The sequence below is a fragment of the Glycine max genome, chromosome 17 (assembly GCF_000004515.6).
Source record: "Glycine max cultivar Williams 82 chromosome 17, Glycine_max_v4.0, whole genome shotgun sequence".
Classification (NCBI taxonomy): domain Eukaryota; kingdom Viridiplantae; phylum Streptophyta; class Magnoliopsida; order Fabales; family Fabaceae; genus Glycine; species Glycine max.
This window is the reverse complement of record NC_038253.2, coordinates 30,987,066-31,059,154: the sequence shown is the minus strand read 5'-3', so window position 1 is coordinate 31,059,154 and position 72,089 is coordinate 30,987,066. Positions and strand designations below refer to the sequence as shown.

The 72,089-nt window shown below is 34.9% G+C and overlaps 3 protein-coding genes across 3 annotated transcripts; all 3 read right to left on the bottom strand.

Moving 5' to 3' along the window:
• Window positions 1-30,911: 30,911 nt before the first annotated feature.
• Window positions 30,912-31,475, bottom strand: LOC100795615 (protein FAR1-RELATED SEQUENCE 5-like). Its single transcript, XM_006601541.1, has one exon. The coding sequence runs from the start codon at window positions 31,473-31,475 to the stop codon at window positions 30,912-30,914; it is 564 nt and encodes a 187-aa protein (XP_006601604.1).
• Window positions 31,476-40,315: 8,840 nt separating this feature from the next.
• Window positions 40,316-43,240, bottom strand: LOC100791219 (probable WRKY transcription factor 11). The gene is made up of 3 exons (XM_003550084.5): window positions 42,466-43,240; window positions 40,818-40,943; window positions 40,316-40,729 (listed from the first exon to the last, which is right to left on the bottom strand). Exons 1-3 carry the CDS (start codon window positions 43,110-43,112, stop codon window positions 40,552-40,554), a joined length of 951 nt encoding a protein of 316 aa, XP_003550132.1. The 5' UTR covers window positions 43,113-43,240; the 3' UTR covers window positions 40,316-40,551.
• A 1,381-nt stretch (window positions 43,241-44,621) lies between these two features.
• On the bottom strand, window positions 44,622-49,284 carry LOC100794028 (probable WRKY transcription factor 11). Its single transcript, XM_041011414.1, has 4 exons — window positions 49,275-49,284; window positions 48,392-48,552; window positions 44,762-45,522; window positions 44,622-44,634 (listed from the first exon to the last, which is right to left on the bottom strand). Exons 1-4 carry the CDS (start codon window positions 49,282-49,284, stop codon window positions 44,622-44,624), a joined length of 945 nt encoding a protein of 314 aa, XP_040867348.1.
• Between the last annotated feature and the right edge of the window lie 22,805 nt (window positions 49,285-72,089).

Sequence of the window (72,089 nt, the reverse complement as noted above, 5' to 3'; positions counted from 1 at the left end):
ATTCGCTAAGCCGGCATGTCGCGCTTAGCGAGTTGTGTTGCTTGAGTCACAGTCTAAGAGGCATTTTGTCTTCTGTTGGTGGCTAAGCAAGTTAGTCTCGCTAAGCCACCCAGCCTCTGTAGGTTGAATAAACCTGGGCTAAGCGAGTCAGTCTCGCTAAGCCCAAAGCATTTTTAGTTTTCTGAGTTTTTGTTCATGCGATAAGCGAGTTAGTCTCGCTAAGCGCAATTTCTTCTCTGTTTTGTTTTATTTTGGAATTGGGCTTTGGCGAGCCTGCTCACTAAGCCAATTAAGTTCTGGTAGTCATTTTGGGCTAAGTGCCTGCTGGCGCTAAGCCTGTTTAGTGTGTTGCACTAAGCGAGTCTGTCTCGTTTAGCGCAATTAGCTTTCTATGAGAGAATAAGGCTTAACGAGCCATGTTTGCTTAGCTAGTGTGTTGTTTTAGCTAAGCGAGTGTGTCTCGCTTAGCTAAAGTGTGTGTTTTTGTGTTGTCGTGCTAAGCGCACCTCGCGCACTAATCGAGTGTTGTTATTTTCATAAGGCGCACTGAGCGAGTCAGTCTCGCTAAGCACCTAGTATGTTTTTCAGTTTTATTTTTTTATTTCAGTTGGAATAAAAACCTCTCTAACTTGAATCCTGTGACTATTTTTGATGCAGATGGCCTCCAGGAAGAGAAAGTCCACAACATCCTAGCCCCAGGAGCCCTATGACACCACCGGGTTTACATTTGAGGGTGCTAAGAACGATATTCACATAACATTCACTCCCGAAACATCCTTCCGGAGAGGAATGCTAATCTTTTTGTGACTAAGTATGACGAATTCCGTCGGGAGTTGATCAGGCGGAATTGGCACAAGGCCTTGACCCAGCACATGGTCAGGTACATTGATGTGACCCTGGTCAAGGAGTTCTACTCGAACTTGTATGACCCTGAAGACAAATCACCAAAACAGGTTCGAGTAAGAGGGAAACTGATAAAGTTTAATGCTGCATCGCTGAATGCCTTCCTAGAGATGCCTCCAGTCATTCAGCCAGGGGAGCAGTACCCTTCATATTCTATCTTCTGTAGGACGCGCACTGATCCTCAGGAGCTTGCCTCCAAGCTCTGTATTCTAGGGCACGGGTTTGTCTTAAATGCCGAAGGGGTGCCCTGGAAGCTCCTGAGGAAGGATCTGACTACACTAGCCCAAACTTGGAGTGTGTTATCATACTCCAACCTCGCCCCCACTTCGCATACGTCCGATTTGAATATGGACAGGGCGAGGTTAGTCTATGGGCTAGTTATGAAGATGGACATGGACGTAGGCTACCTCATATCACACCAGATTTCTCAGATGGCCCAGTTCAACTCCTCGAGGCTCGGTTTTCCAGCCCTGATCACCGCCTTATGCGTCGCCCGAGGAGTTATCTCAGATTCTCTGACTTTTGAGTCCCTCAGCCCTGCCATTAATTTGGCATACATAAAGAAGAACTGCTGAAACTTGGAAGATCCCACGATCGTATTTCCAGGGACCTGCAAGGCTCGGGCTCGAGGATCTAAGGGCCCATCTTCTTCTGCTCTCCTTGCTCCTACTCCTTCTCCAGCATTTGCTCCCTCTACTCCACCATCATCAGTTCCAGCACAGTGCCGATGCTCCAAGGTCATAGTGCCGATGCTGTAGAGCCTACACCATGGCTTATGCCTGGTGATGCAGAGTATTCATGACTCGGCTCAGCATCATCCTATCATTAGCATGGAGGATTTCATGGCACTGGTGGCTTGGCCAGGAGTCCAGCCTTCTCCTTTGGGGGGAGGTGAGGCTTCCGCAGCCCAGGAGCCTCATTCACAGTCGGAGGTACTTCCAGAGGCCACTACAGAGGCTACTCCACAGGCTTCACCAGTTACTTCACCTATTTTGGAGGTCTCTGAGGAGGAGGATGGTGCTGCTGATGCGGATTATGCAGCTGATATGACTGCAGCACAGAGCACCTGGGACCCATGGCCTGTTACAGCTTAGGATATTCCTCAGCCAGCCCAGGATGATCCCTCCTCACCTCTAGATAAGCCCACACGACACAAGACGAGCCATGACAGGATTTGGATTTATTTCTTCTGCTTTTGATACATTTTACTTTCAGTTGATGTTTTTAACTTTCAGTTTTAATTTTAGTTTTATGTTTCAGTTTATTTATTTAGTAAATTTGAAAGCTTGTTGAACAGTTTGCAGTTTGATTGATTATGCAGTGGTTTGATTTGATTTGAAAATCTTGTGTTTGTTGAATGAATTGAATTGATTGTACATGGATTGAGTGAATTGTGATGCGTAGATCATATGCTTTGAATACATATGCAGTAATTAGAAGAGAAAGAACATGAATTAAGGGCATGACTGAAAATGTTAGTTGGTTTGACAGATAAATTGTGAAGGTATGCATTGGCCACAACCCAGTGAGTTGTGTGAACTTTAACTGTGAGAGAATGACTAGCATTGAATACCGATTTTTGCACGAACCTCTAATTACTGAATGAATGCATGAGTTGAAGATGATGAAGGCCATGATTGATTGAAATAGCCACATAGCCAAAGAGCTTACCCTGTTCATGAATGATTTATCCCTTACTCCCATGTTGAGCTGAAAATTGATTGATTGACTTGAACCTTGAGCTTGTAAAGTCATATCTCCATCTACCTTGTCTTAGGTTGTAGGAGAGCATTGTGGTTCAAAGCAAATTTGCCCCAAATTTGGGGGCGATTATTGGGTGACAATAAGAGTGGTAAGACAAATAACAGCCACACAAAAAATTGTAAAGAAGTAGTAAATAGAAGCTGCTAAAATAAAAAAAAAAAAAGAAATTTCAAGAATAAAGGTTGTGTGGGCTGTTATTTGAAGCTAAGTGCCTTAAATGTAAAAGGCAAGTAATTGAAGTTGGAATAAAAGAGAAAAAGGTTGATCTAAGGATGAATGCTCTCCTAAAACTTAAGCTTTTGCATTCTAGGAAAACCATGAATTGTTTGCAACCCAACCTCATTACAAGCCAAGAAAAGTCCTTCGGATTCAATTTGTGTGTTTGTGACTGTATGGCATGGGATGAAATTCAAAAGTTGAGACTTATGTTGGTTGTTGATTGATAAATAGCCTAAACACTTGTGCTTGAGTGAAACAGTGACCGTGAGGCTTTGGCTAGATGATCCTTCCTTGATATTTGTCTTGCTTGCTAGCTTATTTCACTTGTGTTGCTAAATAATCATGTTCCTATCTTCGAAAATCTTCATATCTTGTGAAAAGTTGTTGGTTGAAGCATTGTATGTCACTTGTGTCATGTGATTGAATGCTTGGAAACAAACACAAGTTTGAATAACCACTGTGAGCGTGTCACTTAAGGACAAGTGAACCGTTCTTTCTTTGCTTGAGGACAAGCAAAACTGTAAATTTGGGGGAGTTGTTAGTCGTCATTTACGATTAACTTTTGTGTTGAAAAGCATTATGAAATTTATGTCTTTTCCTCAATTTATAGTTCTTTTTGTAGGTTTGTACATATTTTTAGGTTTAGTTTGATTTTTATGCAGAGATATTCCCTTCAATGTGAATTAATGAGTTTTCAACTTCAGTTTCAAGTGAAAAGATGAAGAATAAGAAGGTTGATGTGGCTGGTGTCTCACTAAGCGAGGCACTCAGCGCGCTTAGCGAGTTGGGAGAATCTGGAGGAGAATCTGTCAAGCATCTGCACGTTTGGCGCATCATCAGCTTGCTCAGCGAGTCGTTTGTTTTCTCTCGCGCTAAGCGCGCCCATTGGAAAATCACTTACTCGTGCTTAGTGCGAAAATGGCGTTAAGCAAGCCTTCGAGGTCAGAAAGCCCTTAAAAATTGAAGTTGGCGAAAAATAGAAGGGATGTTTGATGAAGCTTGAGAGCCTATGCAATAGAGCGACGTAATAGAGCAAGGGAGCATAAAAAACCTTAGCTTTCAAGAGGATTCTAGGTTTTTGAGTGATTTTTAGGTTCTTAGAGGTGGAAGAGACATCCCTACCACTGTGTAATATGAATTTTGCTTCCATAACCTCCTATTGTAACTGAAAGGTGATAAATTGCCATGGAAGGCTAAAAGCTTTTGTTGGGAATTTCTGCTGAGTCTTGATGTAAATATTCTTTACTATTTATTTAATGTTGTTTTGATGAGTTCACTGCTTCTATCTACACTTAATTCTTGCATGCTTTTAGTCTGATCATCCATTTGTGTGTAAAGTTAGGATTTTCACCATTGGGAAATGTTTTGAATTCTTAGAACTGGATAGAGCAGGGCTAGATAACTGTATTGTCTGGACATGGAGTGTAGGGACTCTAGTTTTTAATATGTTGTGACCTTAATGTTCTTCGGTTAGACTAAGTTCGACGAGGGATCCAAGAACGAAGTTTAATTAGAATTAGCCCATTCACGCGAGACATTGGTATTTGGGATAATTGTCCTCAACATAGAACACAAAAACAATATTAGATAGAGAAAAACCCTTAATTGCATCAAGCCACTCGGTAGAAAGGCCCAATGTTTTAATCATCTATTTATTCTCACATTTACTTAGTTAATTTTGTAGTTATCTTTAGAATTGCAACTATATTCTATTTTAATTCCATTTCATGTTGTTATACAAATGTCTACTGATCGAATGATGCTTTTCCAAATGAAACAAACTCCCTGTGGATACGATACTCGGTCTTACCATTTTATACTACTTGTATGACTCAGTGCACTTGTTGAAAAATTTCGTAGTTGTTCTGAGGAGTTAACAGTTTTGCTTGGTGATAAATGCAAAATATGAGCTAATTTGATAGTCAATTTTGGCTAATAAATGGGTGTAATTTATTTACTTTATTATTATTTTTAAGGAAATAATGAAGAAATTAACATCTTTCCTATTTTTTATTAGCAGAATTCAAAAGAAGAAGATTTCAAGTGCTTTAAAGGAAAAATTGATGCAAAAACTTGAAAAAAAAGGCCTTGAAGAAAGATTGAAGAATTGGAAATTAAGCTACCTAGTGCCTATATAAGGAGAAGGAAGCAGAAGGAAAAAACATACTGAGTCTCAGAGTTATCCAAAGCATGGGTCTATCCCTTAGGGGAAACCCTCTTTCTTAGTCATTCCCCTTTTTCTTGCTATTAATCATTCATCCCCTTCTTCTATTAGCCTCTGAAGTGTAAAGCCTCTCATGGCTATGAGAGGCTAAACCCCTTCAGTTGGAACCTAGCAGCCAAAGCCCCTTGTAATGTAACAACTCTTCTTATCTATTAATGCAATTTCAATTTCTATTGTTCTTTTATGCTTTTCATTATTATTGTGTGGTTTGGCCATCCATGCATTTGTTTTTAGGGGTTATTCATTGGGAAATGGTAATGTCTAAAGAACTGGGAAATGACATCTCAATATTGCATTGCTAGGGATAGAGTGACTTTGTTGTGCCTCTGCATACATCTTTATACTTAATGTTGTTTATGATTCCATCTTTGCAAAGGAATTTGGGAGAGAGAATACATAAATTAGGCTCTTCATCGTGAGGGATCAGGGTTGAGCATATTAGTAGATGTGGGTGGAAATTGGGAAAGCAGTTAATATAGATTAAAATTGCATCAAGGGTAGGTAGGCATGCTAGGCCCCAACATTATCACATTTTGAACTCATCTTTTGCATATAAGTTATTGTTTAATTTTCTTGTTATCTTTTTCTTTTGTCCTTTTACCCTCAAATTTCACACTTACAATTTATTTCCTCTTCTACTTCTTCTATTGCTTACAAATTGGGTATTTACCAATGCAAGTACAAATAAAGTCCTTGTGGACTCGACACTCGGTCTTTCATTTAATCTTTACTACTTATGATAAAATTGATACACTTGCCAATCTGTGAACAAGTTTTTGGTGTCGTTGTCGGGGACATTGTTCTTCGTACTGGTTGTTTACATATCCCAATTTGAAAGTAATTATTTTATTATTATTTTATTTAAATTCTGTTTTATCTCTTAATTTCTTTTAGTTGCTTTATATAAAAAAACATTTTTAATTTTTCTTTATTCACTCTTTATTTTATCCTTTTTTTCAAAAAAAAATAAATTAAAAAATTAAATAAATAAATAAAATAATAATAAATTCTAAAAAAATATTTAAGTTTTAATTTTTATTCTATGATAACCTGCATAGTAGTTGTTTCTTTTGTGATCAGTTCACATCCCTTTTCTGAAGAACACATCATGGCAGAAGATTATCCAAAGAGGATGACGTTAGACGACTACTCTAGCTCCACCACACTGCAATACTTAGCATAGCCAGACAAGATGTGCAAGCGGCCAACATCTTATATCCATATTCCCTCATTCAGCTGATCTAGGGGAATGTATTTCACGGCCTACCAAGTGAAGATCCGTACGCACATCTGGCCACATACATCAAAATTTGTAACACAGTGAAGATAACATGAGTGCCAGAAGACGCCATCCGCCTCAATTTATTTTCTTTCTCTTTGGTCAGTGAAGCAAAAAGATGGCTTCACTCGTTCAAGGGGAATAGCCTGCAGATATGGGACGAGGTGGTGGAGAAGTTCCTGAAGAAGTACTTCCCAGAGTCCAAGACTGCTGAGGGTAAGGTGGAAATCTCATCCTTCCACCAACACCCTGATGAATCGTTGAGTGAAGCCCTTGAATGCTTTCATGGGTTACTCCGAAAAACTCCTACACATGGGTTCAGCGAGCCAGTTCTGTTCAACATCTTCATTGATGGCTTGCGACCCCATTCTAAACAACTCCTAGATGCCTCCGTTGGTGGGAAGATCAAGTTGAAGACTCTAGAAAAAGCCATGGAGCTGATAGAGAATATGACAACCAATAATCATGCCATTCTCCGTGATCGAGCCTACACGCCCACAAAGAAAAGCCTTCTTGAGCTCACTTCTCAAGATGCTATGTTGGCTAAAAACAAGCTCCTGACCAAGACCTTAGAGACCCTTATAGCAACTCTGAGTAATCTCCCTCAACAGTTGCATGCAGTGCAACCTTCTTCATCTTCAGTCATGCACATTGGGAGATGCAACATCTGTGGTGGCGCTCACAAGTCAGCGCCACTCTACTTGCTCTTATTTTTTTCTCCCTCTTCTTTCTTTTCTTCTTCCTCATCATGCACATCCTCATCAAGTTTCTTTTCCTTCTCAACACTTTCCCTCCTAGTGAAAATTACCTTGCACTCCTCTTTGGGATTCATCTCAGTATTGGCTCCATAGCTGCCAATGGGTCTTTCAATCATTTGTTTGGCTAATTGTCCCACTTGTACCTCCAGATTCCTGATTGTTGCATCATTACTCTTCTGATGTGACTCGGTCCTCTGCATAAACTGTACCAGCAATTCCTCCAGCTTAGTGGGTTTCTCTTGTTGAATGGGCTCTTGGTTGGGAGGCTAATGAGATTAACCTCCTTGGTTGAAATTATTCCCTAGATAAGATCTCCAACCCTGGCCCTGCGAAAAATTACCTCTCTAATAGAATCCTTGTGGTCCTCCTTGATGGAATCCTTGATGATTCTAGTTGCCCTTGTAGTTAACTTTGTTAGTTGCGTCGTCTTGGACCACCGGCTTCATCAAAGGAGGCACCATACCTTTTGGTGCCATCAAAGAAGGATATGAAATGTTACTTCAAGCGGTTCCTTGACATATTCCAGAAGCTGAAGATTACTATCCTTTTTGGAGAGGCCATACAACAGATGTCATTGTACAAAAAGTTCTTAAAGGACCTCCTCATAAAAAGGGGAAAGTACATCAACAACGAAAACATTATGGTGGGAGAAAATTACAGTGCAGTAATCCAGAAGCTACCTCCCAAGTTCAAAGATCTAGGAAGCGTCACCATCCCATGCTCTATATGTTGCTTAAGGCTTGGATAGTTACAATTTGTGTTTGCTTATGCTTAATTGTCTAGGATAACACAATTCAAGAGAGCTTAAGACTTATTTTGATTCACAAATCCAGCCACAACTCAACATCACAACTCAATTTCTTCATAGGCATCACATATGAAACTTAGAAAACAAAAAAATAAAGTTCAACAACAAGACTTACTTCTAGGAATTGATTTAGAACATGCTATGAACTAAATAGCATGCATGAATTAGACTCAAAATTCAAGTAATAGGCTAAGAATTGCAAGAATACATGAACAAATGTATCTAGAATTCAATCAACAAAATCAAAATTTAACACAAACTTAGAACATAATGTGACAATTATTATGACTAAACATGACTCTAAGACAACATGAATGAAGTGATTTACACTTAGATTTTTGTGTTTCCTTTTCTGATCAATATTTAGATTTTTGTGTTTCCTTTTCTGATCAATATTTTGTAAGAAAATTGAGATCTAAAAGGTTCAGCACAAGAAGATTATGACTGAAAAATGATAGAACCTAAAATCAACACAAAAACATGATTCAAGAGTAGATATATAAGATTTAAACCATAAAAATGCAAGAAGAAGTGTAGATATAAGATTTAATCGGATTACTTTTTTTAATCTACTCTAAATGGCACCAAACCACAAGACAATGGAGGAGATACATGGAGAAAACGATGAAGAACAAGAAATTAAAGTGAATTGACCAAACAAAAGATAGAGGAAGCAAAAGAACATCACCTAGATGAAGATGCTCTTGATACCACATGATGTAGCTCCATGTAGAGCTTCTAGGCCTTGGATATTCTTCATCAATGGAGTCCTTTGCTTCTTGAAGATCAATGGCAGTGGAATGGAAAAGGAGGAATGGTGATTGGAGATGCCACTTCAAGGAGAAGATGGGTCAAGAACAAGCTTACCACCATAGGAGGCCATGAATAAGAGCTTAAAGGTAGGAGAAGATGAATACAGGGAGAGGGAGAGAGGGGGGCATGAAATTTATGCCTCAAATGAGATATGAACTTTGAAGTCTAATTTCTCAAATGATCAAAGTTGAAAAAATGCACACACAAGGCCTCTATTTATAGCCTAAGTGTCACACAAAATTGGAGGGAAATTTGAATTTATATTCAAATTTAACTTGAATTTGAATTTGCGGAGCCAAATTTGGAGCCAAAATTTCACTAATTATGATTAGTGAATTTCTGCTAAGGTTTAGCCCACTAATCCAATATCAAGTCCAAGATTCTCCACTAAGTGTGCTTAGGTGTCATGAGGCATGTAAAGCATGAAGGACATGCACAAAGTGTGACTATATGATGTGGCCATGGGGTGTAGCAAGCAAATGCTCACCTCCTCCTTAGCTTGGTCCAAAATTTAATTGGATTAGGCTTCTCCCAATTCAATTAAATTTCTCTCCCAACACACATATCAAATAGTGCACTTAATGCATGTGAAATTACAAAACTACGCCTAATACAAAAACTAGTCTAGGTGCCCTAAAATACAAGGGTTGAAAAATCCTACATTATTAAGGTACCATCCCTACACTATGGAGCCCTAAATACAAGGCTAAAAAATAATGAAACCCTAATCTAATATGTACAAAGATAAGTGGGCTCATAGTTAGCCCATTGGCCCAAAATCTACCCTGAGGCTCATGAGAACTCTAGGGCCTTCTCCTGCATTGCTTGCCCAATCTTCTTGGAGTCTCCTAGCCATGGCTCTGGTGACGGTTCCCCTATTGGGAGGATTGCATCATTACTACAGGTTGCTAATTAAAAAAACAAATACAATATTTAAAATTAAATCATAAAGAAAAACCAATGTTAGTAAAAAAACAACATCGGTTTTTTGAATAATCAATGTTGTTTTCTTCTTACCAATATTGGTTTTTAGGAAAACTGATGTTGTTTACTAACAACATCGGTTTTTCAAAAAAACTGATGTTGGTAAGAAGAAAATAACATCAGTTATTCAAAAAACCGTTGTTAAATTTTGCTACAATAACATTGGTTTTTAAACAACCAATCTTAATGTTGATAAATTAACATCGGTAGTTTCAACATCGATTAATAACCGATGTTGAAAGTCCTTAATAACCGGTGTTAAAAGCATATTTTCTAGTAGTGTATGAAGCATAGTTCATTGCAAACTCTTATGGAGCTTGTGGCTTGAAGAACTATTAGAGGAGCTACATTTGAAGAATGATGGCCAAATGCAACTGATGATTTGTATTTGTTGAACAAGTGACCTCAATAACTTAAGAGGAGGGGGTGAATTAAGTTTAAAAAATTTCCACTAACAAATTTTAATTCCCTCTTTAAAAGAAATTTGCAAACTTAATATGCAGAAAAGAACCAATGAAAAATTTATTTGATGCTTTTTTAAATGTGCAAAATAAAATTAAACTGCAATAAAGTAAAAGAGTTTAGGGAAGAGAGAATTGCAAACTCAATTTTTATACTGGTTCAGCCACTCCCTGTGCCTACATCCAGTCCTCAAGCAATCCACTTGAGATTTCCACTATCTTTGTAAATTCCTTTACAACTTCTGAACCACCTAGGGATACCTTTCCCTTGTATTCAGAAAAAACTTACAAATCAAGAGACCTACTGCCTCTTGATTAACAACAGTTTGCTTTTGAAGTACAGAAGATGTTTTTCTCTCTTTAAAAGAAGAATGATACAACTAGAAGAACTTATAAGAATCCTTAATAGTTTTGCAAGTGTTTGGCCAAAGGTTTTCTTGTGAGAGAATAGGACAATGAAGTTCTGAAAAACTCTGAAGAATTTTGAACATAAGTCACATATTTATAGGCCTTTGGTGACCTTTCAAAAACTTATGAAGAGATGTGACTTTTTAGAGTTATTTTTTAAATCTCCTCACTGGTAATCGATTACAAATCTGTGGTAATCAATTACACAGCTAATTTTTGAGGAATCATATCCTTTCAATTCTAATGTCAAAACATTCTGTTACTGGTAATCGATTACACAAAGGTGGTAATCGATTATAGCCTTTAAATTTCAAACTTTCTGAAAGCTTTTCAAAAACATTTTAGCTTCTAGTAATCAATTACAGCCTCCGGTAATCGATTACCAGAGAGAAATATATATTTTTCAAAAATGTAAAACCACTTAAAAAACTTTATAAGAGATTTTGAAAATTTAAGTCTTTTTAAGGCCTGACCTTTGAAATCATTTAAGAGATTCTTTTAACAAATAATGGACTATTGTGAATTGTTTCTCTTGATCTCTTGATCTTGACTTGAATCAAATTTGAATTGCTTCATTCTTTTGGCATCATCAAAATATTCATACAACATATGCATTCACATTCTTCCCCTTTTTGATAATGACAACTATCTGAAAACAAGATAAACGATATTCGATTTGCAAGACGAGCACTCACCCTTACTCCCCCTTAATTTTGTAATCCATTGCCTATTTTTAGAAAAAAAAATAACCTACCCATTCTTGAGTTTCTCTCCCCCTTTGGCAACATCAAAAAGCCGAAAATGCTGGACAAAATATCAAATCCACAAAATCCAAAGCAATCATCACAACATAACCAAAAGCTAATCATTCATAGCAATATAAAATAGAACCAAGTGCAAAATATCCAAAGCAAAGCACAAAATAACCAAGTGCTAAATATCCAAAGCAAAGCACAAAATAACTAAGTGCGAAATATCCAAAGCCAAATACAGGCAGATATAATAAAATGTCTTGAAAATTAACGACTTATAAGACTAGAAAAAAAAGTTGGATGGAAAAGAAACGTCGAATGAAGCTCATGTCGTCTTCAAGACGCGTGATGCGTGAGTCCATTGCATCAAAGCGATCGCCGACGAAAGCCTGAAGATCCCGTAGCTCAGTGAGAACATCATTTAATAAGGAAGAGGAGGTATCGCGATGCGGTGGTGGGGAGGGTGTGCGTTCATCAGGAATGGGAGGTGGCAGGTCTTGTTTACACACCCATTGGCCATCCATATCCTTCCAGTATCCGAAGGAGGTAATAGCAACAACACCAATAGCAAATGATCTTTTAACCTTAACAAAAGGTTCATCCTCTAAAGGAACATTGAAATGCTGATGAAACAAAGTGACAGGATGAGGATACGAAAGAGGTGCATTGGCCCGTAATGCCTTATGCATACGGTACCTAACAAGATGGGCCCAATCAATTTAGCGATCGGTTTGAAGAGCCCATAGCAAGATTAAATCCTCCTCAGAGGCCTGAGCAAGATTTGTCGACCGTGGAAGCAAAACTCGACAAAGGATATAATGCATGATGCGACACTCAAAGGTGAATGAGCTGGCAAGCAATCTGCCGGTCATATCAGCATGGTCATTACAGACCATTTTACAGGCATCATGACTAGAATAGACATGCTTCCAATCATCAACTAGAGTGCCCTCAAAAGGAACACCTTGACTGCTCAGTTTAGTCAGAGAAAAAAAATAGAGATTGATCAACAACAATAGGTATTTGATGCACCTCAGAAAAAATGACACCATCCTAAATTTTCAGATTATTGTAAAAGACTCGAACTAATTCAGGATAATACGACAATTTTAGAGTCATAAACTCAACTAATTCAGAATTTTGAAACACTTGATAGCAATCTAAGGTTTCCTCATTAAAGAATTCTACATCTAGATACTTAGGATTGAGAATGACACGATTGGAGAATAGGGAATAGTACATTTGATGCTGGTCATTGGAAGAAACTAGAAAAAGAAGGAGGGGGTGGTGTTGGTGGGTCACCGAATGTGCCGTGGTGGTGTTGGCCTGCAGTAGTGGTGGTGGAGGATGAACCCTTTCTCTTCTTTGAGGGTTTTGCCATTTGAGCTTGTTTCTGCAAATTTTGATCGGTGGGGTTTGTAGAGAATTGAAAAAGAAGAAATTTGAGCTTTGTTTGAAGTGATTTGGACTAGAAACAGGAAAGTTATGAAGATTTGAAGTTTTGAGAGGGAGGGGCTCCGTCAAGGAGAGTGAGGAAGAAGAGGGTCTGCACAAGGAAAGAGAAAACAAAGTATTTATAGACAGGGACGAGCTATAATCGATTATAGCTCATGGTAATCGATTACAGGCGTAAACTGCTGATGTAATCCTACCCCGCAAGGGCATTGGATAGAAGACTCCAAGTAGATTGGGCCAGAGATTCAAGGGAAGGCCCTAGGGTTCTCATGAGCCTTAGGGTAGATTTCGAGCCCATAGGCTAAGTATGAGCCCGCTTATCTTTGTAAATATTAGAATAGGTTTTTCCTTCGTTTGGGCCTTGTATTTTGGTCATTCTAGTAGTATAGGGTTTTAGCCTTATATTTTGAGGCATTTTGAGTAGTCTTTGTAGTAGGGACTTTTTTGTATTTTCATGTATTTTGTCATGGGGGTGAGCTTAGCTATTATAGGGGGTGTGCAGCTAAGCTCTAGCTTCTCATCTCAAGGAGGTGAGCTTAGCTATTAGAGAGGTGTGTGTAGCTAAGCTCTAGCTTCTTTAGGAATCTTCTCAAGGAAGCTTCTCAAGGAGATGAGCTTAGTTATTAGAGGGGTGTGTGTAGCTAAGCTCTAGCTTCTCAAGCAAGTTTTCTCAAAGAAGCTTCTCAAGGAAGTTTTCTCAAGAAAACTTCTCAAGGAAGCTACCTAGTCTATAAATAAAAGCATGTGTAACACTTGTTGTACTTTAATTTCTCAAGGAAGCTACCAAGTTTTCAAAGTTCCACTTCTCTCCCTCTTTTATTCCTTCAATTTCGTGCTCCCCCCTTCTCTCTTTCCTTTCCTCCATTAAAGCATCCTCTTCAAGCTTCTTATCCAAGGCACATTCTTGGTGGTGAAGCTCCTTCTTCTATGGCTTATTCCCTAGTGGATGGTGCCTCCCCTCTCCTCTTCTCCTTTGCCTTCCGCTGCATCTCCATGGTGGAAAATCACCATTGAAGGACCTCATTGAAGCTCAAAGATCCAGCCTCCATAGAAGCTCCACAAGCAAGCTTCCATCAACTGCAGCTGCCCAAACTTTTCTAGTAATCAATTACAACATATTATAATCGATTACAGAGGCTTGTTCTATGGTAATCGATTACAGGGAGTAGTAATCGATTACCAGACCCTAAAACATGGATTTTTCATTAAAACTAACTATTTTTCACCCACAAAAACATACACATTTAGTATAAATAATGAAAATATACAATAATAAAAAAACAAGTATCAAAAGCAATCAATAATCATCATAACTCTCAAACACATTCATCAAAGACAATCCAAATTTCAAGATCAAACAACAATTAACAATCATCATAACTCTCAAACACATTCATCAAAGCAATCAAAATTTCAAGAACAAACAACAATCAACAATCATCATAACTATCAAACATAATTATCAAAGACAATCAAAACTCAAGCAAAAACAATCATTAAACCTCAATCAACAATAATTATCAAAAACAAACACAATCATCAAGGAAAATCATAAGTTAACAATCATAAGAAAAAGATAATAAAAAATAGACAAACAAAATAACTATTTATCTAGGTTATTGATATCTAGGAGTCCTAATTCTTTTCTAATTGCAAAGAAGGTTTCTTTCGGGAGAGGTTTTGTAAAGATATCAGCTAACTGATTCTTTGTGTCAACAAATTCTAGTACATAATCCCCTTTTTGAACATGATCTCTCAAGAAATGATGTCTAATATCAATATGCTTGGTTCTCGAGTGCATAATAGGATTTTTAGATAGATTTATTGCACTCGTGTTATCATATCGAATAGGAATTTGATCAAGAATTAATCCATAGTCAAAAAGTTGGTGTTTCATCCAAAGTATTTGTGCACAACAACTGCCAGCAGAAATATATTCCACCTCAGCAGTGGATAAAGCAACACTATTCTATTTTTTTACTATGCCATGAAACTAGAGCAGAGCCAACGAAATGACATGTTCCACTAATGCTCTTTTTATCAGTTTTGCATCCGGAAAAATCAGAATTAGAGTATATTATTAGATTATAAGTGGAATTTTTAGGATACCACAATCCTAGATTGATAGTGCCTAATAGGTATCTCATGATTCTTTTAACTGCACTAAGGTGAGATTCTTTGGGATTTGCTTGAAATCTTGCACACATACACACACTAAAAATTATATCTGGTCTACTTGTGGATAAATAAAGAAGAAATCCGATCATACCTCTATATTTCTTTATGTCTATTGACTGACCGGTTTCATCTTTATCCAGATATCAAGTAATACTCATAGGAGTAGTCATGTGTTTAGCATTTTCCATCCCAAACCTGTGAATTAGGTCTTTGCAATATTTTGATTGATCGATAAATATTCCATTCTTTGTTTGCTAGATTTACAATCCAAGAAAAAAGTTTAACTCACACATCATTGACATTTCAAATTCATTTTGCATATCTTGAGAGAATTCTTTGCAAAGAGAATCATTAGTTGACCCAAAAATGATATCATCAACATATATTTGTACTAAGAGTATATCATTCAATTTTCTTTTAATAAAAAGGGTAGTATCAACCTTGCCTCTTGAAAAACCCCTTTCTAAAAGAAATTTACTCAGATGTTCATACTAAGCCCTAGGGGCTTGTTTTAAACCATATAAAGCCTTTTTCAGTTTAAAGACATGATTCGGCTTTTCTGAGTTTCCAAAGCCAGGAGGTTGATCCACATATACTTCTTCTTGGATAAAACCATTTAAAAAAGGCACTTTTCACATCCATTTGATAGAGTTTAAAGTCCATTATGGATGCAAAAGCTAATAACATTCTAATGGCTTCTAATCTGGCTACTAGAGCATATGTGTCCTCATAATTTATTCCTTCTTCTTCATTATATCCTTTGGCTACTAGCCTAGCCTTATTTCTAATTACTATTCCATGTTCATCTAATTTGTTTCTAAATACCCATTTAGTTCCTATAATTGGATGATTATCAACTTTGTCAACTAATTTCCAAACTTTATTTCTTTCAAACTGATTTAACTCTTCTTGCATAGCTATAATCCAGTGTTCATCAATTATGGCTTCTTTTAAATTTTTGGGTTCAATCAAAGAAACAAAAGCCATATTATGGCTAACATCTTTGAGAGACAGACTAGTTATTACCCCTTTAGATATGTCATTGATGATGTTATCAAGAGGGTGGTATCTAGAAGTTCTCCACTCTCTTGGAAGATCTGTACTTGTTTTTGTTTCATCAATTTGAAAGTCTTCATCATTTCCCTTTCCTTTGCCTTTGTGCGCTTCACCATGAATATGCATACCTTCTAAAGAATCTGAAATATCATCTAGAGTATCCTTTCTTGGCAAAATTGGGTTAGTTTCATCAAAAGCAACATGGATAGATTCTTCAATGATCATAGTTCTTTTGTTATAAATTTTAAATGCTTTACTATGCAAGGAATAGCCAAGGAATATACCTTCATCATATTTTGCATCAAACTTACCTAAGTTGTCTTTGTCGTTGTTTAGCATAAAACATTTACATCCAAACACATGAAGATGAGAAATGTTCGGTTTTCTTCCATTATACAATTCATAAGGAGTTTTCTTCAAGATTGGTCTAATTAAAGCTCTATTCATTATATAGCATGCAGTATTTACAGCTTCAGCCCAGAAATATTTAGGAAGGATTGTATCATTAAGCAAAGTTCTGGCTATCTCTTCTAAAGATCTATTTTTCCCCTTAACTACTCCATTTTGTTGAGGGGTTCTAGGTGCAGAAAAATTGTGTTCAATGCCATTTTCATCACAAAATGATTCAAAATCCTTATTTTCAAATTCTCCTCCATGATCACTCCTAATAGATGCAATTTTGAGATTTTTCTTATTTTGAATGATTTTAGCAAGTTTCTTGAAAGCGTGAAAAGCATCTCTTTTATGAGTGAGAAATAATGTCCATGTAAATCTTGAGTAATCATCAACTATAACAAGATCATAGTAGTTTCCTCCAAAACTCATAGTTTTAAAGGGGCCAAAAAGATCCATATGCAAAAGTTGTAAGGGTTGAGTTGTAGACACAATATTCTTTGATTTGAAGGAAACCCTTACTTGTTTTCCTTTTTTACAAGCATCACATAATCTATCTTTTTCAAATTTAAGTTTTAGTAAACCAATAACTAAATCCTTAGAAATTAGTTTATTTAAATGTTCCATGTTTATATGGGCAATTCTTCTATACCATAACCAAGGATCACCATCTTTACTAAGAAAACATTGATCATGATTTGATGTTTTATCTAAATTTATCATGTAAACATTATTTGATCTATAGACTATATGTTTTATATTTCTATCATGTTTGTTTTCAATAACACAATTATGAGAGTCAAATGATACTAGATAATCTTTATCACATAATTGACTAACACTTAGTAGGCTATGCTTAAGACCATCAACAAGTAGAACATTTTCAATGGAGGTAGATGAATTCATACCTATTTTTTCAACTCCAAGGATTCTACCTTTATTGTTGTCGCCATAAGTCACATGTCCACTATTCTTGGGAGAAATATGAGTGAACTTTGATGCATCTCCCATTATGTGTTTAGAGCATTCGCTATTAATGTACCAACTCTGCTTCAAAGAAACCTATATGATCATGTTTATGACTTAGGTACCCAAACTTTCTTGGGTCCTTGAATGTCAGTTTTGATAAAATATCCTTTTGGAACCCATATCATTTTAATATTATTACTATTTTTCCTAAAATAGCATGTAGATGCACCATGTCCTTTCTTTCCACAATAAAAACAAGTTAAGAAAGGAGAACTATTCTTTTGAGTGGATGCAAAAAAAAATTTATATAATTTTTGTTGTTTATCAGGTCTATATCCTAATCCAGCCTTATCAAACACACATCTTTGCTTTCCTAATATAATATCTAAACTATTTTTGCCAATAGTAAATTTGGCAAGAGAATTTTTTAGATAATTGATTTCTTCTATAAACTTGCTACAACAATTACATGAATTAGATGCTTCTTTACTATCATGTATTATTTTTATAGTGGAAGATTGATTTGTGTCAATTGGTTGTAAAGTTTTGACTTCAGTTCTAAGATTTTCTAATTCGTCATTTAATTTTAAAACTCCTTTTTCTAAGTTTGACTGATTCTTTATGTAAATCAATGAATGCATCTTGAAGTTCATCAAAGGAAATAGATAAGTTATTGTTAGAAGATGTTACCTCTTCATCGCTTTCATAATTTTTGGCCAACAGACTTAGATTCACGACTTCATTTTTTTGAGTCTTCGAATGAATCCATATCGCTGTCTTCCCAAGTGATGTAAGCTTTCTTTGCTTTCTTATCATTGAAGGTTTTATTTTTAGATCTTTCTATTCTTTTCTTGAAATTTAGGCAATCAACTCTCAGATGTCCTGGTTGATTATATTCATAACACTTTAGAAGAGAGGATGAATCTTTTCCTCTTTTCTTGGGTTTGAAGTTTGATCTTCTTTGATTTCCTTTGTTTCTTAGGAATTTATTGAACCTCTTTACGAAGAAACTAAAATCATCATCTTCCTCTATGTCATTCAAATCTTCTTTATCACTTCCTTCTTGAATTGAAGATGAAGCTTTAAGTGCGATTCCTTTCCTTTTCTTGTTATTTTCCTCATGTTGATTTAGCCTCATGAGTTCCATTTCGTGTTCCTAAAGCTTTCCAAAAAAAGTTGCAAGAGACATGTTAGTAAGATCTCTTGATTCTGTAATAGTCGTTACCTTTGGTTGTCATTCCCTGCTTAAACATCTTAGAACTTTGTTAATAAGATCTTCATTGGGAAATATCTTTCCTAATGATGCAAGATGATTTACAATATGTGTTAATCTCTTTTGCATATCCTGCATAGTTTTATTTTGATTCATTCTAAATAATTCATATTCTTGGGTTAGGGTATTTATTCTAAACCCTTTTGCATATGTTGTTCCTTCATGGGTTACTTGTAAGGTATCCCACATTTCTTTTGCATTCTTGCAGTTTGATACTCTAAAATATTCATTCATGCCTAATGCAGATGTAATTATATTTTTGGCTTTTAAATTATATTGTACCATTTCCTTTCTTCTTCATTCCATTGTTCCCTAGGTTTTTCTATAGTTGCATTTCCTACTACCATAGTACGGATGTAAGGACCAATTTCAATGGCTTCCCTGATGTTTAAATCTATAGCCTCTATGAAAATTTGCATACGGGTTTTCCAGTAATGATAATCCACACCATTGAATATAGGAGACCTATTTATAGAGTTCCCTTCAGGAAATAAAAAGTTTGATGAGGCCATAACTATTCTTGAAGTTTCTAAACCTTATACAAGAATTAAGCTCTGATACCACTTGTTGAACAAGTGGCCTCAATAAGTTAAGAGGGGGTGAATTAAGTTTAAAATATTTCCCCTAACAAATTTTAATTCTCTCTTTAAAAGAAATATGCAGACTTAATATGCAGAAAAAGAAGCAATGAACAATTTATTTGATGCTTTTTAAAATGTGCAAAATAAAATTAAACTGCAATAAAGTAAAAGAGTTTAGGGAAGAGAGAATTGGAAACTCAATTTTTATACTGGTTCGGCCACTCCATGTGCCTATGTCCAGTCCTCAAGCAATTCACTTGAGATTTCCACTATCTTTGTAAATTCCTTTACAACTTCTGAACCACCCAGGGATACTTTTCCCTTGTGTTAAAAAAAACTAACAAATCAAGAGACCCACTGCCTCTTGATTAACAACAGTTTGCTTTTGAAGTACAAAAGATGTTTTTCTCTCTTTAAGAGAATAATGATACAACTTGAAGAACTTATAAGAATCCTTAATAGTTTTGCAAGTGTTTGGCCAAAGGTTTTCTTGTGAGAGAATAAGACAATGAAGTTCTGAAAAATTCTGAAGAATTTCAAACATAAGTCACATATTTATAGGCCTTTGGTGACCTTTCAAAAACTTATGAAGAGATGTGACTTTTCAGAGTTATTTTTGAAATATCTTCTCTAGTAATCAATTATAGATCTGTGGTAATCGATTACACAGTTAATTTTTGAAGAGTCATGTGTTTTCTGTTCGAATTTCAAAATATTTCGTTACTGGTAATCGATTACACAAAGGTGGTAATCGATTACATCCTTTAAATTTCAAACTTTCTGAAAGCTTTTGAAAAACATTTTAGCTTCTGGTAATCGATTACCAGAGAGAAATATATATTTTCCAAAAATCTAAAACCACTTTAAAAACTTTATAAGAGATTTTGAAAATTTAAGTCTTTTTAAGGCCAAACCTTTTCAATCTTTTAAGAGATTCTTTTAACAAATAATGGACTATTGTGAATCGTTTCTCTTGATCTCTTGATCTTGACTTGAATCAACTTTGAATTGCTTCATTCTTTTGGCATCATCAAAATCTTCATAAAACATATGCATTCACAATATTTGAGTCATCTATAAATTTAGTGAAGAATCATATGGCTTATGGAAGGAGTAAGCACATTGAGATGCAATTTCTTTTTTTAAGAGATCAAGTGAATAAAGGGAAGCTAAGTTTGGCCTACTGCAAATCCGAACGACAACTAGTTAGAGCATTTGACAAAGCTTACAAAATCTAAGAGATTGAACATATGCTTAGAGAGAAGCTAGGTGTTGCGTCTTTAGTCAATACTTAAATAATTATTACAAAAGTTAACTGTCTTCCCATTAATAATAATTTATATTTAAATATTCTTTGATTATTTGTTGATGACAACTATATATAATTTGAATCCAAATCATGTATTCCTCATTGATGTGTAATCTATTATCAATTGCTTACTCTCGTTAAGATTGATGTCCTCCTGACTTTAGAATGGGGGCAACCTTCCCTCAACTCTAAACTTTTGATAATAAACAAAAAAAGGAAAGAAATATTCTTATAAGTTGAAGAGAAAAAAAAAAGATAACACTCATATGTCACAAAATACAATCACATAAATTATCATCACTGTTATCCTAGCTTCTACCAATTATGTATATTTTTTGCTTCATTAGTTGGTGGATGAAAATGCCATCAAAATGCCAAACAAATGGTGGCTTGGAAACTAAAAGCTCATTAGCTATTTTTTGCATTGATGGCCTGGATTTTGGGTGGGGGCACAAGCATGCTAATGATAATGTTACAATAAGCATAATTTCTTGCAAATCCTTTTTGAAAAAAGGGTAATGAGTCCAATAAATTTGAGTGAGACAGAGATGTGAGTTCCAAAATGAGGCAGAGATGTTAGACCAGAGAGCACATGCTATCAAGATAATAGTCGAAGCAATTGGTAGAGATAATCGATTACAACTCACATCACTTGCTATGACTATGACTATTGCTACGACTTCTTGTTCTACTTCTCCTAATTGTAACTCTAAATTGTTACCTACACTCACCAAAAAAGAAGCTAACATGAACAAGAATGCACATGTTTGTCTCAAAGAGATAGTTATTACTAGTGGTGGTAGTGATGAGCTTACCAAGATATCTTCGGTTGAAACAAATCCATTGATCATTCCAACTACCAAACATACTCAAGTTTAGTTAAGTTAACCAAAGTGCTTTTGGTTTTTTTACCTTCATTTATTGGATTGTACTGTAGGATAAAATTGCCCCTCCTCCTTTTTTTTGTCTTGTTTCTTCATGTTGTATTATTAATACCCCCATGTTTTTCTTTTCTTTTGTTTCTTCAAGTTGTATCAGTAATAATTGCAATTGAGAAAAAAAGAATGTTTTTTTTTTCTTCTTCTAATTACTTCCTCATAAAGACATTCATGGAAAGTGGTTGGAGAGAGGGCAAAAGGGATTTCTACCTGACTTTGGTACTTATCCCATTCCATAAAAACTCAAACGAACTAAAAACAGAAAAATAACCTCTGATACCATTATTGACACTAGGCCTAACAAACCATTGTAAGTAAATTCTCTGAGCATCCAATTCTTATTCTTATTCTTTTATCCTATTTGACAACAATAAAGCAAATGAAATGATGTAATATTTGAGCTATGCAGCAAAAAACTTGTATCCTAATCTCTTGTAGTTCTATAATGTGTGTGAAAACGTTATATTTATTAAAATGCTAACTTTCTGTGGTTCTAATTAAAAAGGGCATTTGTTTTGATGTGCTACAAGAATATCTCCCATTAATAGTTAAAATTAATCCCATTAGAGAGGCAAGAACGACCTAGGATTCCTCCCATTCCTCGTGAGCCCACACTCTCTATTAATTGATTAATTTCTGTCTTTTTTTTAATTTACTTTTGATACCATAATGAACCAAAATCTGAATGAACAATAAACAGGCAACTACTATACATAGAACTTTTTTTAATACCATTCACAAATTATAATTAAGGATATGAAAAAGACTCAAACTACTTGCTCCACAACTAGTATATTAGAAGCTAAATATAATACTAAGTAATAGCAATAGCAAGCAAAGCAGAACAACTAGAATTCATAACTTCATTAAGAAAAGTAGATATAGTTAACTCCTTGTTTTCCGAAAAAAGAAATCATGAAGACAATAAAACAGTTTAGTAAAAAAAAAATCTATAAAAATGAAAGGTTGTTGCAACATATGATAGTATTCCAACCCAAAAGAAAAAGGGAGTGTTTCTTTCAACTTATAGCTCTAGACATTTTGATTTTTTACAATTACAATGCTTGCAAGACTCCACTTCCCCAGCTATTTCCAACTTGCACCTACAAAAGGGATTTGTACTTATAACTTAGAATATCTAGGGTTTAAACAAACACAAATTGGCAATGTTGATAAAATTAACCATGTTGCCAACACCAGGCACATAAATGAAAACTGTAACAAATGACTGACCACAAACAAGAAAGAAATTGTATTCAAGGACCATGAAGTTGCTACTTACTGCACAACAAAGTTTTCTAGCAATAGAGGGAAGCTCACAGTGGGACAAGAGTGAGACAGGCCAGAGTGGAGTAGTAGATGAAATGGCACGACGAAGATTGCGGCAGACTATGGAAATCACTCCAAAGTAGTGAAGGTCACGTGGCAAATCGAGTAAAGGGTACGACAATGAGGGCGCACGAGGTGAAATAAAACATGTAAAATTCATAGACGATTTTTACAAAAACCGCCTTCGTAACATTCAAATCAAATGCGGATTTTGAAAAACCGCCTTCGTAACCTAGAAATCAAAGACTATTTTATAAAGACCATTGTTGATGCCTACATTCAAATACGGTTATGATAAAATCGTCTTAAAAATGTTGAAATTAATTTCAAAAATGTTACCGCCTGGTTTTCTACGTAAATTTTTTGACAACTGACATAGATGCATCGATGTTAAATCATTATTTTTTAATAGTGTCTACATATTTTACGGTTCCGATGAAGATGAATTTATTCAATGTTAGTGAAGTATTATAGCATGTTGCGCATTGAAGCTCCCCTTTATGCTATCCCTAAACAATTATAAGTTTTGTTTCTTTTGTAGTTTGATTTGCGAAATAGTTCTGCTACAAAACTTTTCTGTTGTTCTTCGTCAATAGGAACACACTTATATGTATATATTGTCATTCCTTTCTTAATTATTAACTACATCTGAATAAAATAATCTTAATCATTAAGTATGAAGAATATGTATAATAATCAAGATGGAGAAATAGTAGGATTCAGTTGTGCTAGACATGTTCGTTGTATAAAAAGTAAAATATGTAATATTGATTATAAAAAATTAAAGATAATTAATTAATATATAAATAAATATTAGACATTAAAAAATTCATAAAACAATTTGGTTTGTAAAGTAGTGAAGAAATGCAAAAAAAAAAAAATACAATTTGTGGTAATTTTTAACGGTCCAAATCTTCTGACAAATTTACCAGTGTTCAGCTCAAACCTGTCACAAACTGTTTGTGCATCAATAGTCCTAACTATCAATCCTAACCATCAAAACTTAATTTGTGACAATTTTTAACCATTGTAAATTACTTTTTGAACCGTCACAAATCGCAGAATTTTTTGTGGTGATAAATAAATAGTTTTATCGTTAAAATTAAACTGTGACTATTTTTTATATTTTAATTAATTAATAATGCATATAAAAAAGCTAAAAATTAATATAAAAATTGATAATTAATATTAGATTAAGTATTTTAAAAAACTTACCTTTAGACTCCAAAATTTCTAAATACTGCCTTGCAAGATTAAGTATTTTATAATAAAATAATATTTTTAAATAATTGATTAGTATTAATTCATAAAATAAATAATTAAATTATTCATTTGACATTTTTTTTTTTATTTTACCCCTCCTTATTCCACTGCAAATCCGAATGGGGATGAAGCGTGTATGGTGCAAGGACAATATATTGAATTAATAATCAATAGATCTCAAAATCTTCTAGAAGATTGAGTGGGTTTCAGGAAGAACTATTAATGCTGGAAATAGCTATTTAGAAATTATATGATTGTTATGGGTGCATAATGTACATGTTCCAAATAACATAAATTAATGGTTGAGGATTCAAATCCTAATTAATTTTTGGTATGAAATAAATCATATTAAAAAGGTAATATTGATCATGTGTACATAATTTTTGATAAAAATTAATTATCATTTTTGATAAAACCTACATCATATCAATGTTATCATCAACAAAAAATAAAAATAGCATAAATTGACCAAACACTTTTGAAATTCTGACAGGCTTGTAGGTCAATATTTTTAGGTCGAATACGTTGTATGCACGTTAAAAAGTTTAATGTTATTTGATCTTTAATTCTTTATTTAGTCCTCGTGGAATATTATAAGGTACGAAGTTTTGTCAACCACTTTTGACTTTGTAGAAATTAGAAATATCTATTAGCTGGCTTACTTTGCTGGGAACTTGTTCATTAAGCTGCTTAAAGGGTCAGAGGATTCGAGTTGTAGAAAAATATTATTTCATATATTCGCTTGTCTGGTTGGGGAATATTGCATGCAGTGCACCAAGCTTTTGATGGAAAAACAGCTATGGAGGAGGATCTACGAACCATATAGACATTCATGAACCAAATCTCAGCTGAAAAGTAAGGAAAATTAAGAAAAAATTGTAATTCTTAGGCAACTTTTTACTGAGCTTAGGCCCTATGAAAGTACTTTTGGGCTTTTATTGTGTATACTGAACATTAGGTAGAAAAATTTATTTGGGCTAGTGTTGACTTTATGACTTATGACCTTCTTATAAATCTTTTTTTTTCTTTTTTTAACTTATCTATGAAAATTTTACCAAAAATTTATTAAATATATTTTTATATTATTTTAATAAATTTCATAATCAATTTTATGAATAATTACTTGTTTCAAAATACCTTATAAAATAAATACTTAATAAGTTGTTTATCAACGTGCATTAAACTTCATTTATAAGAAATAACAAAAGATGACAAATATCCTTATCACAATTATTAAAGATTGAAAACTTAAAAATATTATATTAAAAGATTTTTTTTAAATTTTTTTTAATCATATTATTCAAAAATATTCATCGGCTTTGCTATTAACTAATCTATGCTAGAGAACTTAAAAAATCTCCATCTTTAGTTGGTTGGTCCTTTAGTAAGATTTATCCTTCTAAGTATATTTTTTCTATTCGTAAAGATCAAACCCCAAATCTTACTTAAGTAGACCTAACACAATTTTACTTGAACTAACAATTTATTGGTATTTTTTAATTTAAACTATTAAGTATTTTATTTTATTATTTCTTAACTATTATCTTTAGAATATTCATTAGGAAGGATCAACTATTGTAGGCCTAAAGTTGAGGGTTTGGGTAATTTGCATGAGGTCTAGGTTCTAACATTACTATCTCATTATACAAAACAAAAAGTATCATTAGAAAAGAGATTTTGTGTTTGAAAGTCAAAATTTTCTTACTTCAATCCGACTAAATTCATGAGTTAAAACATTTCTAATGGAGAACTCGTCTAGTAGTTTTTAGCTTATTTTTACTAAGTCTTATACTCTCATATAAGATTTAAGAATTCTAACAAACTTTTCTTCTAATACTAATAAACCCTTAACAACTTATAATAAATCTTTGTTGACATTGACATTTTTTTATTATCAAAAAATGATCTTCAACGAAAAACTGAGAAATAATCTTTTAATAGATTATTTTGACTGAGTGTCAAAATATAGTCTTTTGACTAATTGTACGGTGATAGAAGAAATGAAGATTTAGAAAACATTAAGGCATGGAAAGCATCAAGACACTAGAAGATATCAACGGTGGAGATTGAAGATACAAGTCATCAAGGGTGAAGATTGAAGACAAAAGTCATTGACGATGAAGATGATGATTGGAAGTTATTTGAAAAGTTATGAGTAGTTAGGAATTATTGTCTATAGATACTAATTTGTACCATTGTAATAAGGGTTGGAACATGTAATACCTTCATATCGTCTTAAGTCCACGCGACGCTCATAAGTCCACACGAATTTTATAGATTGACATGTTAGGACAATGTTTTCAACCAACATTTTAATTCCAATTTTTAGTTTCCTCTAAACTCTTTTACTTTTTCTAATCTCTATTTCTTCTCAAAGCTTTTACTATTCCAATCCTTACTTATTATTATTATTATTGAAATTGCTATTAGAACTATTATCAAAATATTATTAAAATTATCATTGGAATCAATATTATCGAAACTCATCACTCTCTTATTTATAATTTGTTTCAATGATTGATCTTTGATGTTGATAGAAGTTTAACACATAGATCTATGACGAAGGGCCTACCAGGAGGATAAAAGGCCTCCTAAGGAAGAATTGTCCTCTTGCTCAAATATACCTATGGAGTTATGCTTGTTAACGAAAACAAGCACATATTTCACGGTTAACAAAATGGCATGCCAAATAGGGGCCCCCAAAAAATGGATAGTATGTGTTAAATTTTTTGTTATGGCCATTAGTTATTGGCAACATCGTTACATACAAAATCCCTTCTATCTATATTCTTAATGGTCAATATGATTAAATTGAAGGCTTTCAAAGGGTAGATCTATTCATGCTTTTGATATTATCGGAGGCCATATGCAATACTTTTCTTTTCTTTTAATTGTTGATGATTATTGTTAGGTCTGGACAACCACTTGTCTCATCCACCTTGGATTTTGATGTATAACAATAACTATAAATTATTGATATTCTAATGAGTTTTGACAAATGGAGAAGATCAGTACATTAGAAGGATTCACAATATTTAGTATCGTCCACAACTATTGAAAGTATGTTTTGTTTTAAACTAGTGTCCAACACGCTATATTCAGTGAGCATCCACACTTATGTTTTGTAAATCAATATAACACATTGTCTTAAAGTAAACTCACGCGTCCAGTCTCAAAGACTGGGTGTGACAAAAAAAGGAAGTACACATGTATTGTTGTATTCAAATTCTATTTGCCTCTATTATTTTTGAATAACTAACATTTGAATTTAAGAAAATGACAGTATAGAAGAGAATAGAAGGTTTCCATGGAATATTCCCTTAAAGGTCGCTTTCACTACTGACAAAAAGCACATGGCATTGTTTGTACTATGGATAATCTTTCTCTAAAGTCTATAAAAGGTTGTCTCCCTAAATGAAGCAACTGACAAAAAATATAGAACAAGAGTGCAAGAAAATACGTGAAGAAAAACTCTGCTAAAATCACTAGACGATTATACACTATTTTCATTTGTTTATCCTTTGTGAAGCAAAGTTATTTTGTATTAGTGTTTAATTGTATATTCACTCTTTGCGTGTATATTCACTCTTTGCGTGTTAACAATACTTGTATTCATTCCAACATTTGTTTGTGAAAGTCAAGAATGGCTTAGTGTTAAACAATACTTAAGTTTTTAGATTTATGGGGAGTCTAAGAAGGTACCAGAAGTGGTGTTAAGAATACTTGTAAAGTCAGAAGTGGCAGGTTAAAACACTTGTTTTGTAATCAAGTTTTGATTAGTGGAACCCTTTAGTGAAATAAACCAAGTGTTTCTACTTTTCTCCATAAAGGTGTATTAACCATTCTTATTCCATTTTCTATTAACTTTTAACACCAAGTGGTTATTTGAAAAACTATTTCAAGAACCTTTTATTTGTCGCTGGAAGAACATATTGTTCTTTACTATATATATTTGTTTTATTCTAAGTGGACGACCAATGATTAAGACAATATTTTCAATATTATCTTTTATATCGCGAAAATTTTACATCTTTGATAAACACATTATTTAAACCCCTTAGTGTGTTTCTTGTCATTCCAATTATTTATCAATAACCATTTAGGAAAAAAAATATTGAAAACGCTGGTGATCGGTGGATTGCAAGTCATTGAAATATAATTGGACATGACTTGAGTTTGAATGATTTAATAAACATGGTTATTTTAAAATCAAAACTTATAAAGAAGTCCGGAAAAACATCTTTCAAAATCAAAAAATGAAAGTGCAACAGTTAATTGGTTAAGAACAATTATTCTTATTATACTTTAAAACTAGTTAGCCTTTTCTTGCACATTTCAATAAGGGACAATTAAAAAATGATAGTTTTCAACTATGAAAATTTCAATTGTCATTCAAAGTTTATCGTGACACTAAAAAAAAGAAATATGAAATGAAATTGAAGGTAGAAACTTTGGAATCAAAATTCAAAGTGGAGATTTCGATTTGAATCTTCGAGTATTATGATGGCCTGGAAATATTGATGAATATAATAATGGCCACTAGCATTTGATCAATCACACTGAGTAAAAAAAGGTCGAAGTTGAAAATATTTGAGGATGAAGTTTAGTTAAAGATGAATTGTGGCCTTAGTATTTCAAAGTCACGGCCTGTGAAAATAAAACTGTTGAAAAGTATTGATCGAAATTGATTATGTGTGTGTAGATTCTGATCTGGCTTCTCTGTTGTCCCTTTCCAAGTTGTCCTGTGCTGCCTATTCAAAACGACGTTGCATAACAGTTGTGTTAATATTTAATCGTGACCATCCATTTTCTTTACATCTCAGCCTTTGAATCTGTAAAAACACATACCATAGCGTTTGGATTCTTTCACTTGTAGCACGCAGCCATAGACAAAAAAATGTGTATCACCATGTACATCTCCAAAATACTAACTTGCTTACTTCTAACACAAAAAAAAATGTGTTTCACCATGTACATCTCCAAAATACTTACTTGCTTACTTCTAACATACAGAATGAGAAATGCATTGACCATGAACTAGGGTAATATATGGTAAATTCTATCATTAGAGATTGTCTAACTAAAGTCCAATGCCTCAAGTGATGGAATGTTGCCTTCATCTTGAGCCTAAATTGAATAGAATAGAAGTGAGTAAAATTTAAAATTGATATTTAACTGTAGTAATCTAAAATTGATATACATACCATAAGCATTCTAGTAAAACTCATTTGACTTGGTTAAGGTGGAAAAGACACTAAATGAGTATATGCTTCTGAAAGAATAGAAGTTGATTCTTGTAATGATAGTTGATTTAAATGAGCACATCCTATCAACGAGTCTGAATTTGATGCTTCCAACAAGACTTGACTTTCCTGATATATCATAGGTTTCGAATTAACACACCACACTACAAACATACTATTAAACTTGATCAACAAAAGAAATAAAGAAATGCTTAAAATAAACCTTATGAATTGATGGTTGCATGGAGTTCACTTTTCTTCTTTTTCGCCTTAAATTATCAGTCCAACTTCCCAGAGGGTTATTTTTTTCATCCTTTTACCATCTCTCTTCTTAAATCCAATTCCTTTGGATGCCAAAGGCTCCATAGCATACCTTGTGGCTTCACGTGTGGAATCACGAGGACCATGTGGTTGTTGGTTCAATCGAATTTCAGCCACTTTCTTACTAAGCTCTAACACCCCTTGATAAACTAAAGAACATGCTTCCGGATAGTCAGATGCCTCATCGGACAATCTCATAAGCATTGGACATAATTGCTTATATCGATTTGAACTCTCCAACCTAGGATCAACATCAATTTGCCTCCCACTATTATCATTGTACGTATCACATCTTGCTTGTCGTGTCCACCGCTTCAATATATATTTGTTTGGAAGAAGCTTGACATCCTTGTGGAATAATATTCTCAATGAGTGACAACACAATATTCCCAATTGTTCAAACTTCCTACAACTACAAGTGATTGTCAATTCTCCATTCTCAATTTGGGATTCATAACTAACTCTGCACTCTCCATTTTCATCCATCATTGTTATCACATATTCACCATGAGCTTCCATTTCTTTTTTTTTTTTGTAGATATTTGTGGAAGCTATTAGATCCCACTCTCTTTGAAACAAATTGAACATGGGAGGATTGTACTCTTGAGAAAGTTGTCGAATCATAGGTGAACTTTGTATGATCATTCTTGGCAACTTCTAACGCATCTCATAATCTTGCTTTAACTCATTGTACCATTTTTCCTTGACAATCATTTCAAATTTCTTGAAGAATTGGTTGATGTTCAAATTAGGCCTTGTGCAACTCTTTATATCTGAATTAATGCTTTCACTTAGTTGTGTACTACGCATACCAAGCGTAAAAGCATACTTCATATAACACGCTGTTCATTTCTCTTTGATTTGGTAGGTGGAGGTCAACCACGTGTTTTCTTCTACATTGTATTTCAATAATAAGGTTCCCCATGAGGCTTCAAAATTAGTTTCTTCCTCATAATCATACATACACTTCTTGAAATCAGATAAGAAATTTGATTCATCTTTCATTAAATTGCCAAGATGTTTGATTCCATTTTTCATTATATGCCACGTGCACAAACCATGCTTTGTCTTTGGTATAACCTCCCGCAATGCTCTTGCCATGGCTTGGTCTTGATCAGTGAAAATAGTTTGTGGTCTTTTTTTGCTATGTTCTTGCAAAAAGGTTTCAAGAAGCCATTTAAAGGAGTCAATTGTCTCATCATATAATAATGCAACCCCAAATATCACCCCTCATCTGTAATGGTTAAAGCCCAAGAAAATTGCAAGGGGACGATGATCTCCATTTGTACAATAAGTGGTATCCAAAGAAATCACATCACCAAAGCATTGATAGTCAAATAACATTCTTGCATTGGCCCATAAGATATTTGTTATTTGCTCTTCTGAATCAATTTGGTATGCATGGAAAAATGAGGGATTATCTATGAGTTGTTGTTGGAAATATTGTAGCAAACACCCAGCTTCACCATAAGCCATATCTTGCCGCCTCTTAGAATTCAAATAATTCTTTGCATCTTGCCTGGTATACCCTAGATTCTCTGTACCTCCTACATATTTACTCATCAAATCAAACGAGGCTTTTTGTTGAATCCCTGCATCTTCTGCCACTTCAAGTTCATATGCTTGATTTTCAGTTATTCTTTGTTGAGAAGCTAACATATGCACGGTTTCTGGTGGATGGAGTGGGTGATTCTGATCATCAAAATATTCAATCACTTTATATTTCTCATTGAATCGTTTAACTTTCATACTTGCCATACACCCTGTTCTTGTCTCGGTTTTTGGATTGGTCATTTTAGGATCTCTTTTATCAGATTGATGTACGCCCTCCTTACAACAAACATATTTATAATGAGTAATGGAATCATCTTTCTTACTCTTGCTTGAAAAATGATCTTCGATGGATTATTGAGAAATAGTATTTTAATAGACTATTTTGAATGAGTGCCAAAATATAGTCTTTTGGCTAATTGTACGGTGATAGAAGAAATAAAGATTTAGAAAACATCAAGGCATGGAAAGCATCAAGACACTAGAAGATATCAACAGTGGAGATTATAGATACAAGTCATCAAGGGTGAAAATTGAAGACAAAAGTCATTAACGATGAAGATGATGATTGGAATTTATTTGGAAAGTTATGGGTAGCTAGGAATTATTGTCTATAGATACTAATTTGTACCATTGTAATAAGGGTTGGAACATGTAACACCTTCATATCCTCTTAAGTCCACGCGACGCTCATAAGTTCACATGAATTTTATAGATTGACGTGTTAGGACAATATTTTCAACCAACATTTCAATTTCAATTTTTATTTTCCTCTAAACTCTTTTACTTTTTTCAATCTTCATTTCTTCTTGAAATCTTACTTTTTTCAATTTCCATTCCTTTTCAAAACTTTTACTATTCCAATCCCTATTTATTACTATTGAAATTACAATCAAAATTATTATTGAAATTGCTATTAGAACTATTATCAAAATACTATTAGAATTATTAATGGAATCAATATTATCGAAACTCATCACTCTTTTGTTTATAATTTGTTTCAATGATTGATCTTTGATGTTGATAGAAGTTTAACACAGACCCATGACGAATGGCCTACCAGGAGGATAAAAGGCCTCCTAAGGAAGAATTGTCATCTTTCTCTAATATACTTATGTAATTATGTTTGTTAACGAAAACAAACACAAATTTCATGGTTAACAAAATGACGTGCCAGGTAGAAGCCCAAAAAATGAATAGTATGTGTTAAATTTTTTGTTATGACCATTAGTTATAGTAACATTGTTACATTCGAAATCCGTTATATCTATATTTTTAATGGCCAATATGATTAGATTGAAGGCCTTTGAAGGGTAGAACAATTCATGCTTTTGATATTCTAGGAGGCCATGTACAATACTTTTATTTTCTTTTAATGGCCGATGATTATTTATCAATAACCATTCATGAAAAAAATATTGAAACCGTTCGGTGGTCGGTGGATTGTAAGTCATTGAAATATAATTGGACATCACTTGAGTTTGAATGGTTTAATAAAAATGATTATTTTAAAATCAAGACTTTTAAAGAAGTCTAGAAAAGCATGTTTCAAAATCATAAAATGAAAATGCAATGGTTAATTGGTTATGAACAGTTATTCTTGTTATACTTTAAAATCAGTTAGCCTTTTCTTGCACTTTTCAATAAGGGACAATTAAAAAAAATGACAGTTTTCAACTATGAAAATTTCAATTGTCGTTTAAAATTTATGGCAACACTATAAAAAAAGAAATATGAAATGAAATTGAAGGTAGAAACTTTTCGATTTGAATCTTCGATTATTATGATGGCCTGAAAATGATGAATATAATAATGGCTATTAGCATTTGATCAATCACGTTGAGTAAAAAATGGTCGAAGTTGAAAATATTCGAGGATGAAATTTAGTTAAAGAAGATGAATTGCGGCCTTAGTATTTCAAAGTTACAGCCTCTGACATAAAACTGTTGAAAAGTGTCGATCGAAATTTATTATATATATATATATATATATATATATATATATATATATATATATATATATGATTGTGTGTGTGTGTGTTAAGATTTCGAAATTGAAAAAGAAAGATTGGTCTAATGTTACGAAAAAGGCTAGTCACCTGAATGTATGTTTCGAATGGGTATCAAAATTCCATTATGATTTTAAAACAAAAATGTGTGGAGGAAAGTCAATTGAAAAATAATTTCAATAAAAGAAGGCTATTGATGTGATATCAAGATGGCATTTTAAAATAAAATATAATGAATGAAATTTCAATTTTAAAGTTCTCATGAAATCCAACTGAAGCTGGATGAATTCTTGCGCAAAAGAAATCAATACTTATGTTGGATTTAGTCTACATCTGATCCTGCTCACTTGTAATTTCCCATCGAAATAGGAGGTTCATGAACATTACTATATTAAAAAACACACTGATAATTTTAAGTTGCGACTATTTTACATTAATTATTTAAAAATTTAAAATATTGATGGAGCATTATCGTTAGTTTTTATGGAAAACAAAAAAAGTATTAAAATAAAATTTTCAAAAACATAAAGAACTAAAATAAAAATTTTAAAATTTAATATACCAAAATAAAAACAACAATAAAATATAAAGGACCAAAAATAACATTTAATCAATATAATAATACCACCTTTAGTCTTATCTTAATATTTACGAATCAAATTTCATCTAAATAAATTCTTCACAACTAAAACTCGAGTCACTTTTGCTATTCTTCATATTATTTACTTTCATAAGATATATTGATGATAGTCTTAGTTTCTTTAGATAGCTTGTTCATAATTTATAATTTTTTTATATAAATAAATACTACTCCATACTTAAATATAAATATAAATAATTAATTTTACATTGATTAAGAAGTTGGTTAATGTTATTCAATTTTATTAATCATATTTAAAAAATATTTGTTTCCTAAAATATTATTCATTAGTATTTGATATCAAGAATGAAAAGAAGTCATGAACTAAAATAATAATTAATTGAAAAATATTTTTTCAAAAGGTATGATTAAATATTTTCCTTAAACAAAAGGCATTTCAATCCAATGATGTACTTACATCGTTAATATCCAAAGTAAATAGCAACAAAATTAAAAATAGTTTTGTTGGTGGATTCGTAGTAAGGGATAAAAGATTCCTGAGTTAGAGGCCAAGAAATACCTCCAGAATGCAAAGGTAAGAAGCTAGAAATTCTGAATTTTTCATTGCCTTCCTCTTGATTCATTACATATATTTATAGTGTTGAAATGAAAAGGATAGATATTAATCCTAACGGTCTTGCCAGCACACAGGGGACAAGCCATAACTAATTGCTACCCGCGGGGGAAAAGCAAAACGATGGTGCAAGCCGCACGCACGATGAGGAAGGCCAGCAGCACTCAAAGGTAAGTTTCCTAAATTGTCCCTCTGCTGCTCTGCTGTTGATAAAGCTTAGTGGATGTATTTTTCCCAACTCAGAGGCCTCTTCATGGTTCTCTTCGGCCTTGTGGCTGCTGCGCTATCATCTTCTACTGCTTCCTGAAACACCTTGTCCTCAAGGTGGTAGATACCTTGGAGGTCAGTCCAATTCTCCCAAGTTGCGTCTTCAGGCTGTAAACCAGTCCATTGGACTAGGACTGATAGTTGAGGGGGGTTGTGATTGTCCCATTTATGATCCAGGATGGCAAGCGGTTCAACTGCCGGATTGTTGTCCCATGAAGATGGCAGAAGAGATTGTGTTGACACGAGAGGACCATGGTGGGGTTTAAGCTTGGAGCAGTGGAACACGGGGTGGATTTTAGCAGTTGACGCAAGGCTAAGCGATAAGATACTTTTCCCACTAATTCGATGATCTGATAGGGGCCATAAAAACGCTTTCCTAGTTTTGAAACTTATCAGCGATCGAAGTTTGGCGGTAAAGTCTTAGCTTCACATAGACCCAGTCCCCAATTTTGAAGTTGACTTCTTGACGGTGAGGATCAGTAGAGTTCTTCATTCGTGCCTGAGATCGTTCGAGTTTTTGACGAAGGGCATCAAACATATCTTGGCGAGTGGTAAGGAGGAAGTCCACAGCCTCGACTGATGATGAACCAGGAAGGTAGTCCGGGATATCGGGTGGTGGTTTCCCGTACATTACCTCGTATGGCGATAAATTTATCGAAGAGTGATAGGTAGTATTGTAACACCACTCCACAAGGCTTAGGAATTTGCTTTATTTGGTCGACTTGTCATGAACGAAGTTGCGAAAGTATTGTTCAACGACGCGATTGAGGACCTCCGATTGGCCGTCACTTTGAGGATGGTAGGCAGTGCTCATACGCAGCTTGGTGCCGCATAGCTTGAAAGGTTCACGCCAGAACTTGCTCACAAAAATAGGATCTCGGTCAGAGATTAAACTCCGAGGAAATCCATGGAGCTTGCATACCAGGTCGATGAAGAGTTGGGCCGTGAAGTGGGGCGGTAGTGATCCTAAGTGGGCGCCTTTAGGGAAATGGTCAACGACAATCATAATGATCATGGCTCCATTCGAATTGGGTAGCCTGATAATGAAGTCGAGAGCCAAATCTTCTCAGAGTCGTGACGGTGGCGGAATCGGTTGGAGAAGTCCCGTCGATTTCTAGGTAATGTACTTCGTCTGTAAGCAATTCGTGCATTGCTTAATGAACTGCTGAGTATCGCGACGCATGCCCTCCCAGAAGAAGCTTTGTTGAAGACGACAGAGAGTCTTGGCCAGTCCCATATGACCACCTAGCGGAGATTTGTGATACTCTTCTAGGAGGAGAGGAATGAAGGGATTTCCACGATTAATCCATATGTGCCCCTGGTATAGCAAGAGGTTATCCCTGATTTTGAACTCTGGGCATTGCAGAGGGTTATCGTGAACACGATTCATGAGAGTTTTGAATTCTTCTAACACGGCTAATTCCTTCCTCAGGTCGTCCAGGAATTTGAGATGGGGCGTTGAGACAATCAAAAAAGCTTATGTTGTTTGTCCAAGCTCATGTAGACGCGAGAGTGCGTCCGCCACCACATTGTTGTGCCTTGCTTTGTATTGGATTGTGTAATTATAGCCAAGGAGTTTAGCGAGGTACACGTGTTGTTCTAAGGTCTGCACGAGCTGTGTCATCAGTTCGCGTAGTCTTTTGTGGTCAGTGAGGATGACGAAAGCATGGCCCAGAAGGTATTGGAGCCATCGTTTCACGGCGGTGGTGATGGCGTGCAGTTCGTGGATATATGTCGGTGATCTGAGCAGTTTGGGACAAAATTGCTTGCTGAAGTAAGCAATTGGGTGACTGCGCTGCATCAACACGACTCCCATGCCGAAACCCAACGCGTCGGTCTCGACAACAAAAGGGACACTAAAGTCCGGCAAAGATAACACCGACGTGATGATCATGGCCTGTTTTAATTTGTCAAATACATCCTGGGCCACGGGAGACCATGCGAATTGATCCTTCCGTAGTAGTTGGGTAAGCGGCTCCGCGATTTGAGCATATTGGTGGACGAAACGCTGATAAAACCCAATCAAGCCCAGGAACCCGTGCAACTGTTTGGGAGATTATGGGACTGGCCATTGTAGCATAGCTTTGATTTTGGAAGGATCTGGCTCCACTCCCTGGGATGAGACAAAGTGACCGAGGTACTCAATACGGAGTTGACCGAAGACGCACTTGGATGGTTTTAGATGGAATGCACCTTGTTGCAGAGTCTGGAAGACACAGTCAAGGTGTTTGAGGTGAGCCTTGAAATCACGACTGTAGACCAAGATGTCGTCGAAGAATACCATAACGAATTTGCGAATGAATGGACGAAACAATTAGTTCATCGTGGCCTGGAATGTAGATGGCGCATTGCAAAGGCCAAAAGGCATTATAACATACTCATAGTGGCCCTGGTGCATCCTGAAAGTCGTTTTAGGAACATCATGCTCCACCATACGAATTTGATGAAAACCTTGGGCAAGGTCCATCTTTGAAAACCAGGAAGAATGGCCCAAGTCATCGAGGAGTTCGTCTATGGTTGGAAGTGGAAATCTATCTTTAATAGTGATCATATTCAAGGTGCGGTAATCTACACAGAATATACCTGTAAGGGCGGACATTGACCGGTTTTGAGTTTGGTTCGAGGTGAATGGTGTGGTCCGCCGGTCGGGATGGTGGAAGCAGGGCCAGAGTCTGGAAGAGGTGGGAGAACTGGTCAAGAAGACGACGTAATGGAGGGGGTGCAAAAGGAGAGCCTGAAGGAACTAGGCTCCGTTCCTGGAGTTGGATGTGGAACAGGGTTGCGACCTATTGTGTGTTGACCAGACATCGCACTTGGCCGTGGTGGATTTCAGATGGGCCTGAGTCGATGCAACCTTGAATAGTAATGGGCTCTTTATTATGCTTGAAAGTCATGGTGAGGTGCGAATAGTCAGTGGTGATTGGGCCCAAAAGTTTGAGCCAGGCCACACCTAAGACTATATCAGTACCGCCTAAGGCCATCACATGCTGGTCTAGGGTAAACGCACGACCCTGGATCGAAACGGTGACATCACAACAAACCTTGTCACATGTGATTTCGGTGTCGTTGCCCACCATGACAGCCAGTGCAGGGATTGGTTGCGGCACCAAGTGAAGGAAGTGCGCTAAGAAGTCGTGGACAAAATTATGGGTGCTGCCACCGTCCACGAGAATGATGAAGTTGTGGCCTTGATGCTACCGACGACGTGAAGAGTGGCTGAGGTCGGATGGCCAGACAACACGTGGAGACTTAACTAGGCAGGAGGGTGGTCTGTAGGGGTTGATGAGGGGGTAGTAGGCTCATAGGGGTCAGGAGGGTCAAGGGTTTGGGTGTCGTCCTCCTCGAAGGCAAGAAGGAGAAAAAACTTAGCACGACTGTGATGGTTGGGGCCATAGCGTTCGTTGTAGTTGTAGCACAAGCCACACTCGCGACGCGACGCCATTCCTACTTGGGTAAGGCGTTTATAGGTGGGGGTGGCAAAAGGGGTGGAAGAGTCGAGGAAGGTGGGAGAGTAGAAATTGGTTGGGGTGCAAAGGAAGGTGGTTTGGGGCGGGATGAACGACGAGCGTCGGTAAGTTTGTCCTCCTGAAGGCGGGCAAGGGCCACCGCTTGGACAAGGGACAGAGGTTGAAGGGCCAAAACCTCTCGGCGGATTTTCAGGAAGAGACCAAAAATGAAGCAACTTAGGAGGAAAGGGGTGGAAAGACCCATAATACAGTTCGCAAGGGCCTCAAATTCGACGAGGTAGGAGGAAACTGAGCCCTGTTGGGAGAGCTTGAACAGAGTGCCTCGAGGGTCGTTGTATAGTGAAGGGGCAAAACGCAGTTCAAGAGCCTAAAGGAAGGATGACCATGAGGGTAGGGGAAGAGGTTTCGAGTGCTTGAAGGCAAGAAATAACCTCGTCCAGCCGGGAGTGCAGGGAGTTTTGGGTGGTGGTGAGGGTGTTCTGGTTTTGGGTAAAGTGGGTTACAGCTTCCTCCAAACGGGATATGGTATGAGAACGGGTATTGTCGGCCATGGGAGGGATCAATGAAAGCACCAATTGGTAGCAGGGGATAAAAGATTCTTGAGTTAGAGGCCAGGAAATACCTCCAGAATGCAAAGGTAAGAAGCTAGAATTTCTGAATTTTTCATTGCTTTCCTCTTGATTCATTACATATATTTATAGTGCTGAAATGAAAAGGATAGATACTAATCCTGATGGTCTTGCCAGCACACAAGGGACAAGCCGTAACTAATTGCTACCCGCGGGGGACAAGCAAAACGATGGTGCAAGCTGCACGCACAATGAGGACACACACGATGAGGAAGGTCAGTAGCACTCAAAGGTAAGTTTCCTAAATTGTCCCTCTTTTGTTCTATTGTTGATAAAGCTTAGTGGATGTATTCTTCCCAACTCCGAGGCCTCTTCATGGTTCTCTTTGGCCTTGTGGCTGCTGCGCTATCATGGATTGTGTATGATTTCCTAGAGCAAGAAATCGTTAGTGTTTTGGTTGAGCTTTCTCTAGTTAAAATTCAGCCGTGAGCGCACATGCACAACATGTTTCCAAAAAATTGGTGGGGGCAGGTATCACTATGCCCCCTAAAAAGATGTGTGATTGTTTATGACTTTGAGTTATGACAATTATTTTCATGCAATGCATAAAATTATTAAATAAATAAAAGAATAAGGTCAAATAAGTTTTCTAAGATTTCAATAAATTTACGTATAGATTATTAGAGTTTAAAAAGTTTACTATTTTTTTAGAGAAAAATATAAGAATATTTAGTGTCATATGCAAGTCTTTCAATGTCATAAGTAAAAATTGTAGAGACTTAATTATAAATTTTATATTTAATAAAAATTGAATTAAACAACAAAACTTGTTTATTTTTTTAAAAAGAGTATAAAAAAATATGAACTTGTGAACGATAAAAAAAATCGAAATTTCAGTCAAGTTATAAAGAATACCACAATAATTTGTTTCTCAATGATAAAAAAAGAACTTCGTATAATTTTTTTCAAAAGTAATTATTTATTTCCAGTCAGGTGCAAAGCCAACGATTGAAGATACATCAGTCTCTTGGACCTCAATTTAACAATTGTTACTGGTTTGAATTCCACGACTAGGAATTGGAAGTTTAAAACCTTGAAGGTACAGATTGTTACTAAAAAACGGTGAAAAGAAAAAGTAATTCCCGAAAGAAAAAGTTAAACAAAACTTTTTTTTTAATATTCTTTCATAGTATTTCATTAAATCTCTTTATAACATTTCCTCCATTAGATTTAAACAAATATAATTAGTAATATTCTAATCCATTTAAAACTTAGTAAAAAAAAATTAATGACATCTTCTAGAGAAAATTTATTGATAAATCTATACTACTCTTAAAATAACATTTATAACACTTTGTCAACACGCCATTTAATTTCAATGACTTGTTATGTTAACCAAAGTCAGAGAACTAAAAATAAAAAATAATCATTACTTTATCACTATAAATAACCAAAAAAATATACTTATCAATCGAGTGGCCCTCCCTTGGATACCACCTCCTCCCAATACGGAAATCATAAATAATCATAACCATCAAGACTTTTGGCAAAGGAGATATAGAAATAAATAAACAACTTGAGATTCCATTTTTCACCTCTCTACGAGTCTATGACAACTAAAATATAACAATAATAATAAAGATAAAAATAAAACAAATTTACAAGGCAGCCATTGTCCTTACTTCTTGGTTCTTCCCACTACACTTTCCAAAAATTATATATATATATTTTTTAAAAAAGTCCTCCACTTCCAAATTTATTATTATTTTTTTATTGGACCTTCTTTCTCATTCTCTACGTTGACTCGAACACCAACCCCACCACCCCGGCTGCGTTCTCCTGCATCGCAGCCTGAACCGCGTGCCTGTGCTCCCCCTCGTACGTCACTATCAGCATTGCAGGATCGTCTGGTGCGCGCTCCACGTGCTTCCTCGCTGGGCACCCTCTAATCGTGCTGCACTTGTAGTAACCCCTGATGATAAAAAAAATCGACGTCAGGGAACGAGTCTTGATGAGATAAAAGTCAACTAAATCAACGGTCAAAATTAAATATCACTCACCTTGGGTATGGGGAACCCTTGATCGGTTTCTGACCGTACTTCCTCCACGAGTACTCGTCCGGTGGAATATCGGCGACTTTTGAACTAATCGCCGGCACTCTCACAGTGCTCTTCACCCTATTTTTCCTGAACACAAATAAAAAAAATTATTAATATATTAATTACTTAATAAATTTAATTTCTACGCACAACTAGCACAAAAAATCTACATACACACTCAATAAAAAGTTATTAACCAACATGTATGAAATGGGATTCAAATTTGCGGAAAGAAAAATATTAGTACTACTAAAGATAGCTAATTAATTTTTCAAAAGAAATTAATAGTCAACAAAGTCGATCAATATTTAAAACAAAAAGACTCAAAAATATTATTCCAAAAATCATTAATAGTAAATTCAACAAACTTACTAATTATAATAAATTTATAATTAAAAGGTAATATAATTTTTTACACTATTAATAAATATATAGTTTATATATTATAAAGAGATTTTATACTATCTTTGAATTGCAAATAAAATAACTATATTATAATCACATTCACGACAATTGATTAACTTTATATAATTTCTTTATTATAACAGTGGATAAAAAAAATAAAGTCTAGAATATTTAGGCTTACTACATAATTGTAAGTTGAATTATTAAAAGTTGAATAAAAACGAAGGGCAACCTAACATGGATGCAATAAATTAAACAGAAGGTCAACAGTCAAAGGCAAATAACTAGAGAGAGAGGGAGAGAAAAAACGACAAGGGATTGAATCTTGGTTGAGTTTGGCAAGTTTGAATTTGTGTGCCTTGTTTTGTTTCTGAGACAGCAATTTCTAAAAACTCGCTTCTTGACAAGAGAGGAGGAAGGAACCCTATGCTGTTTTGTCAATATCACGCGTGGTGTACCTATTTAATGCATTTTAACTGCACCACTACCGAAATCGTTGACTCCCAAACGCGGCCTTGCCCCACCCACGCGACCCTGTCACGTGATTAGTTAAATAAAAACACTTCAACGCTCTCCCCACTTTACACCGTCCATCCCACACTTTCAAAAACATTATCTTTCATCATTAATTACTAATTAATGTTTTGTATTTATTTCTTCTAAATTAAATAAAAATAAATAATTTTAATCGTTAATAAAAAAATAATTAATGATATCTTGTTGTATTTATAGTAATTTCATGTGTTTATATACGAATTAACTATTTTTTTTCATAAAGGGTTGAAATTTAAGATTGTTTTGATGGTACTTTAAAACATGTTTTTACAGGTGCTGAAGCCTGATCGTAATATTTTTTATTATATTTTAAATTAATAAAAAAATATAGTATTTGTCATATTTTTATATGAAATTAATAAATTAACTTATTTTGATAGTTTTAATCAGATAAAAATTTAAGAAAAAATAGACTTTTAAGTATACTTTAATTAATTAAAATTATGTTTAAATTTTATTAGTATTAACCAAAATTTTAGAAGATTCTCCTATAAAAAACTAAAATTTTAGAAGGTAGAAAACGATTTCATTTTTCTTAATTTATTAATTAATTTTTAAAAGACTTGGTCAACAACTTTGAAGAGTTACGACGTGCACCTTTCAAAAAGGAAAAACTGAGTTACGAACGATTTGGTGAACGCGATTTTACCTTCGCTTAACGCAGTGGCACTTGCTGTTGCCGGAGACATCGTCGGAGTGTTCGCGGTGTTCGTGGCACCGCTTCTTGAACGCCGGACGTTTTCCGGCGGAGGTCGCCGGTGGCGCGAGGAAAATCTTCCCATTGGAGACGCTGCCGTCGCCGGTGATCGCGGAGGACATGAAAGAGGAGTTAGAGGAAACGCTGAAGGTTTCCTTCGAGAACTCGAGCTCGACGGATTTGGCGTTGGAGCTCAGAAGCGCGTTGTGCGGCTTCGTGAAATCGAGCGTCACCGGCGTGTGGTGCACGGCCACCGGCGCCGGAGTAGGAAACTGCGCCAGCGCGGGAATATTAGGGTTTTGCGGCGGAGGAGGGAGTTGAATTGATGAGGTGGAAGCGTTAGTGTTGTGAACGGGTGCGTGTGGAGATGAGTACTGAACCGGGGCGCGTCTGAACCGGGCGTGGCCGGTTCGATTTAAGAGTGAAATAAGTTTCTTGAACTTTGAAACGGTAACGTCGGTAAGTTCGGTGTTTAAGTGAGAGGGTTGGTTGGAAAGGGTTCGGATCAGGTGTTTCATGCCCTTGAGGCCTTCTGATGCGGCTTCTTGAATGGCCTTTTGTTCGTCTAGTTTTGGGAACCCCATGAGTTCCACAGCCATTTTGTAAACTAAAACTATTATTTTGGATTTGTAGGAAAGAAAAGGAAACTTGAACTCTCAAAGTGTCATGGGAAGATAAGAAAGGAAAGCAGGATTGGAAGGGTTAAGAGAAGAGGGATATATATATATATATATATATATATATATATATATATATATATATATATATATATATATATTTGTGTGTGGGGGGGGGGGGCTTGGTGAGAGAGAGTGGCTTGTGTTTGATCAGAAGTGATCTGATAATACTATTATTTAATTTGAGATGAGTTGGAAAACATGATTTAGGTAATTTTTTATATTTACGACTTTTTTGTCCTATTATGCATTGTGTAGGTTAAGAAAATAAAGGAAATAAATTTTTAAAGGATAAATTCAATATATAAAAATTGAGTTTGAATCTATGCAAAATATATTTTTTAGAGAAGAGTGATGAGTTCTAATTAAATTTTTATTGAAAATTAGTATTGATCCAAATAATTTAGCTTGCAAGAATACTTTAGATATCATTGAAAAACCTAAGGTCCTAATTATGATGTTGGTGGTGCCAAATTAATATATATTCAAGATAACTTTAAAACATCTGGTAGTATAAAAATTGTTTATTGATAATTTACCAAAATTAAACTCTTAATAATTTTTAGTACTTAAAGTATTAAAATACTCAGTTATAAATTTTTACTAAAAAGTTGATTTTAATTTGATTTCTTTTACCAATTTATAGTTCAACCCAAATATGTTTGTTTCCTGTGCAAACATTTTTTTTATAGTAAAAATGGTGTTTCTAAACTAGTAAATCAAATTCCAGCATAAACTATTTTATAAAATAATTTTCATGTCTTGAACATATTAAAATAAATAAATATAATTTACCAAAATATCACTAAGCAGAAATTTGGTATTTAGAACATATAAAATAATTTCTAAACTACAAACAATTTTATCAAACTCCTACATATTTTTTTTATGTATGAGAATCGAAGATAATATAAAAAAATTTACAATAAATCATACACATTGCTCTATCAATTGAGTTAAATCTTCTTGATTTTGATGTTTAATGTCTTCTCTCCTTAAATTGCTAAGCAAGAAGTTGTATTGTAGTTAGTGGAATAATTATTACCATAATTTTTTCCGTGGTTATATAAATTTAACATGTAAAATGATTTTTTTATTAAAATAAAAGGAAGATTGATACACATTTTATACAACACGAGAGTTTAGATCTATAAAATTAAATATTTAACAAGCTTGATTCTTTTTCTGCTGTATAACACAAGGCTAGATCAAATTGAAAAACAAAATTGTGATAAGAGCCTACAAATTTTACTAGAGCATAAACTATTATAATTACAAAGTTAAAATGTTGATATTGTTTAAGAACCATGATACATATGGAGACTTAAAAGTAATGTGGCTCTTAAATGATCAGCTTAAATCACAAAATCATTTACTCTTATGTAGACCCAATCAACAATTTTAAGGAATTATGATGTGAACCTTTTATTATCAATAAAGGCTCCTATTAAAGAATTATTTTTTAAAAGGGATTTAAAATATGAGTTAAATTTTAAACATTAAATACTATATTTTTTTTTAAAGTACTAGTCAACAACTTTAGAGTTATGATTTGGTGAAATGTGGTGTACCTTTGCTTGAGGTAGTGGCATTTGCTGGATCCAGAAATGTCTACAGACTGTTCATGGTGTTCATAGCATTGCTTCTTGAATGCCAACACTTTTTCGACGGAGGTTGTCGGTGGCGCCGATGCTAGGAAGATCTCCTTGTTGGAGACATTGCCGTTGTTGGTGATGGCAGGGGAGATGAATGAAGATTTTGAGGGAACATTGAAAGTCTCCTTTGAGAATTCAAGTTCAACAGATTTTGCATTGAAGCTTATAAGTGGGTTGTGTGGCTCCATGAAATCGAGTGCCACGCTCGCCGGCATGCGGTGCACTTGCACCGGCACAGGAGACTGCACCAACGCGAACAAGTTAGGGTTTTCTGACAAAGGGACTTGAGTTGATGAGGTGGAAGCATTGTGAACCGGATTAGTTGAGTGAACCGGTGCGGTAGAGTGAATTGGGGTGCGCCTAAATCGGGCATGACCGGTTCGATTTAAAAGCGCATTGAGCTTCTTAAACTTTGAAACAATAATGTTGGCTAGTTCGGTGTTTATGTAAGATGGATGGTGAGAGAGGATTTGAATCAAGTTATCCATGCCCTTTAGGCCTTCCATTGTGGCCTCCTCAATGGCCTTTTGTTCATCTTGTTTTTGGAAATTCATGAGTTTCAGAATCACTTTTTGTGAAGATAAGAAGAGGAAGCGAGTTTGGAAGGGTGGAAGGGTGAAAGGAAGGGGTATATATATGGAAGAGTGGGGGGTAACTTGGTAAGAAACATAAAGTATCTTGGGTTTGAACCAAAGTGATTTGGTAATATTTAATTTGATATCAATTGGGAAACATGATAATATTTTTATGGCTTTTTTGTCCTATTAGGTATGCGAGTTAAGAAAATGAAGGTAATAAATAAAAATATAGATGTATTAAGTTATAATAATAAAATTAGCTAATGTTTATTTTTAAGTGAATGAAAATATTTAAGATAATGTATATGATGTTATTTAATTTAGTTGATGTACATGATGCAAGTTATAGTATTGTACTATATAAAAAAAGATATAAAGGTAAGTTTAATATGCTTTATATAAATTAGGGGTGTAAACAAGTTTAAATTGATCTATAAACCCAAATAATCTAGTTATATTTCAACAGATTGGGTAGAGTCTTTGAATTGGGTTGGACTTATTTTGTCTTACCCAATTAAAATGGATTTGGGTATTAGGTTAATGAAGTCTCAATATGATTAATCCAACTTAACCTGACTTGCATATTATATTAATAAAAAAAAATCATCGTTAATGTTGTTTAGGATATGCATTATGTCATTTGAAATATGTATTTTTATATGATAGTGTTGAATTTAGATCATGGACTTACATTTTAAGTAATGTGTTGTTTTTATTCTTTCAAAATTACAAAATATATTATTATTTTATTAAATGACTCGACTACCAAACTTAGCACAACCTAACCCGATTAAGGGCAGGTCGGGTTGGGTTGGATAGCTTAACAACAAACCCAACCAACCAACTGTTTTCATTGGGTTGAGTCTTAAATTAAATCAAATCTAACCTAACTTGGACCATTACAACCACTAATATAAATCATTACAGTGGGATATATCGGTCAACTTGATCTATGTAGATCTAATCTAAATATGAAAGATGTTAAAAATAAAATAAAAAATTATCAAAAATAATAGTTCATTTTTTCTTTAAATTAGTTTATTAAGGTTTATGGACACCGACCAAAGAAATAAATACTATACCCCTTTGTCGGCACACTCTTTCCACTACATCCATTACGTCAATTTCTCTTTGTAATAAAGTTCACTCGGTGATTTCTCTTTCTTCATTGATAGATTCTCTATCTAAAATAAATTTTTCAATTTCTTCTCTTTCCGCATCTAGTCAACATCTTCCTTCTCTTTCAAGCATTTTTTTCTTTCTCTAATTAACATGTTTAACAGAATTAAATTTTCCTCTAGAAACTTTTAATATTAAAACTTTCACCCTGAAATTTTCAGTTGGCCTGAGTTACTTAACGAAGGATAAAAAAACTAACCCAATTCGATTATTTATTAAATTAGACCATATATGACTCAACTTGGGTCACTTACACCCCTAATATAAAATGGTTATAATTAGGTATGTGGGTCAACTTGGTCTGCATAGGTATGGTCTAAATATGCTTGTACATAAATAGGTCGAATTGGTTTGATCCATGAAATTAACACCCCAACATTGATTGATCCACGTTGGTCCTTGAGGTTGGCAAAGTAGCTTGTGAACCTAACAAAGTATGAAAAAAAATACTAAAAATAAAAATAAATTATAAATAAAATATAAAAAATAATACTTTATGCTATAGTCAGGAAATAAATACTTTTATTTTAAATAAAATTGTACATTTGTGTCCTATTATACCCTCTTGTTGGTACACTCTCTCCATCGCATCCACTACATTGATTCATCTCTCTTCAATGAACTCACCAATTTCTCTTTCTTCATTGATGATTTGTCTCTCTAAAATAAATTGTCTGATTTTTTCTCTGTTCACCTCGAGTCAACGTCTCCCTTCTCTATTCAAGAATTTATGTCCTTGGTTTATTTAACACTCTTAAAAAGATTTAATTTTCCTCTAACATACTAAATACCTAAACTTCTACTCTCAAAATTTTTGTTGGGTTAGGTTGCTTAACAAAAAACAACACACCCAACCCAACTATGTTTCATTTGGTTAAGTCTTAATTTAGACTAAATTCGACCCAACTTGAGCCACTTACTAATGGAAGCTTGCTTGAGAAGCTTTTATGGAAGCTGGATTTTTTAGCTTCAATTAGGTCCTTCAATGATGATTTTCAGCCATGGAATTGTGGCGGAAGATAAAGGAGAAGAAGTGAGAGAAGGAGCCATCCACTAGAGAATAAACTATGGAAGGAGAAGCTTCACCACCAAGAGAGTGTCTTGGATAAGAAGCTTAGAGAGGAAATTTCAATGGAGGAAGAGAATGAGAGATAAGGGGACGTGGGAATTAAAGAAATTAGGGAGAGAAGTTGAATTTTGAAGTGAATCTCACAAGTTTCACATTCACCAAATTTATGACAAGTGTTGCACATGTTTCTATTTATAGCCTAGCACACGGGAAGCTTCCTTGAGAAGCAAGGAAGGTAGCTTCCTTGGGAAGCTAGAGGAAGAAAACTTCCTTGAGAAGCTAGAGGGGGGCTACTCACACCCCTCCAATAGCTAAGCTCACCCCCATGCCAAAAATATAATTGGAAGCTTCCTTGAGAAGCAAGGAAGGTAGCTTCCTTGGGAAGCAAGGAAGAAAGCTTCCTTGAGAAGCTAGATGGGGGCTACTCACACCCCTCTAATAGCTAAGCTCACCCCTATGCCAAAGTACATGAAAATACAAAAAAAGTCCCTACTACAAAGACTACTCAAAATGTGCTGAAATAGAAGGCTAAAACCCTATACTACTACTGTACCCTTAACTTGTAGGGTAGGATGCCCTTAATTTGTAGGATACCCTACAAACCTAAAATGGCCAAAATACAAGGCCCAAAAGAAGAAAAAATATTCTAATATTTACAAAGGAAAGTCGACCCAACCTTGGCCGATGGGCTCAGAAATCTACCCTGAAGTTCATGAGAACCTTAGGGCCTTCTTCACCAACTTTAGCCCAATCCTCTTGGAGCTTCTTGCTTATAGCTCTAGTGACTGGTCCCTTCCTAGGGAGGATTACATCATCCCCTCCCCTTTGAAGTGGATTTGGCCTCAAATCTGTTGGTTCCTCCTCCTTAGTACCATCTCCACCTGCAAAAGGAATTAAATAAAAAATGTTAAAAGTGGTGTTGACTCCATACCCTTAGTCCTATAGGCATTTTTATTGATCCTCTCCAAGACCTGAAAAGGTCCATCATCTCTAGGACTAAACTTGGATTTCCTCTAAGTAGGGAATCTTTCCTTCCTAAGATGGAGCCAAACCTAGTCCCTACCCATTAAGAAAACCAACCTTTCTTCGAAGCATTAAGACAACGGGTTTACCTTTGGAACGTTTTTCTGTTTAATTCCATTCCATTCCTGCCGAATAGTAGAAACATTATGGCGTGCAGTCCCAGATGTTGAGCCTAAAACATTTTTACAAGGGGGGGGGGGGGGGGGAATTAGGTCTAAGGGTGTTGGAGGATTGAACCCATAGACAACCTCAAAAAGGGATTGCTTGATGGTTATATGAACCCCTCTTTTGTAGGCAAATTCTACATGAGGAAGATACTCATCCAAAGACTTATGGTTGCCTTTCAGCAGATCCCTTAAAAAGGTCGATAGAGAGACATCTTCACTACCTCTGTTTGCCCATCAGTTTGTGGATGACAAGTGGTAGAGAAAAAAAGCTTAGTTCCTAACTTAGTCCATAAGTTTTTTCAGAAGTGGCTAAGGAATTTAGCATCTGTATCTGACACAACGGTCCTAGGCAAACCATGGAGTCTCACAACTTCCCTGAAGAAGAGTTTTGAGATGTGAGAAGCATCATCTACCTTGTGGCATGGTATAAAGTGTGTCATCTTGCTAAACCTATCCGCCACCACAAAGATAAAGTCTACACCTCTTTGGGTTCTAGGAAGCCCATGGACAAAGTTCATACTAATGTCTACCCATGGTGTAGATGGGATAGGTAAGGGTGTGTATAGCCCATGAGGCATCACCCTAGACTTGGCTTGTAAACAAGTCATACACCTAGTGCAATGCTTATGGACATCTTTCTTTATATAGGGCCAATAGAAATTTTATTTGAGTAAGACAAGGGTCTTGTCTATCCCAATGTGGCCCTTGGCCCACCCTTATGGATCTCTATCACAAGTAATTTCCTGATGGATGCTTGGGGTATGCAAAGTTTTTCCTCTTTGAACAAATACCCCTCAGCCAAATAGAATCCATCTTAGGCCTTTTGCCCACAACTCTCATAAATGGGAGAGAAATGTTCACCTGAAGCATACAATTCCCTAATATTATCAAATCCTAAAATTTGAGCTCCTAGGGAGCAAAACAATGTGTGCCTTCTAGAGAGGGCATCCACTACCACATTTGTGTTGGATCAAGTGGCCTCAGAATAATTAAGAAGAGGGGGGTTGAATTAATTATTAATGTGTCTTGACTAATTAAAAAATTATCCTTCTTAATGTTACTAGATTCAACTAGGCTTTTACTACTAAGTTAAGAAAGTAAAGAACAAAAACAATAACTTAACCAAAAGTAAAAGCGACAATTAAAAGTATACAACAGAAATTAAATAGTGTAGGGAAGAAGACAAACACAAGATTTATACTGGTTCAACCACAATCCGTGCCTACATCCAGTCCCCAAGCAACCAACAGTTCTTGAGATTTCTTTCAACCTTGTAAAATCCTTTACAAGCCAAAGATCCACAAGAGATGTATCCTCCCTTGTTCTCTTTGAACAACCAAGTGGATGTACCTTTCACTTGAACTGATCCACAAGAGATGTACCCTCTCTTGTTCTCAGTATAACAACCCAAGTAGATGTACCCTCTACTTGTGCCACAAAGAATGTACCCTCCAATGTATTAGGACAAAGAATTCTCAGGCGGTTAGTCCTTTGAATCTTTGTAAGGGGAAACAAAAGATATCTCAGACGGTTAGTCCTTTGAAATCTTTTGTTTAAGGGGAAAGGAAGAATCAAAAGAATTCTCAGGCGGTTAGTCCTTCTATTCTTTTGGCAAAGGGAGAAGAGAGACACAAAAGAATTCAGGCGGTTAGTTCTTCTATTCTTTTGGCAAATGGAGAAGAGAAGAAAAGATAGCACACTTTTGTTTTCTGCAGAATTTTCACTTGCAGGAAAACAAGGTTTGGAAAAACGAAACTTAGAAAGCTTTTTGGCAAAGGAAGAACAAGAAGAGAGATGAGTAGAAAGGAATTCTTAGAAGTTCTCAAAAATTGTTAAAGAGTTGTAAAAATTCTTATTGAATGCAAGTCAAGGTCTTACTTTTATAGACTCTTCATGTCTGGTCAAGAAAACCATTGGAAGAGTTATAACCTTGAGAAAATCATATCAAGAGTTACAACTTTTGACCTTTTATTCAAAATTTATCATTGGTAATCGATTACCATAATCATGTAATTGATTACACAATGCATTTTATGAAAAGTTGTGACTCTTCACAATTGGATTTGAATTCCAACGTTCAGATACATTGGTAATCGTTTACCAATATAGTGTAATCAATTACACCATTTGAAAATATTTTGGAACGTTGCAAATCAGTTAAAAATATTATGAAATCAAATTTCGTCACTGGTAATCGATTACATGAAACTGGTAATCGATTACCAGACAGTAAATACTCTGGTAACTTAGAAATTTTTTTAGAAAACTCTTTTGTAAAAAAAATTGTGCTATGTTTGGATTTTTTGAAAAAATACTTCCCTTGTGAAGTCTTGACTGTTGCTTCTCGATTTCTTCTCTTGAATCTTGAAATCAACTTCTCTTGAATCTTGAATCTTGAGTCTTGAGTCTTGATCTTAATTGTTCTTGAATATTGAATCTTGAAACTTAATTGTTCTTGAATCTTTATTCTTTGAGACTTGATTCTTGAAGCCTGATTCTTTTGGAACTTGCTTAACTCTTGATTCTTTGGCATCATCAAAATAATCTTGGAAGTCATTGCTTCCCCAATCTCCCCCTTTTTGATGATGACAATCCTGAAATCAAGAGGATACATACAAGTTTTGTTCTACCGTTCACTAATCTTTTTCTCCTTTTTTCTTTTTCAATTTATGCTTAATTTTAAAGCTTTGAAAATATAATATCTTGATTTCTAAAATACCCATTTTTCTCTCCCCCTTTGGCAACATCAAAAAGGCCAAAGTGCGTAAAACATGAATAATTTAATCATACCCAAAGCATAATTTGTAAAACAAACATAAAAGATTCTAAAACATACATAAAGCAAAACATGAATAAAACCAAATTGAAATGCAAACCACTTAGTCATATATCACAAACCATAAATATCATGTTCAGTCATACTAAGAAAATATTAAAAAAATACTAAGTGTTCAAATGTCATAATAATATAGCCAAATACACGGCTAGAAATCAAAATACTATTAATAATAGTAATGTCTAAACTGATGGTAGTGGTGGAGGTAAATCAAGGCAGTCGCGAATGATGGTGACATCTTCTTCAACCTTTGTGATCCTTGAGTCCATTTTGTCGAATCACGTGTCCACTTGTCATTCCAAAGCATCAAACCTTTCACCAACATAGGTTTGAAGTCCATCAAACCTGTCCAAAATACTCTGAAGGAGAGAAGAGTCCCCTTCAACCGGTAATTGCCATTCATCATTATTTGGTTGAACATCCTTTTTTACCCAAGAGCCATCACGCTCTTTGCGATAACAAAAGGACGCAACCACAGTAGCACCGATCAAGAAAGATCTCTTGATTGTAACATAAGGTTCAGAATCAAGAGGGATGTTAAAATGTTGAAGGAAAAGAGTGACTAAATGATGATAGGGCAAAGGAGCATTTAATCGCAATGCCTTATGCACGCGATACCGGACTAGGTGTGCCCAATCAATTTGTCGGTCGGTATGAAAGGCACACATGACTATAAGATGTTCTTCAGAAACCTGTGCAAGGTTTGAAGATCTTGGGAATAAGATACGAACAATAAGATAGTGAAGGATGCGGCTTTCAAGAGCCAATGAACCGGCAAGCAGCCTTCCGGTCATTTCCGCTTGGTTGGTGCAAACCAATCGGTGGGCATCATGCACAGAAAAATCAAACTTCCAATCATCGTCCAGTGCACCTTCAAATGGTACACCGTCACTAGACAATTAGGTCAAATCATATAAGTAGGATTGGTCAATGACCATCTTTATCCCATAGACCTCAGAAATCAAGGTACTTTCTTGAATTTCAAGGTTAGAATAAAAAGCTTTTACCAATTCAGAATACACAGGCAGTTTTAAAGACATAAAGGGAATGAGATTTGAGTTTTGAAATGCTTGAATGCATTCGAAACTCTCATCAGAAAAGAAATCCATATCTATGAACTTAGGGTCAATGATAGAATGAGAGGAGAAGAGGTTTGTGTATCATATACGTTGTTCTTCTGATGAGAACAATGAGGAGGAGGAAATGGAGTAAGGAATTGGAGTATCCTGAGTCTTGGAGTGTCGTTGGCTTCTACTTGAAGAACCCTTGTGCTTCTTCGATGGTTTCACCATTTGAGAGACTTATTTGAAATTTCAATCGGTTGAAATGAAAGAGGATGAAAAAAGATGAATTTTGGGCTTTGTGGGACGTGATTTGGATAAGAAATGAGTAAGTTATGGTAGAAATACGAATTGGGAATGAGGGTTCGCGAGAGGAATGAGAGGTTTTAAATTTCAGATTTTGAAATCTGAATATATAAGAGTAGGGACGCGTTGTAATCAATTACAAAATTTGGTAATCGATTACACTCTTCTTGACTGTCTGTAATCGATTACAGTATTGTAGTAATCGATTACCAGAGAACATTTTAGCAAAACTAAATGCTGAATGAAATCTTAGGGTGAAAGGATTTGAGAGGGAGTCAAAATACTTTATATCTAAAAACTTTTATATGAAAATAAATATATATAACGTAATATATTTTTGAACAACTTTATGAATTTTTTTTTTAAAAGCAAGTAATTCACATATCATACTGAAAATCATGCAAGAATCATAGACATCATCAAATATTTGTTTTTAAAAGAATATACTTCATGCTTTAAGAAAAGAAAAAATAACTTAATCAAACATATAAGAAAATATTCACAATAGCAATTAACCAAGACAAACAAGTAAGATTTTGTTAGTCATCATATAAACAAGTTAATTGAAAGGAAAGTTTCAACCAACTTAATTTAGAAGAGAATGGTTTTGATGTTACCTTTTGCATGATTTAAGTGCCTAGATCTTCAAAGATGGAAGTCAGACTTTTGCTTTTTGCTTAATCTTCTTGAGAGATGTTCTCATCGTTCTCATAGTCCTTGGATAGAAGGTTGATCTCCTTCTCCGAACCATCGGATGAGTCATTGTCATCCCAAGCAATATACGCTTTCTTGGATCTTCTTTCTTTATAGCTTTTCTTCTCATTATTCTCGGGACATGACTCATTTGAGGGGCAGTTTGCCTTTATGTGACCGGGTTGATTACACTTATAGAATTTAAGTGTAGGAGAAACTTCTTGGGATCTCTTCCCATGGTTGAAGTTATGGCTTCTCTCCATTCTTCTATTTTTGACGAATTTATGAAACTTCTTCACAAAAAGTGAGAAGTCCTCTTCATCATCAGATTCTTCTTCTTCTTCTTCTTCTTCTTCTTCTTCTTGCATTGAGGAGGAGGCTTTGAGTGCTATGCTTCTTTTCCTTTTGTTGGTCTCTTCATTTTGGTTGAGACGTTGAAGTTCCATTTCATGTTCCTGCAATTTTCCAAACAAAGTGGCAAGAGACATAGAGGAAACATCTTTACTTTCAGAAATGGCAGTTACCTTGGGCTGCCATTCCCTACTTAAGCATCTTAAAACTTTATTAATTAAATCTTCATTAGGAAAGGTTTTTCCTAAGGAGGCAAGATGATTGACTATGTGTGTGAATCTTTTCTGCATACTTTGGATGTTCTCATTAGTGTTCATCCTAAATAATTCATATTCATGTGTAAGGGTGTTGACTCTAGATCTTTTCACATCAGTGGTGCCTTCATGTGTAAGTTGTAGTGTATCCCACATCTCTTTGGCATTTGAACAGTTTGACACTATAAAATATTCATCTATTCCTAGGGCAGAAGTGATGATATTTTTGAATTTTTATTCTATCTTCTTCAGTCCATTTATCTCTAGGTTTTTCTGTTGTTGTGCTAGTGCTTGAATCTACTATGGTGGGTACATAAGGTCCTATTTCTATTGCTTCCCAAATGTTTAAATCTATGGCTTCAATAAAGATTTGCATTCGGGTTTTCCAATAGTGGTAACCCTCACCATTAAAGATAGGTGGCCTATGGATGGAGTTTCCTTCAGGAAACAGAGAATTTGAGGAGGCCATGAATCTTGAAGTTGTGAAACTTTTCTCAAGATACATGCTTTGATACCACTTGTTGGATCAAGTGGCCTCTGAATAATTAAGAAGGGGAGGTTAAATTAATTATTAATGTGTCTTGACTAATTAAAAAATTATCCTTCTTAATGTTACTAGATTCAACTAGGCTTTTACTACTAAGTTAAGAAAGTAAAGAACAAAAACAATAACTTAACCAAAAGTAAAAGCGGCAATTAAAAGTACACAACAAAAATTAAAGAGTGTAGGGAAGAAGAAGACAAACACAAGATTTATACTGGTTCGGCCACAATCCGTGCCTACATCCAGTTCCCAAGCAACCAACAGTTCTTGAGTTTTCTTTCAACCTTGTAAAATCCTTTACAAGCCAAAGATCCACAAGGGATGTACTCTCCCTTGTTCTGTTTGAACAACCAAGTGGATGTACCCTCCACTTGAACTGATCTAGAAGAGATGTACCCTCTCGTGTTCTCAGTATAACAACCTAAGTAGATGCACCCTCTACTTGTATCACAAAGGATGTACCCTCCAATGTGTTAGGACAAAGAATTCTCAGACGGTTAGTCCTTTGAAATCTTTTGTTTAAGGGGAAGGGAAGAATCAAAGGAATTCTCAGGTGGTTAGTCCTTTGAATTCTCTTGGAAAGAGAGAAGGGACACACAAAAGAATTCAGGCGGTTAGTCCTTCTATTCTTTTGGCAAAGGGAGAAGAGAGACACAAAATAATTCAGACGATTAGTCCTTCTATTCTTTTGGCAAAGGGAGAAGAGAAGAAAAGATAGCACACTTTTTTTTTTCTGCAGAATTTTCACTTGTAGAAAAATAAGGTTTGGAAAAACGAAACTTAGAAAGCTTTTTGGCAAAGGAAGAACAAGAAGAAAGATGAGTAGAAAGGAATTCTTAGAAGTTCTCAAAAATTGTTAAAGAGTTGTAAAAGTTCTTATTGAATGTAAGTCAAGGTCTTACTTTTATAAACTCTTCATGTCTGGTCAAGAAAACCATTGGAAGAGTTATAACCTTGAGAAAATCATGTCAAGAGTTACAAGTTTTGACCTTTTATTCAAAATTTATCACTGGTAATCGATTACCATAATCATGTAATCGATTACACAATGCATTTTATGAAAAGTTGTGACTCTTCACAATTGGATTTGAATTCCAACGTTCAGATACACTGGTAATCGATTACCAATATAGTGTAATCGATTACACCATTTGAAAAATATTTTGGAACGTTGCAAATCAGTTAAAAACATTTTGAAATCAAATTTGGTCATTGGTAATCGATTACATGAAATTGGTAATCGATTACCAGAGAGTAAATACTCTGGTAACTTAGAAATTTTTTTGAGAAAACTCTTTTGTAAAACAAAATTGTGCTATGTTTGGATTTTTTGAAAAAATACTTCCCTTGTGAAGTCTTGACTGTTGTTTCTCGATTTCTTCTCTTGAATCTTGAATCTTGATCTTGATTATTCTTGAATCTTGAAACTTAATTGTTCTTGAATTTTGATTCTTTGAGACTTGATTCTTGAAGCCTGATTCTTTTGGAACTTGCTTAACTCTTGATTCTTTGGCATCATCAAAATAATCTTGGAAGTCATTGCTTCCACAATTTGTTTTTCCCTTTTTGTATTTGATAACATATGGAAATTGCTCTAGGTACTTAAGTGATTCATGATCACTATGAATGACAAATTCCTTGTAAACAATGTTCCCAAGTTTGGAGGGCTCTTATTAAGGCATAAAGCTCTTTATCATATGTGGGGTAGTTGAGGGTGACACTATGAAGTTTTTCACTAAAATAAGCAATAGGGTGTCCACCTTGCAACAAGACAGCTCTCACACCCACTCCAGAGGCATCACATTCTAGCTCAAAAGTTTTAGAAAAGTCAAGAAGAGCTAGAACAGGTGCCTTGGTGAGTTTTTCTTTGAGCAAAGCGAAGGCTTGCTCTTGTCTTTCGCCCCAAGTGAATGCCACATTCTTCTTCACCAGCTCATTGAGAGGTGAGGCAAGTGTAGAGAAATTAGGAACAAACCTTATGTAAAAGCTTGCTAACCCATGGAAGCTCCTAATATCTCCTACACTTTTTGGGGTGGGGCATTCTTGGACGGCCTTGATTTTCTCATGGTCCACTTGGATCCCATTTCTACCAACTACAATTCCTAAGAAAACTATATTATCTACACAAAAGGTACACTTCTCTATATTGGCATAGAGAGTGTTTTTCCTAAGAACTGAAAGAACTTGCCTCAGATGTCCTAAGTGATCATCTAGGCTCCTACTGTACCCTAAAATATTATCAAAATAAACAACTACAAATCTACCTATGAAATCCCTTAAGACATCATGCATAAGCATCATAAAAGTGCTTGGTGCATTAGTGAGCCCAAAAGGCATCACTAGTCATTCATACAAACCAAACTTGGTCTTGAAAACGGTTTTTCAGTCATCACCCTCTTTCATCCTGATTTGGTGATAACCACTTTTAAGATCAATTTTTGAAAAGATATTAGCACCATGCAACTCATCAAGAAAATCATCAAGTCTAGGAATGAGGTGCCTATACTTTCCAGTAATGTTGTTGATGGCTCTGCAATTTGTACACATTCTTCGTTTACCATCCCTTTTGGGCACCAACAACACTGGCACAACACAAGGGCTTAGGCTCTCTTGGACCTAGCCTTTCTCTAACAATTCCTTAACCTAAGACTCTATCTCCTTAGTTTCTTGAGGGCTAGTCCTATAGGCTGGCCTATTAGGAAGGCTGGCTCCTGGGACTAAGTCTATTTGGTGTTCTATGTAGAAGCAAGCTTCATGATGAATCAAGATTGATTCAAAGAGTTTTGATGATAACAAAGATGATGACAAAAAACTCAAAAGTCAAGAACACTTCACGATAACAAAGATGATAATCTCAAGAATCAAAGAATGAGTTCAAGATTGAATCAGGTACACTTCAAGGATCAAGAAGAAAGTTGAATTCAAGAATCAAGAATCAAGAATCAAGTTTCAAGATTCAAGTTCCAAGAATCAAGATCAAGATTCAAGACTCAAGATTCAAGAATCAAGAGAAGACTCAATCAAGATAAGTATTAAAAAGTTTTTTTCAAAAACTGAGTAGCACATGAATTTTTCTCAAATCCTTTTATCAAAGAGTTTTTACTCTCTGGTAATCGATTACCAGATTATTGTAATAGATTACCAGTAGCAAAATGGCTTTCAAAAAACTTTCAAACTGAATTTACAACGTTCCAATTAATTTCAAAATGTTGTAATCGATTACAATGATTTGGTAATCGATTACCAGTGTGTTTGAACGTCGAAATTCAAATTTAATTGTGAAGAGTCACATCCTTTCACAAAAAAACTTTGTGTAATCAATTACACTGATTTGGTAATCGATTACCAGTGATAGTTTCTAAACAAAATCAAAAGATGTAACTCTTCCAATAGTTTTCAAGTTTTTCTAAAAGTTATAACTTTTCCAAATAGTTTTTAAGTTTTTTAAAGGTTATAACTCTTCTAATTGTTCTCTTGACCAGACATGAAGAGTCTATAAAAGCAAGAGTTTGATTTGCATTTCAAGTATCTTTCAATTCATTCTTTAGACAACAAACTTTTCCCAATTGATTTATGAATCTCTTTGAACTCCTTCTTCTTCTTCTTTTATCAAAATCCTTCAAAAGTTTTCTGGTTTTCCAAACCTTGAAAACTTGTGCTATTCATCTTTTTCATTCCCTTCTCCCTTTGCCAAAAAGAATTCGCCAAGGACTAACCACCTGAATTCTTTTTGTGTCTCTCTTCTCCCTTTTCCAAAAGAACAAAGGACTAACCGTCTGAATTCTTTTGTGTCTCCCTTCTCCTTTGTCAAAGAATTCAAAACGACATAGTCTGAGAATTCTTTTGATTCTTCCCTTTCCCATATACAAAAGATTTCAAAGGACTAACCGCCTGAGAATCCTTTTGTATCCCCATTCACAAAGTTTCAAAGGTTTAACCGCCTGAGAACTTTGTCTTAACACATTGGAGGGTACATCCTTTGTGGTACAAGTAGAGGGTACATCTACTTGGGTTGTTGACTGAGAACAAGAGAGGGTACATCTCTTGTGGATCAGTTCTAGTGGAGGGTACATCCACTAGGTTGTTCAAAGAGAACAAGGGAGGGTACATCCCTTGTGGATCTTTGCTTGTAAAGAAATTTTACAAGGTTGAAAAAAATCTCAAGGACCGCAGGTCGCTTGGGGACTGGATGTAGGCACAGGTTGTTGCCGAACCAATATAAAAACTCTTGTGTGTTTGTCTCCTTCTTCCCTACTCTTTTAATTTCCGCTATGCATTTTAATTCCCACTTTTACTTTTGGTTAAGTTTCTTTTCTATTCTTCATTTACTTAACAACATAGTAAAAGCCTTAGAAGAGTAAATTTTTAATTAGTAAAGGTTTAGGAATAATTAATTCAACCCCCCCTTCTTAATTATTCTGAGGCCACTCGATCCAACATTCTATTCCCCTGAGAGGAGGTAGCCTAGGGGGTATCTCTTTAGGAAATATATCACCAAATTCATGTAAAAGTTCTTGGACCTTTAGGGGTAAGGTCTCAAATGTAGGAATTGTGGCAGTGCTAAAGGAGGTTTCCCTTGATAGGAGAAGGTAGAAGGACTGTTTAAGAAGGAGTGCTTTTTTTATATCACCTTTTGTTGCAAAATGATTTTCCTTCTTAACAATCATCTTGGAGGAATCCTTTTCCTCTTTTTCCTTCCCCTTGGCCTTTGAAGACAAGGCCTTAATATCCTTCTTTTTCTTCTTTTTTTTTTCTAGTTTTTCTTCCTCATCCCTTTTATCTTTCATAGTTAGTTGATCTTTGGCCACCTGTGAAGGTGTTTGAGGATGCAACACAAACTTTGTTCCAAGGTGGGTGAGGGTTATCTCTTTAGTTAGGCCATTATAGATTATTTTTGTATCATATTGCCATGGTCTACTTAAGAGAAGGTGTCTTGCCTCCATAGGAACTACATCACAAATCACTTCATTCTTATATGTTCCAATGGAGAAGGGCACTTTCACTTGTTGATTGACTATCATCTCCCCTTGCCCATTGAGCCATTGAAGTTTGTAAGACTTTGGATGAGAAGTGATAGCAAAGCTCAATTTAGAGACTAATCTTGTGCTATAACAATTGCAACATGAACCACTATCTACAATGAGAAAGCATGTGTTATAAAATTTTTTACACCCTGTGTGAAAAATATTCTCTCTTTGAGATTGGGTCAAGTCATAAAATTATCCTCCTAGAAGCTTTCTGACCATTAAAAGGTCCCATTCTTCTTAGGGGTAGATTTCTTCACTAGATTCTTCCCCTTTTTCTTCTTCACTTTCACTAGAGGAAGGTGAAGTAGTAGCCTCATCTTGGCTACTATAAATGTATGGGTCCCTCATAATCATGGTTTTCTTGGTGGGGCATTGAGAAGCAATGTGTCCTCTTCCAATACATTTAAAACATTTTATGGAGCTAGTCTTTTCTTGCATACTAGTCTTAAGGGGTTGCTTTTCTATTGTCTTTCCCTTATCATCTTTGGGCTTAGAAGGTGCAGCCCCTAAGATGCCTTGACCTTGGTCTTTCTTTGGATAAGACTGGAGTGAATAGACATTTTGGTCCCTGTCTTTGTAGCCATTTTGCAAATTAGTCCTTATCTTATTGAAATGTAAAAAATAGCCCCTATCTTTGCATAAGTATTGCAAAATAGTCCTTGCTATTAAATTTGAAAGTAACACCGTTAGTGAGGTGCATTGTTGGCAATTTTAGTGTCACGTAGACGTTTCAGGTATGAGAAGGCAACAAGTTGTTTCATCACTCTCTGTTGATGATAAAGGAGTGGCTTATGATGTTGCTGTTCATCACTTTCCTGGTCCTAGTTTGCAACCACTGAAGAAAATACTGAGGACAACAAGGTAGTTGTGGAGGAAAAAGGGTTGAGTGGTGTTGGGGACAAGGTTGATTTGGAGGAAAAAGTGACTAGTGTTGAGGACAAAGTGGTTGTGGAGGAAAAAGTGAGTTGTGTTGAGGATAAACAAGTGGTTTCGAAAACGATTGAGCAAGAGAAAAAGGTGGTGGAACCTGTGGAGAAAGAAAAAGTTGTCACACGGTGGATGCTCTTCCCTATTATAGGGCAAAGGTTTGTGTGACTATGACTCTGAGCTTTATAACATTATATGAAAATGATGTTATCTATTCTCCTTATCCAATGAAGGAATGAATAATCTACAGATTGCAATCTAGCAATACTTGTTCTTTCCTCTTCCCTAAGCCTAGCTCTCAAAAGGAGTAGTTCCATTTGTTGCCTATACTCGTCAACACTCACACTCCCTTCTTTGGAGCTTGTCCATAAGCTCTCTTTCATAGTAGGAGGGGATGTGCCTCTTCCTAAGGGCACTTTTCAAGTCATTCCAATACTCTACTAGAGGATCCCTATGAATCCTTCTTTCCCTAACAAGGGAAGTCCACCAATAGAGGGCATACCCTTGTAAGTATGGGAGGTTAATGTTAGCCTATTGAGGCTTTCCTTCCTTTTCTCTCCTATGGGAGTGAGGTCTAGGATATGACCTATGCCTTCCTCCATAATAGTCACTAAGTTCTTCACTTAGGCTCTTGCAATAGTTATGACTACTATAGAAGGCATGTTTTTCTTTTCTTAACTCTTTTAGTATTTTCCTTCTTTCTTCTTCCCTTATTTGTTCCTTCTCATCTTGATTTATTTCTACCTTTTCTTTTCCTTTTTCTTTTCTTTCTAGTTTTTCTTTCCATAACTTGACGGAACTCAACTCATCTAATATTCTAGATAGAGGGTCCTTATGACTAGTACCCTCACCATTAACACTAGATGAATGATGACTCATGTTGGTTCCTAAGTTAGTTGTGGTTCTTTCTTGTTAGGGGTTTGCAAAAAAGTAAAAGCTAGGGTTCAAAAGAACTCAAGATAAGCATGATAAGCAAGAAGAAAGTATTATGTAATATCAAGATAAACTAGGCGTGACTAGTAAAGAAAATAAGCTATGAAAGTAAGCAAGAAATTAAAGTCTAAGAAATGTAAACTAGGCGGATCCTAGGAGTGTATCAGATGACCACATTTAAAATAAATTATAAAAAAATATATAAAAAATGATACTTTATACTATAGTCAGGAAATAAATACTTTTATTTTAAATAAAATTGTAAATTTGTGTCCTATTATACCTTCTTGTTGGTACACTCTATCCATCACATCAACTACATTGATTCATCTCTCTTCAATGAACTCACCAATTTCTCTTTCTTCATTGATGATTTGTCTCTCTAAAATAAATTGTCTGATTTTTTCTCTATTCACCTCGAGTCAACGTCTCCCTTCTCTATTCAAGAATTTATGTCCTTGGTTTATTTAACACACTTAACAAGATTAAATTCTCCTCTAACATACTAAATACCCAAACTTCTCTCAAAATTTTTGTTTGGTTAGGTTGCTTAACAAAAAAAAAAAAAACACCCAACCCAACTATGTTTTATTTGGTTAATTCTTAATTTAGACCAAATTCGACCCAACTTAAGCCACTTACTGATGGAAGCTTACTTGAGAAGCTTCTATGAAGGCTGGATCTTTGAGCTTCAATAAGGTCCTTCAATGGTGATTTTCAGCCATGGAATTGCAGCGGAAGATAAAGGAGAAGAGGTGAAAGAAGGCGTCATCCACTAGAGAATAAGCCATGGAAGGAGAAGCTTCACCACCAAGAGAGTGCCTTGGATAAGAAGCTTAAAGAGCTTCAATGGAGGAAGAGAATGAGAGAGAGAGGGGGGGGGGGGGCATGGGAATTAAAGGAGATTAGGGAGAGAAGTTGAACTTTGAAGTGTGTCTCACAAGTTTCACATTCATCAAAGTTATGACAAGTGTTACACATGTTTCTATTTATAGCCTAACACATGGGAAGCTTCCTTGAGAAGCAAGGAAGGTAGCTTCCTTGGGAAGCTAGAGGAAGAAAGCTTCCTTGAGAAGCTAGAGGGGGGCTACTCACACCCCTCCAATAGCTAAGCTCACCCACATGCCAAAAATACAATGGGAAGCTTCCTTGAGAAGCAAGGAAGGTAGCTTCGTTGGGAAGCAAGGAAGAAAGCTTCCTTGAGAAGCTAGATAAGGGCTACTCACACCCCTTCAATAGCTAATCTCACCCCATGCCAAAATACATGAAAATATATATAAAAAAAGTCCCTACTACAAAGACTACTCAAAATGCCCTAAAATACAAGGCTAAAACCCTATACTACTAGGGCACCCTTAACTTGTAGGGTAGGATGTCCTTAATTTGTAGGGTACCCTGCAAACCTAATATTTACAAAGGAAAGTGGACTCAACCTTGGCCCATGGGCTCAGAAATCTACCTTGAGGTTCATGAGAACCCTAAGACCTTCTTCAGCAGCTCTAGCCCAATCCTCTTGGAGCCTCTTGCTCATGGCTCTGATGATTGGTCCCTTCCTAGGGAGGATTGCATCACTTACACCCCTAATATAAAATGATGATATTTGGGTATATGGGTCTGCTTGATCTATATATGTCGGATCTAAATATGTTTGTACATAAATGGGTTGAATCAGGTTGGTCCATGAAATAAATAGAACAACATAAATTTTCTTGTAGTAGACCTTGAGTTGGCAAAATAGCTTGTTAGCCTAGCAAAATATGGAAAATGATAAAAATAAAAATAAATTATTAATAAAATATAAAAATAAATATTTTTTTGGTTTAATGAAATTGTAAATCTTTTTTTTTTTGTTATACCCTTTTATCGATATACCCTCCTAACTGCATCTGCTTCATCAATTCCTCTCTCTATAATAAAGTTCACTCACCGATTTCTCTTTCTTCATTGATAGGTTATTTTCTCTTAAATAAATTATCTAGTTTCTTTTCTTTCCACCTGAGGCCAACATCATCTTTCTCTATTCAAGAATTTCTCCTTTTGGTTTAATTAACACACTTAACAAAGTTAAATTTTCCTCCACAATTTTTAATATTGAAATTTTAGCCTAAAAGTTGCTCATTTCAAGAACTACATCAAGATTTGTGTTCCCATAAAAAAATTTGAAACCACTCAATTTCACAGTAGATAATGTTTTGATTCTATGTTAAAAAAAAATTACAACCTTATCTAGATTTTCATTAATCAACATAGATTTAAATGCTGAAATCACAAATATAGAAATTGAAAATGAAGGTATGCAACTTATTTTGGCAAAGGAAATTTACACTCATTTGCCAATTTTTAATATTGTTGTTTAAGACAGTTTCTCTCAATTTCAATATTATTCCAAATTTTCCAAAATTGTGAAAAATACAACATTCATTTAATTTAAATAAATAGTGTTAAGTCTTAAGATGAATCAAGTCCCTCAAATAGTTTTGATTTGATGCAAACAAATACTAAAGTTTTAAAAAGTTGTGTTTGAAATGCTAATAGATGAAAGTGTTGCATTTGCATATGATGAATCTAACGATGAATCAAACCATAGCAGATAAACACTAGATATGTAAGCATTTAAGATTAAATTAATGTTCTGCATGTGATCATTTGTGTTGAGAATGTATAAATATTATTCATTGGATTTGTCGAAGTAAAGGAAGTAGGAGAAAAGCCAAAGAATTAAGCTTTCCTTTCACATAAAAAGTCGTGCCAAAGCAACGTACAAAACTCTTCACTAAGCAAAAAATTGATTTGACCTTTGAAGCTTGATTTGGAGTGTTATTCAAGGAAGATAAGCAAAATATTTTACCAATTTGGAGTGACTGGAAGTTGTCAAGCATTAAATGTTGCATTAAATGCTCCAACGGACACCCAACTTCAAACGATTAAATAAAGACAAAAAAAAAGACCAATTAGTGTAAACCTATAAATACCATGTTGAAGTGTTGGTGTTACAAAATTTTGAAGGAAGCATTACTCAAACTCTTTGTATTTAAATTCTCTTAAGTTGTGATAGTTCGCAAAACACATTGTAAATCCTGAGAGAAAAACTCTCTAAGTTTAACCTTGTTTATCCATTTTAAGACGTCAACTTAAGTTTGTTTGCACCCAACCTTAAAACAATATTTTTATTTGTGTAGGGCCAGAAGTGGCTTGGTAGGAAACATTACTTTATGTTTTTCTTTTTTTATCTTAGAAAGGCCATTGTAAACTAATTAGGTAGAATCAGAACTGGTAGTGAACAATACTTGTATCCTTGTGAGAAAGATAGTTGAAACTTGACGGGTTTCCAAGAACTGGACATTCTTAGTGGTAGAGACAAACCAATATAAAAATCTATGTGTTCTTGCTCTTTCTCTTTATCTATTTGCCAACCCTTGAGTTGTGATTTTCGTTTTTACAAAATAAAGCATTATTACTTGTACAAGCCTTTGGTCTAATTCTCTTTTGTCTTCAAATCTTTTATTAGATGCTAGTGTGTTTGCAAAAAAATCTTGCGAATTTTTTTAAAATCTCAATTCTACCTCCCTTCTTGTGATTTTTGCCTTTACAATTTAGTATCAGAGCTTAGCCTCTAAGAGGCTTAGCACCTTATAATGTCTATAAGAAAAAATCTTGATGGAAAACCAAGACGTTCATGGTCAGTTCATTAGATAAGGAGCTTATCTCTCAAGGCCTTTAGCCTTCTTGGGAGATGACTATCCATATTAGAAAGATCGTACAAAGATTTACATCAAGTCTACTTAGTACCAGTTGTGGAACATCATCATCATGGGGATATTCTCATCATTAAACCAGAGGTGAAATAGACTCTAGAAGACTACGACATTCTCCAGCTCAACAACTAGGGTTGTTCATGGATTAGGTCAGGTTTGACTAAACCCATTACCCAACCTGATCAAAATTTTGTATATTGGTCGAGTTTGTGCACGCTTATTGACAAACCCGATCCAAACCAACCCGATCATAAACAGGTTGGGTTGGGTTATTTTAATTGGTCTTGATATTTAAAAATTATATTTTATTTTGTAAAAATTATAATTTTTTAGAACAATAATTTGTTTTTCGCCTAAAACTTTGTAAGTATATAATGACTAAATGCATTAAAAAAGACTAAAATTGTGAGAATATTTGATTGATATAATTAATGCTTTTAGTGCTAATACAATATTTTTATATAGAAATAAAATCTTGTATTAGCATGAGAAAATATAAATAAAATCAAGACAAATATAAAAACAACAACTTAACAAAGAAAAAAAATCATGGGTAGTTTAATTTAATGTGTTTGTATTTAATAATACATTTATATCATAATATATTTAATTATATGTTATGGGTTGTGCTGAGTTAAAAATAAATCGTTACCCAACCCTTACATTGATCAGGGATGAATGTGTTGGGTTGAAATTGACCTAAACTCTAAAATAAACCCAAACATAATTAATTGGTTCGGGTTCACTGGTTACCCATACTCGTGAACACCCATGTCAACAACAAAAGCAAGATATAATCTGACCTATGCTTTGACAAAAGAATACCACAAAACTTGTAGAGTGAAAATAGCCAAAGAAATGTGGGACTCTCTTCGTGTCAACTATGAAGAAACAAAGGATGTCAAACTCATAAAAATTACTATTGTTGAGACAATATGAGAACTCCATAATGAGAGATGGAGAGACTATTGAGGAAATGTTTGGAAGATTACAAACTCTTCTGAATGGTTTGCAAGCTCTTGGATATGAATACACAAAGGCTCAAATCAACCTGAAGATTCTAGACAATTTTCCTAAGGTGTGGAAGCCCAAAACAACTACCACTCAAGAAGCAAGGAACATGAAAACCTTGACCTTGGATGAGTTGTTAGGAGCATTACATGTTCATGAGGTCCATTAGCAAAACAAAGATCAATTGCTTTGTAGAGATTATGCTTCCCTCAAGATCATAAAAAAAAAAATAAGAGTTGTCTAAAGCTCTCAAAGTCAAAATTATTGAATCTAAAGCTTCAGACTATAACACAACTGGATCTACAAATGATGAGGTGTCTCTTTTGTCCAAAAATTTGAAATAGATCCTAAAAAAGAAAGGCAAGTTCAAGCAATCCTCCAAAAAGAAAGATACTAGATTCAAAAAGAGAAAAAAAAAAGGAAAACAATAACATCATCTGCTTCAAATTTTGAAAACTTGGACACATGAAAGTTGAATGTCACAAGCATAAGAAGAAAAGGCATTCTGGAGGTAAAAAAAATAGTTTGATGGCCGCGTGGGATGATATACACAATGAAAGAAGCAACAACAATTTAGATAAGGAATAAGCCAATATTTGTCTGATGCTTAATACAGATGAAAAAATTGAGGTAAAAACATGCTCAAAATTTGATACTTTATTAGATTCCTAATAAGAAGATGAAGTAGGGATGCCATATGATATTTTTCTTCAAAATTGTCATATGATTTCTTTACAATGTGAAAAATATAAAGAAAAATACAAACAATCTATTTGTGAAAACAATTTGTTTAAGAATACAATGCATATTTAAAGGAGAAAATCTAGACTCTAGAAGAGAGTGTAAGCAAAGCCAATTCTTCTGATAAATTAGACGAACCATCTTTAGTTTTAATAACTAAGAAATGAAGTAGTTTGTATAACTAAAGATTTGGGGAAGTTTTTGAAAGCTTATTTAAATAAATTACACAATCCACCTTATTTAAGAGAACTACTTAAAGAATTAAAAGAATAAAGATTTTATTTGAAATCACATGGGAATGCATTTAAAAGTCATAGAGGGCACATTTTTATGCATCCTAGTGGAAAACTTTCCTTTTTTACTTCCTTAACTAGTGCCTAAAGGCATTGGTTAGCATTTGTCTTACATGTAAGTTAACATCCATGGTAGCTTTATGTTCTTCTCCGTGAGTCACTACAATAAAGTAAATATATTAATCAAATTTGATAGAACTCCCAACTTTTTACATTTTATCCTCTTATGAGAAAGAGTCAACGTCATCTACTATGTTGTCAAAGGAGTCTTTAACTTCTTTGCAAGATGCTCCTTTGATTTTGATAAATATAGAGAAAGATCTTTTGTGGTCATTGGGGGTTGGGTTCAATTATCAAATTGTTGCATCAGTAAGCCAAGTACTTGTAACTAGTCATTCTATGCATCTTCAACCTTTCTCTTCTGCAACTTAATGAGTTGTCTTTTGCATCTCTTCTCTTCTCCATTATTTGTTAGCTTACACTCTATGAATTCAAAATGTATGCGTTGAAGGATCCGTTGAGTGCTAGTTGTTAGTCTTAGTGGTTCCTCATGATTTTCAAATTTGAATCATGAGAAGTTTTATGGAGATTGTTATTGCAACATGTCTTCTGTAGATGTTTTGTAATTGTAGTGAAATGTGCTACAATCTTCGTTCTACTAGTTACTTGTTCTTTGACTAGGACAATTGTCTTCATTAAGTTCCTTTGATTGAAAATCATCATGTATAATAATTAGCTTGCAAAGGCTAGCAAAGAATACTTAGTTAAACCTTTAGAGGTTTAGAATACTGAGGTGTTGGGAGCTTATGGAGGCTTTAAAAAGAAAGAATGTTACTTGTAAGGGTGCTTGGTTTTAGCAGAAAAACCTACAAGTGTAGGTACTAGACATAGTCTAAGTTGAGGTAAACCAATATAATTTATTTGTGTATTGTATCTTTCTTTACTACTTCTCATTTGCTTATACCAACTGCATACATATTTAAAGTTTTGAAAAAAACATAAATATAATAATATTGATCATTCACGAGAAGTTTATGAAACAAATTTTTTTTGTTTAGCATGACCGCTTAGGGCATTCTAGGTTTATTATGATGCAAAAAGTAGTTACAAATTCATGTGAACACCCATTAGAGATCCATGAGAATCTTTTGTTAAGTGATTTCTCACGTACTACTTGTTCCCAAGATAAGTTGATAATAAGACCACCAACAAAAGAATTGATAAAGAATTCCTTACATTTTTAGAGCAAATATAGGTTGATACTTATGGATCACACCAACCACATGGATTATTTAGATATTTTATGGTTCAACTTTTGTTTGATGTCAATTTGCAACTAGGAGTTTGTGAGATTGTTATCTCAAGAAAATCAGTTGTGATAATGTTGGTGAGTTTACATCTCAAGCTTTTAAAGAGTATTGTATGATAATTGAAATTTATGTTGAACATACTGTGGAAAATGTTCATATACTCATAAGAGCTAAAATGTTAATATTTTCTTTGGGACATGCAATCTTGCTTATATGACTCTCTTGATAATGACATTTGGATGAAACTCTCTGAAGGAAATAATTTGCCCAACAATGCATATTCTTGAGAAGCATATTCTTTATGGACTAAAACAATCAAGTCACATGTTGTATAATGAACTTAGTGAGTACTTGCTAAAGGAAGGATAAAAAAAATCCTATTTGTGCATGTATTTTCATTAGAATATGAAAATAGATTTTCCATAGTTGTTATTTGTGTAGATAATGTAAATACTATTGGAACTCTTGAAGGGCTTCCAAAAACTATGGATTGATTAAAGAAATAATTTGAGATAAAGGACCTAGGAAGCACAAAGTTCTGTTGGAAAATTAAGTATTTAAATTGTGGAAGCAAAACTTCCAAGCTTATTTTGATTATGCCAAAGACTCAAGTCAAGAATCAAAATTCAATCAAGTTTCAAGAATCAAAGATACATTTACACAAGATTAAAGAAATAAAAAAGATTCAAGTGAAGATTCAAGAGAAGACTCAAGATATGCAAGAACCTCAAGAAAAACATCAAGGTAAGTATAAAAAGAATTTTTCAAAGAAAAGATTGAATAGCACAATTTGTCCAAAAGAATTTTTCAAAGAAAATCTTTTACCAGAGTTTTTACTCTCTGGTAATCGATTACCATAAGGCAGTAATCGATTACCAGAAGCTCAAAACAGTTTTATAACTATTGTCACAACATGCCCTTTTGCGGGCGTGCGAGGCGAGGCTCATGTTAGACAAGTGGCCTCTGATATCTTAAGAAGGGGGGTTGAATTAAGATATTCCAAACTGTTTCACCTAATTAAAAATGTATTTCACTTTTTACTCAAGTTATGAATTCCCTTAATGACAATCTTCTTAAATATTAATTCAAATGAAACAATTTGAATATGAATATAAAGCAATAATAAATAAAGGAGATTAAGGGAAGAGAAAATGCAAACTCAGTTTTATACTGGTTCGGCCACACCCTTGTGCCTACGTCCAGTCCCCAAGCAACCCGCTTGAAAGTTCCACTATCTTGTAAATTCCTTTTACAAGTTCTAAACACACAAGGACAATCCTTCCTTTGTGTTTAGAGATCCTTTACAACAAGAGACTCACAGTCTCTTAATCCCTTAGAGAATGAGAAGAAGAAGAAGAAGAACAAATCTCTCTAGAAAGAGATGGATTTTACAGATTGAGCACTCAAATAATTCCTTAATGAATTGCAATTGAATTGGCCAAGGAATTCTTAAGAGGATAAAATGAATTTGCTCTTTGAGAGGATAAACACTTTGTTGTTCTGAAAAATCTCTAAGCAATTTCGTGTTTAAGTCACATATATATAGACCATTGGTGGTCATGAATAAAGCCTTTGAAAAGTTGTGACTCTTGAAATTATTTTTCTGAAAATCCTGTCTGGTAATCGATTACAATAATTGTGTAATCGATTACAGCTTTTAAAATTTGAATTAAAACGTTTACTAACTGCTGGTAATCGATTACCAAAATTGTGTAATCGATTACACAGTCTAAAATTTCGAATTCAAATTTTTGTAGCTGTTATAAAACGTATTTGGCCACTGGTAATCGATTACATCCTCTGGTAATCGATTACCAGAGAGTAAAACCTTTGAGAAACACTTTTTAATTTAAATCACTTGGCCAAACCTTTGCTAATTCAATTAGGAATTCCCTTCCTAATATTCTAGTGATCATCTTGATGTTGTGACTTGTAATCTTGAAGTATTGTCTTGAATTTTAATCTTGAAAAGCCCATTTGCATCAATTGCAACACATCATCATGATCATCATCAAAACATCAAAGCCAATTGCATCTACAGCTCACGGGTGCGCTTTCCAAAGGAGGAAAGATGCGCGGAGTCGCCACCAACGTTTATTTGTGGGAAACGTCGAAAAAACCAAAGGAAACCGGTCAAAACGAAAATTCTAAGTTCGGGAGTTGTATTTACGTTTGAGGAAGGTATTAGCACCTCTCACGTTTGTCTCAAAGGACAACAGCCTATTTTTTAGAATTGTGAATTGTGTTATCTTACCTTTTATTTCTTTTTTATTTTTGAGGTCGACAAAAGCGGGGCTTTTGCTCCTACGTACCCTCCATCGAAGAGGAAATCAGATATACGTAGTTCTTTCTTAAGCGTGAATCAAGCGATTCTTTTTACTTGAAAGGTGATCATTTTAAGGTGTTGGACCTTAAAAATGATCCATTTACTTGATAAGGAAAACTGAGATGATAAACTTTCAAACCCTTTTTAGTGACTTTTTTTGTGGACGAGCTTGACTAGGCGAGTTGATTTTAGCCTTAGTTTCACTTTAGTTATTAGTCAATTCAATTAAGAACGAGAAATCACAAAGAGAAACGTCCGATTGATTTTTCCGCTTTTATTTTACTAAAAGGTATTTTTTATTATTATATTTATTATTTTACCTCTTTTTTTGATTTCCAACGTGGTTACGGCACGACCGAACGGTCGGAATTCATTTTAACTGAAATTAACGGATATTACAAATCAAATGATCGGTGGAAATTTATTTTATTTTTTGATTAGGCGAGAAATGACTTAAATAAATGACTGAAGCACGTCAAAAGGGAGTACGGAAAGTAAATGAAACGAGAATAAAAGTACACAAAACAAATGGGGACCGCCACGGGTACATAGAATGAATTAAAAAGTTGGATTTGGAAACTTACCCGTTGAAGAACGAAGAACGGATGAAGAACGGTGAATAACGGAGGAAAACCTTCATGGATTTGCTTATGGAAACATCTCGGAAGCGTTACGGAAGCACCTCGGCTTGGATTTTCTTCACGGAAACAATTTTTTTTCACCCAAAACAGTTGAAATACATCACCAGGGGGATCCCAGACCTTTAGAACAGCCCCCTTCAGCCTATTTATAGGAAAAAGGGGGAGGAGGTTGCCGCCCAGCTCGCCCAGGCTTCAAAAAATCATTCTGGAAGGCCCAAT

Excerpts from the sequence above, each read along its gene's own strand:
- LOC100791219 (XM_003550084.5), bottom strand. The coding sequence starts at position 43,112 with ATGGCTGTGGAACTCATGGGGTTCCCAAAACTAGACGAACAAAAGGCC. Across the intron at positions 40,944-42,465 it reads TGCCACTGCGTTAAGCGAAG|GAAAAATAGGGTGAAGAGCA; the intron begins GTAAAATCGCGT and ends ATTTGTGTTCAG. Across the intron at positions 40,730-40,817 it reads AAGGGTTCCCCATACCCAAG|GGGTTACTACAAGTGCAGCA; the intron begins GTGAGTGATATT and ends TTTTATCATCAG.
- LOC100794028 (XM_041011414.1), bottom strand. Across the intron at positions 45,523-48,391 it reads TTGGTGAAGAAGGCCCTAAG|ATACTTTATGTTTCTTACCA; the intron begins GTTCTCATGAAC and ends TTCAAACCCAAG.
- LOC100795615 (XM_006601541.1), bottom strand. The coding sequence starts at position 31,475 with ATGACCAATCCAAAAACCGAGACAAGAACAGGGTGTATGGCAAGTATG.